This window comes from Hyla sarda, chromosome 13 (assembly GCF_029499605.1).
Source record: "Hyla sarda isolate aHylSar1 chromosome 13, aHylSar1.hap1, whole genome shotgun sequence".
Taxonomy (NCBI): Eukaryota; Metazoa; Chordata; class Amphibia; order Anura; family Hylidae; genus Hyla; species Hyla sarda.
Window position 1 is genome coordinate 1,486,265 of NC_079201.1, and position 72,089 is coordinate 1,558,353.

At 44.2% G+C, this 72,089-nt stretch overlaps 2 protein-coding genes and 1 pseudogene across 2 annotated transcripts in view; 2 read left to right on the top strand and 1 right to left on the bottom strand.

Moving 5' to 3' along the window:
• LOC130297644 (E3 ubiquitin/ISG15 ligase TRIM25-like) overlaps nucleotides 1-82 on the top strand; it is a 1,206-nt gene extending 1,124 nt beyond the window's left edge. The window contains exon 1 of the mRNA XM_056550348.1: nucleotides 1-82. This exon is cut by the window's left edge and continues 1,124 nt beyond it. Coding sequence (XP_056406323.1) covers nucleotides 1-82 — 82 coding nt within the window.
• A 13,597-nt stretch (nucleotides 83-13,679) lies between these two features.
• On the top strand, nucleotides 13,680-40,614 carry LOC130297645 (interferon-induced very large GTPase 1-like). The gene is given in 6 exon segments (XM_056550349.1): nucleotides 13,680-13,822; nucleotides 33,569-38,919; nucleotides 38,977-39,147; nucleotides 39,149-39,959; nucleotides 39,962-40,451; nucleotides 40,557-40,614. Coding segments are annotated over 5 exon segments (6,879 nt in total). The 5' UTR covers nucleotides 13,680-13,822; nucleotides 33,569-33,570.
• LOC130297853 (U2 spliceosomal RNA) lies at nucleotides 24,317-24,472 on the bottom strand (annotated as a pseudogene).
• Nucleotides 40,615-72,089: the final 31,475 nt, after the last annotated feature.

The window sequence follows — 72,089 nt, forward strand, 5'->3', positions numbered from 1 at the left end:
CTTGAGATGCTTAGAAACGTCAGAAAGGTTTGAATATTACCAGGTTCTCAGCACCAGGAGCTTCTCTCAGGGGCAGCATTAATGGGATGTGGAGACCAGTCAGTCAGGGAGTTGGCGTCTCGGGGTCTGCTATCCTAGTAGTGATAGGAAGGGGGATCGATCGCTGATCGGGGACAATAAGAAGTCCTGGAGTTTATCCCGATTGTGTTTGAGGAGATGGTTCAACCGTTATACACTGAGACATAGCGGTAAGGTAATCCAGGTGTCTCCAGGCATCTCCAGTTGTAGATTCAGGGTGTATCTAGACTATGAGGCCGGGCAGTTGTCCTTCTATGAGCTCAGTGACCCCATAAGACACTTATACACCTTCACGGTCACCTTCACTGAGCCCCTACATGCCGTATTCTATGTGTGGGGGGACTGGTGGTATAAGGACAGCTGGGTAAGGATTTTATAGTGGGCATCACGTTGTCTCATGAAGGACCGGTTTACGACCATCTCAGGGCCTCCAGTTAGACCAGTCGAACATGTCAGTTCACCTGCATATTACTTGATAAATTCTACTATGTACGGATGCAAGGGGGATTGTGGGAAAGTGTGAGCTCCTACTGAGGGGTCACAGATCATACAGTAAACCAGGAAGTGATCAGATCCATGAAGGGGTAGGGTAGGAGGTCATTCTACCTAAAAAGAAAAAAAACCTTAAAAAAAAACAGCATTGTCCTCCTGTCTATATGAAAGTAGTCACATTGTCCTCCTGTCTATATGAATGTAGTCACATTGTCCCCCTGTCTATATGAATGTAGTCACATTGTCCTCCCGTCTATATGAATGTAGTCATATTGTCCTCCTGTCTATATGAATGTAGTCATATTGTCCTCCTGTCTATATGAATGTAGTCACATTGTCCTCCCGTCCATATGAATGTAGTCACATTTTGCTCCTGTCTGATTTTACCAGGATTGTGTCATGTGACCACCCATTTAAGATGTTACCTTTATAGAGGGGATATGTCATGTGACCACCCCTTTAAGAGGTTCCCTTTATAGAGGAGATATAATACAAATATATCAGCAAAGATTGTTCTGGATATTTAGGAAATGTCTTTGTTCTTCCTTAGCTCTTCCTACTGAGGTCTATGTGCAGAATGTTTCCAGAGGTAGCTACAAGTCACCTATAGAACTTTTATTAAAAAACAACATAAAAACCATTTACTGTGGGATGAATAAATCCACACAAAATGTGACTTGACCAAAGTGTAAATATGAGATGTGAACAGCGCCCGACATGGTCTCCAGTCATCTGTACAGCTGGTGAAGGGGCCCATGGGATTGTTCTCAGTGAACACAGTGTACAACAGGTTAAAGAGATATTTCGAAGTCAGAAAATAATTTTTAAATAAATCTATCACATATTCATGGTTTAAGGGATTGGACCGGCTCACCGCGACGAGATCACAGGAAGCCGATCCATAGTCACGGCAGCCCAAGGTCTTCTGAAGATATCAGTGCCTGCCGCAACTCATCTATCTGCTTGTGGAGCCATAGGCAGCCAGTACGAGCCAATCACAGACAAATCAGTTCAGTGCATAGAGATGAATAAGCAATCGGCAATCCGCTAGGGGCACTTAAAATGTGTAAAAAAAAACAAGCAAAAAAGTCCCTATAATTGAAATATAAATCATCCTATTTTTTTTCCATTTTTAATAAAAAAAAAGATAAAAATGTAAAATTAAATAAAAATAAAAAAATAAAAAATTGTAATAATAATAATAATATAAAATGCATTAACATATTTGGCATCACTACGTATAAAATGAAGAAAAAAAAATTGAGAAACTGAAACACAGCAAATGGAGAAATCACTGCGCACTCACAAATTGGTGTAGAAAAAGAAGTCTGGCTTTATTCCATCAAATACGAGCAACGTTTCGACTGCGCAATTCCAGCCTTTCTCAAGCTTGATGGAATAAAGTCATACTTCTTTTTTGACACCAATTCGTAAGTGTGACGGTGATTTCTCCATTTGCTGTTTTACCTGGGAGTCTACACCGGGACCATCTTATCCCCTATCCAAAGGATAGGGGATAAGATGTCTGATCGCAGGGGGCCCGCTGCTGAGACCCCCACACGATCTCCCTGCAGCACCTGCATTCTATGCGGGGCTGCGTCTCTAGTTTCGGAAACCTCTGGGACTGGGGACGTGACATCACGCCATGCCCCCTCCATTCATGTCTATGGGAGGGGGCGTGACGGACGTCACGCCCCCTCCCATAGACATGAATGGAGGGGGCGTGGCGTGACGTCACGTCCCCAGTCCCGGAAACCCGGAGGTTTCCAAAACTAGAGACGAAGTCCCCGCATAGAATGTGGGTGCTGCAGGGAAATGTTTTTTTCCCGGAATACCCCTTTAAAGTATTGTATTTTCTATGCACTGTTACCTTTAAGAAATGTATTGTTGTCAAGGACCTTGTTGTTAAGGGGATTATGCAATGGTGAACATGTGACTTATCCGGCCAATGGGAACGCTCTAAATTGCGGTAAGCCGACAGTCTATGTATATTATACAAGTTAAGTCAGCAAGTTAGTGAAGTCCAAGTCTCTAAAGTATAGCGAGGGCTGAATCAGTCATATAAAATCAACTATAAGTCCCAGCAAGCCGATTAGCTTTCCTAAGTTCACCCTGCAACTCCTTCACGCTGATCTGAGCTGTAACGGATTGTACCATCTTGCCAACCTCAGTAAAGCATACCAGTTACCCATAACCTTGCGTCGGAGTGAATATTTGCCCAGTGCCTGGCAAAGGTGAAGCTGGCCTACATCGGGTGGTGTATAGGTCAACCATGCCCTGGCGTCATGAAAAGGTTAATTACACATTATCCCGTCTGACACCACACCGCCGCAGATCCACCAATTGTATTTTGATCTAATTGCTTCTCAGCATAATTTCAAAAACTAACAGGTTGTTACTATTCATTTTGATCAAAAAGTACAAGCCCACTCGCCACGTCAAGGCCACCAAGTCAGAGTGGGTCCCTAACCTAACACTGGCATAGTGCTGGGCGGTGACCACTGCCTCCGCAACACCAAACCCACAGGGGGAATGACCCAGTGGTCAGGCAGCCCACTGCTGCCCGACCAATCCCCTGGCTCTGGGCTGCACCCCCCCCCCACAGACAAAGCATCACAGAAACAATGGCCGCCACAGAGATCCACACCAGTTTGAACACCGACCACGTGCTCCCTGCCAGAGGGCTGTAGAATGCTAGAAGAAAACCCATATGCAGTCTCCTGCCAATTAAAAACACCTGGGCCAAATGGGTGGAGTGAAGTGCTGGCTATGATGGATGGAGTGAAGTGCTGGCTATGGTGGGTGGAGTGAAGCACTGGCTATGATGGGAGGAGTGAAGCGCTGGCTATGATGGGTGGAGTGAAGTGCTGGCTATGATGGGTGGAGTGAAGTGCTGGCTATGATGGGTGGGGTGAAGAGCTGGTTATGATGGGTGGAGTGAAGTGTTGGCTATGATGGGTGGAGTAAAGTGCTGGCTATGATGGGTGGAGTAAAGTGCTGGCTATGATGGGTGGAGTGAAATGCTGGCTATGATGGGTGGAGTGAAGTGCTGGCTGTAATGGGTGGAGTAAAGTGCTGGCTATGATGGGTGGAGTGAAGTGCTGGCTATGATGGGTGGAGTGAAGTGCTGGCTGTAATGGGTGGAGTAAAGTGCTGGCTATGATGGGTGGAGTGAAATGCTGGCTATGATGGGTGGAGTGAAGTGCTGACTGTAATGGGTGGAGTAAAGTGCTGGCTATGATGGGTGGAGTGAAGTGCTGGCTGTAATGGGTGGAGTCAAGTGCTGGCTATGATGGGTGGAGTGAAGTGCTGGCTATGATGGGTGGAGTGAAGTGCTGGCTATGATGGGTGGAGTAAAGTGCTGGCTATGATGGGTGGAATGAAGTGCTGGCTATGATGGGTGGAGTGAAGTGCTGGCTGTAATGGGTGGAGTCAAGTGCTGGCTATGATGGGTGGAGTGAAGTGCTGGCTATGATGGGTGGAGTGAAGTGCTGGCTATGATGGGTGGAATGGGGTTCTGGCTATGATGGGTGGAGTGAAGTGCTGGCTATGATGGGTGGAGTGAAGTGCTGGCTATGATGGGTGGAGTGAAGTGCTGGCTATGATGGGTGGAGTGAAGTGCTGGCTATGATGGGTGGAGTAAAGTGCTGGCTATGATGGGTGGAGTGAAGTGCTGGCTATGATGGGTGGAATGAAGTGCTGGCTATGATGGGTGGAGTGAAGTGCTGGCTGTAATGGGTGGAGTCAAGTGCTGGCTATGATGGGTGGAATGAAGTGCTGGCTATGATGGGTGGAGTGAAGTGCTGGCTGTAATGGGTGGAGTCAAGTGCTGGCTATGATGGGTGGAGTGAAGTGCTGGCTGTAATGGGTGGAGTAAAGTGCTGGCTATGATGGGTGGAGTGAAGTGCTGGCTATGATGGGTGGAGTGAAGTGCTGGCTATGATGGGTGGAGTGAAGTGCTGGCTATGATGGGTGGAATGGGGTTCTGGCTATGATGGGTGGAGTGAAGTGCTGGCTATGATGGGTGGAATGGGGTTCTGGCTATGAAAGAGGAGACAGACTACAAATGGTGGGTGCTGTATTCATGACTCCCCACAAGAGGGCAGCAATGCTCTGTGAAACCAACTGGATATAAGACATCTAGTGCAATACCAGGAAAAATACACCAGGTGTCACTGTTGGGGATAAAGCAGAAAAAAGAAGCGGCGTCCGTATTGTAACGAGAACGGATACAATAGAAACAGATGGAAACGAAGAGGAAAAGACTGAAGGACACGGGAAGGAAATGATATAACAACCTCCAGTGTAAGATGTGACTAAATCAATGTAAACATTCGTGTAAACGTGCGGACTACAACATCGGTGCGAAATACTCAGACGAGCCATAAAATCTCCTCCGTAACTTCATGAAGACCTAGTGGGGCTGAAGTGCAGGAATCCAATCGACTTCCTTACCTTTTAATTGTTCTCATCTATTGGAAGTATTTGGGGGTACTGCGCTATGGAAATAATTCTGATAGGGCCACGTCAGGATGGATATGTGCACAATGCCTCAGCAGGCCACGCAAAAGACATTTAGCATTAACCCCTTAAGGACGTTTTTGCACTTTTGTTTTTTCCTCCTCCCCTTCTACAAATCATAATGCTTTTAATTTTGCACCTACAGACCCATATATGGGCTTGGTGCTTGGTGTTTTTTGGATGGGGGGGGACACGTTTTGATCAAAAAATGCGCTAAGTGGGGGTACTGCGCTATAAAACTTTTAATATGTTGTAAAGCATTGCTAGACAATATGTTTTGCATTTTCCTTCATCAGAAAAGTTTGAGGATTTCATGGTAAAACTGACCACTAGGGGTCCCCGTCCCTGCTTGGACACATACCAGTTCAGCCATGTCCAGCAGTCATCGCCTACGTCATGGACACAGGTTTGATTGACAGCAGGTCCAGCGTTGCTGACAGAAGGCCTCTCTACAGATGTTCTACAGATTCTTTCCATATGGAATCCTTCTTAGGAAAAGAGATGAGGTCGTCAAAGGTTACTCCACAATGGGGTATAAAATGGAGGATCTATGAGGATGTATGAGTGTGAGGTTACAACGATGGGGGGTAACTGCTCTAAATCTATGAGCTTCCAGTGACACATAAAGGCTGAAGAAAGTTTAGCAGGAAGATTCTTTGGGGTTATTTTCCAATCCAAACCCCTGAAAGGCTAAGTATAAAGGAGCCCTTACACCCCATCCGGGTGTCTTCGTGTGACCCGACACATCCACACCTAAGGGCTTCTTCCCAGAGACACTCAACAACACGTTCAAGCAAAGTCAAAACGAAGACCGATTTTATTCACATAGTTTAATCCCCAGGGTCAGAGGACATTATCATAGGGTCCGGATACGAACGCTCCATTGGACAGATTCCATAGGTGTTAGGTGGGAGGTAACTTGTATGGTCCCTAATACACAGTCATCTCCATCAGACCAGCTGCCAACCCCATCTCATGATCTCATCCCAGATCCAACACAACATTTCCTGTGGAGATAAAGTGGGGGACACATAACATGTCCCCTAAGGGAACCTGCCCACAATCGGGGTGTCATGTGATGGTTTGGGGTCCCCACTGTCTCTAGTGTAGTCCAATAATTCCTCACCTCTTTGTTGCCACCTTGTACCTCTAACAGATACAGGATCACGTACACATAAATCCAACGATGGGAAACACTCCAACCAATCCACAGAGCAAACTGTACGAAAGATGGGATCCAACAAGAGACAAGAATATGTCCACGCGAGAAGGGGAGGATAGAAGGGGAGGATAGAAGGGGGGGATAGAAGGGGAGGATAGAAGGGGAGGATAGAAGGGGAGGATAGAAGGGGAGGATAGAAGGGGAGGATAGAAGGGGAGGATAGAAGGGGAGGATAGAAGGGGAGGATAGAAGGGGAGGATAGAAGGGGGGTGTAGAAGGGGAGGATAGAAGGGGAGGATAGAAGGGGAGGATAGAAGGGGAGGATAGAAGGGGAGGATAGAAGGGGAGGATAGAAGGGGAGGATAGAAGGGGAGGATAGAAGGGGGGTGTAGAAGGGGAGGATAGAAGGGGAGGATAGAAGGGGAGGATAGAAGGGGAGGATAGAAGGGGAGGATAGAAGGGGAGGATAGAAGGGGAGGATAGAAGGGGAGGATAGAAGGGGAGGATAGAAGGGGAGGATAGAAGGGGAGGATAGAAGGGGAGGATAGAAGGGGAGGATAGAAGGGGAGGATAGAAGAGGAGGATAGAAGGGGAGGATAGAAGGGGGGGATAGAAGGGGAGGATAGAAGGGGAGGATAGAAGGGGAGGATAGAAGGGGGGGATAGAAGGGGAGTGTAGAAGGGGAGGATAGAAGGGGAGGATAGAAGGGGAGGATAGAAGGGGATGATAGAAGGGGAGGATAGAAGGGGAGGATAGAAGGGGAGGATAGAAGGGGAGGATAGAAGGGGAGGATAGAAGGGGGGTGTAGAAGGGGAGGATAGAAGGGGAGGATAGAAGGGGAGTGTAGAAGGGGAGGATAGAAGGGGAGGATAGAAGGGGAGGATAGAAGGGGAGGATAGAAGGGGAGGATAGAAGGGGAGGATAGAAGGGGAGGATAGAAGGGGAGGATAGAAGGGGAGGATAGAAGGGGAGTGTAGAAGGGGAGGATAGAAGGGGAGGATAGAAGGGGAGGATAGAAGGGGAGGATAGAAGAGGAGGATAGAAGGGGAGGATAGAAGGGGAGGATAGAAGGGGAGGATAGAAGGGGAGGCTAGAAGGGGAGGCTAGAAGGGGAGGCTAGAAGGGGAGGCTAGAAGGGGAGGCTAGAAGGGGAGGCTAGAAGGGGAGGCTAGAAGGGGAGGATAGAAGGGGAGGATAGAAGGGGAGGATAGAAGGGGAGGATAGAAGGGGAGTATAGAAGGGGAGGATAGAAGGGGGGGATAGAAGAGGAGGATAGAAGGGGAGGATAGAAGGGGAGGATAGAAGGGGAGGATAGAAGGGGGGTATAGAAGGGGAGGATAGAAGGGGGGGATAGAAGAGGAGGATAGAAGGGGAGGATAGAAGGGGAGGATAGAAGGGGAGGATAGAAGGGGAGGATAGAAGGGGAGTATAGAAGGGGAGGATAGAAGGGGGGGATAGAAGAGGAGGATAGAAGGGGAGGATAGAAGGGGAGGATAGAAGGGGAGGATAGAAGGGGGGTGTAGAAGGGGAGGATAGAAGGGGAGGATAGAAGGGGAGGATAGAAGGGGAGGATAGAAGGGGGGTGTAGAAGGGGAGGATAGAAGGGGAGGATAGAAGGGGAGGATAGAAGGGGAGGATAGAAGGGGAGGATAGAAGGGGAGGATAGAAGAGGAGGCTAGAAGGGGAGGCTAGAAGGGGAGGCTAGAAGGGGAGGCTAGAAGGGGAGGCTAGAAGGGGAGGCTAGAAGGGGAGGATAGAAGGGGAGGATAGAAGAGGAGTATAGAAGGGGAGGATAGAAGGGGAGGATAGAAGGGGAGGATAGAAGGGGAGGATAGAAGGGGAGGATAGAAGGGGAGGATAGAAGGGGATGATAGAAGGGGAGTATAGAAGGGGAGGATAGAAGGGGAGGATAGAAGGGGAGGATAGAAGGGGAGGATAGAAGGGGAGGATAGAAGGGGAGGATAGAAGGGGAGGATAGAAGGGAAGTATAGAAGGGGAGGATAGAAGGGGAGGATAGAAGGGGAGGATAGAAGGGGAGGATAGAAGGGGAGGATAGAAGGGGAGGATAGAAGGGGGGGATAGAAGGGGAGGATAGAAGGGGAGGATAGAAGGGGGGTGTAGAAAGGGAGGATAGAAGGGGAGGATAGAAGGGGAGGATAGAAGGGGAGGATAGAAGGGGAGGATAGAAGGGGAGGATAGAAGGGGAGGATAGAAGGGGAGGATAGAAGGGGAGGATAGAAGGGGAGGATAGAAGGGGAGGATAGAAGGGGAGGATAGAAGGGGGGTGTAGAAGGGGAGGATAGAAGGGGAGGATAGAAGGGGAGGATAGAAGGGGAGGATAGAAGGGGAGGATAGAAGGGGGGGATAGAAGGGGAGGATAGAAGGGGAGGATAGAAGGGGAGGATAGAAGGGGAGGATAGAAGGGGAGGATAGAAGGGGAGGATAGAAGGGGAGGATAGAAGAGGAGGATAGAAGGGGAGGATAGAAGGGGGGGGATAGAAGGGGAGGATAGAAGGGGAGGATAGAAGGGGAGGATAGAAGGGGAGGATAGAAGGGGAGTGTAGAAGGGGAGGATAGAAGGGGAGGATAGAAGGGGAGGATAGAAGGGGAGGATAGAAGGGGAGGATAGAAGGGGAGGATAGAAGGGGAGGATAGAAGGGGAGGATAGAAGGGGGGTGTAGAAGGGGAGGATAGAAGGGGAGGATAGAAGGGGAGTGTAGAAGGGGAGGATAGAAGGGGAGGATAGAAGGGGAGGATAGAAGGGGAGGATAGAAGGGGAGGATAGAAGGGGAGGATAGAAGGGGAGGATAGAAGGGGAGGATAGAAGGGGAGGATAGAAGGGGAGGATAGAAGGGGAGGATAGAAGGGGAGGGTAGAAGGGGAGTGTAGAAGGGGAGGATAGAAGGGGAGGATAGAAGGGGAGGATAGAAGGGGAGGATAGAAGAGGAGGATAGAAGGGAGGATAGAAGGGGAGGATAGAAGGGGAGGATAGAAGGGGAGGCTAGAAGGGGAGGCTAGAAGGGGAGGCTAGAAGGGGAGGCTAGAAGGGGAGGCTAGAAGGGGAGGCTAGAAGGGGAGGCTAGAAGGGGAGGCTAGAAGGGGAGGATAGAAGGGGAGGATAGAAGGGGAGTATAGAAGGGGAGGATAGAAGGGGGGGATAGAAGAGGAGGATAGAAGGGGAGGATAGAAGGGGAGGATAGAAGGGGAGGATAGAAGGGGGGTGTAGAAGGGGAGGATAGAAGGGGAGGATAGAAGGGGAGGATAGAAGGGGAGGATAGAAGGGGGGTGTAGAAGGGGAGGATAGAAGGGGAGGATAGAAGGGGAGGATAGAAGGGGAGGATAGAAGGGGAGGATAGAAGGGGAGGATAGAAGAGGAGGCTAGAAGGGGAGGCTAGAAGGGGAGGCTAGAAGGGGAGGCTAGAAGGGGAGGCTAGAAGGGGAGGATAGAAGGGGAGGATAGAAGAGGAGTATAGAAGGGGAGGATAGAAGGGGAGGATAGAAGGGGAGGATAGAAGGGGAGGATAGAAGGGGAGGATAGAAGGGGAGGATAGAAGGGGATGATAGAAGGGGAGTATAGAAGGGGAGGATAGAAGGGGAGGATAGAAGGGGAGGATAGAAGGGGAGGATAGAAGGGGAGGATAGAAGGGGAGGATAGAAGGGGAGGATAGAAGGGAAGTATAGAAGGGGAGGATAGAAGGGGAGGATAGAAGGGGAGGATAGAAGGGGAGGATAGAAGGGGAGGATAGAAGGGGAGGATAGAAGGGGAGGATAGAAGGGGGGGATAGAAGGGGAGGATAGAAGGGGAGGATAGAAGGGGGGTGTAGAAGGGGAGGATAGAAGGGGAGGATAGAAGGGGAGGATAGAAGGGGAGTATAGAAGGGGAGGATAGAAGGGGAGGATAGAAGGGGAGGATAGAAGGGGAGGATAGAAGGGGAGGATAGAAGGGGAGGATAGAAGGGGGGGATAGAAGGGGGGGATAGAAGGGGAGGATAGAAGGGGAGGATAGAAGGGGAGGATAGAAGGGGAGGATAGAAGGGGAATGTAGAAGGGGAGGATAGAAGGGGAGGATAGAAGGGGAGGATAGAAGGGGAGGATAGAAGGGGAGGATAGAAGGGGAGGATAGAAGGGGAGGATAGAAGGGGAGGATAGAAGGGGAGGATAGAAGAGGAGTGTAGAAGGGGAGGATAGAAGGGGAGGATAGAAGGGGAGGATAGAAGGGGAGTATAGAAGGGGAGGATAGAAGGGGAGGATAGAAGAGGAGGATAGAAGGGGAGGATAGAAGGGGGGATAGAAGGGGGGGATAGAAGGGGAGGATAGAAGGGGAGTGTAGAAGGGGAGGATAGAAGGGGAGGATAGAAGGGGAGTATAGAAGGGGAGGATAGAAGGGGAGGATAGAAGGGGAGGATAGAAGGGGAGTGTAGAAGGGGAGGATAGAAGGGGAGGATAGAAGGGGAGGATAGAAGGGAGTATAGAAGGGGAGGATAGAAGGGGAGGATAGAAGAGGAGGATAGAAGGGGAGGATAGAAGGGGAGGATAGAAGGGGAGGATTGAAGGGGGGGGTAGAAGGGGAGGATAGAAGGGGAGGATAGAAGGGGAGGATAGAAGGGGAGGATAGAAGGGGAATGTAGAAGGGGAGGATAGAAGGGGAGGATAGAAGGGGAGGGTAGAAGGGGGGTGTAGAAGGGGAGGATAGAAGGGGAGGATAGAAGGGGAGGATAGAAGGGGAGGATAGAAGGGGAGGATAGAAGGGGAGGATAGAAGGGGAGGATAGAAGGGGAGGATAGAAGGGGAGAATAGAAGGGAGAATAGAAGGGGAGGATAGAAGGGGAGGATAGAAGGGGAGGATAGAAGGGGAGGATAGAAGGGGAGGATAGAAGGGGAGGATAGAAGAGGAGGATAGAAGGGGAGGATAGAAGGGGAGGATAGAAGGGGAGGATAGAAGGGGAGGATAGAAGAGGAGGATAGAAGGGGAGGATAGAAGGGGGGGATAGAAGGGGAGGATAGAAGGGGAGGATAGAAGGGGAGGATAGAAGGGGAGGATAGAAGGGGAGGATAGAAGGGGAGGATAGAAGGGGAATGTAGAAGGGGAGGATAGAAGGGGAGGATAGAAGGGGGGTGTAGAAGGGGAGGATAGAAGGGAGGATAGAAGGGGAGGATAGAAGGGGAGGATAGAAGGGGAGGATAGAAGGGGAGGATAGAAGGGGAGAATAGAAGGGGAGGATAGAAGGGGAGGATAGAAGGGGAGGATAGAAGGGGAGGATAGAAGGGGAGGATAGAAGGGGAGTGTAGAAGGGGAGGATAGAAGGGGAGGATAGAAGGGGAGGATAGAAGGGGGGTGTAGAAGGGGAGGATAGAAGGGGAGGATAGAAGGGGAGGATAGAAGGGGAGGATAGAAGGGGAGGATAGAAGGGGAGGATAGAAGGGGAGGATAGAAGGGGAGTATAGAAGGGGAGGATAGAAGGGGAGTGTAGAAGGGGAGTGTAGAAGGGGAGGATAGAAGGGGGGTGTAGAAGGGGAGGATAGAAGGGGAGGATAGAAGGGGAGGATAGAAGGGGAGGATAGAAGGGGAGGATAGAAGGGGAGTGTAGAAGGGGAGTGTAGAAGGGGAGGATAGAAGGGGGGTGTAGAAGGGGAGGATAGAAGGGGAGGATACAAGGGGAGGATAGAAGGGGAGGATAGAAGGGGAGGATAGAAGGGGAGGATAGAAGGGGAGGATAGAAGGGGAGGATAGAAGGGGAGGATAGAAGGGGAGGATAGAAGGGGAGGATAGAAGGGGAGGATAGAAGGGGAGGATAGAAGGGGAGGATAGAAGGGGAGGATAGAAGCGGAGGATAGAAGGGGAGGATAGAAGGGGAGTATAGAAGGGGAGGATAGAAGGGGAGTGTAGAAGGGGAGGATAGAAGGGGAGGATAGAAGGGGAGGATAGAAGGGGAGGATAGAAGGGGAGGATAGAAGGGGAGGATAGAAGGGGAGGATAGAAGGGGAGGATAGAAGGGGAGGATAGAAGGGGAGGATAGAAGGGGAGGATAGAAGGGGAGGATAGAAGGGGGGGATAGAAGGGGAGTGTAGAAGGGGAGGATAGAAGGGGAGGATAGAAGGGGAGTATAGAAGGGGAGGATAGAAGGGGAGGATAGAAGAGGAGGATAGAAGGGGAGGATAGAAGGGGAGGATAGAAGGGGAGGATAGAAGGGGAGTATAGAAGGGGAGGATAGAAGGGGAGGGTAGAAGGGGAGTGTAGAAGGGGAGGATAGAAGGGGAGGATAGAAGGGGAGTGTAGAAGGGGAGGATAGAAGGGGAGGATAGAAGGGGAGGATAGAAGGGGGGTGTAGAAGGGGAGGATAGAAGGGGAGGATAGAAGGGGAGGATAGAAGGGGAGGATAGAAGGGGAGGATAGAAGGGGAGTATAGAAGGGGAGTATAGAAGGGGAGGATAGAAGGGGAGGGTAGAAGGGGAGTGTAGAAGGGGAGGATAGAAGGGGAGGATAGAAGGGGAGGATAGAAGGGGAGGATAGAAGGGGAGGATAGAAGGGGAGGATAGAAGGGGAGGATAGAAGGGGAGGATAGAAGGGGAGGATAGAAGGGGAGGATAGAAGGGGAGGATAGAAGGGGGGGATAGAAGGGGAGTGTAGAAGGGGAGGATAGAAGGGGAGGATAGAAGGGGAGTATAGAAGGGGAGGATAGAAGGGGAGGATAGAAGAGGAGGATAGAAGGGGAGGATAGAAGGGGAGGATAGAAGGGGAGGATAGAAGGGGAGTATAGAAGGGGAGGATAGAAGGGGAGGGTAGAAGGGGAGTGTAGAAGGGGAGGATAGAAGGGGAGGATAGAAGGGGAGGATAGAAGGGGAGTATAGAAGGGGAGGATAGAAGGGGAGGATAGAAGGGGAGTATAGAAGGGGAGGATAGAAGGGGAGGATAGAAGGGGAGGATAGAAGGGGAGGATAGAAGGGGAGGATAGAGGGGGAGGATAGAGGAGGAGTATAGAAGGGGAGGATAGAAGGGGAGGATAGAAGGGAAGTATAGAAGGGGAGGATAGAAGGGGAGGATAGAAGGGGAGGATAGAAGGGGAGTATAGAAGGGGAGGATAGAAGGGGAGGATAGAAGGGGAGGATAGAAGGGGAGCTTCTATCACACTGAGCAGATTGGTCTTTTTCCATTGTTTGCCCACAGTAAATTAAATATTTCACAGAAGTATCTAAGAGGAATCCAGACGGATCACAGATCCATTTTCTGTTTGATCCGATTTACAGTGGGAGATGAAATCTCTGATAGTTCAGGATCCTGTGAAAAACATTGGTCCTCAAGTATTTAAATACTGTGACCTTCTCCACTCCGGAGACATTGACAGATACAATGATAATGTGTTCTGTGGGGCGCAGGTCTTTATATCTATGTCAAGAATTTGTCCAGTGCACATAACATACAATTTCCTGGAGATGATCAGATTTCTACTGCAGTCAAGAAAATATAGAACGAAACTTAACGTCTGTCGTCTGGGCTAGAAATAGTATTACAAACAGCGCAGCTACAGCAGAATGCAGAAAACCTGCGGCACAGACAGATCTGGGAGAGAGGTAATATTCATACTACATGATATAATAGTCATACAGCACCAGAACAATAGAATAAGAGACATAGAACAATAGAATAAGAGACATAGAACAATAGAACAATAGTCATAGAACAATAGACATAGAACAATAGAATAAGAGACATAGAACAATAGAATAATAGTCATAGAACAATAGAACAATAGTCATAGAACAATAGAATAAGAGACATAGAACAATAGAATAATAGACATAGAACAATAGAATAATAGACATAGAACAATAGAATAAGAGACATAGAACAATAGAATAATAGACATAGAACAATAGAATAAGAGACATAGAACAATAGAATAAGAGACATAGAACAATAGACATAGAACAATAGAATAATAGTCATAGAACAATAGAACAATAGTCATAGAACAATAGAATAAGAGACATAGAACAATAGAATAATAGACATAGAACAATAGAATAATAGACATAGAACAATAGAATAATAGAAATAGAACAATAGAATAATAGTCATAGAACAATAGAACAATAGTCATAGAACAATAGAATAAGAGACATAGAACAATAGAATAATAGACATAGAACAATAGAATAAGAGACATAGAACAATAGAACAATAGGCATAGAACAATAGGCATAGAACAATAGACATAGAACAATAGAATAATAGTCATAGAACAATAGAACAATAGTCATAGAACAATAGAATAAGAGACATAGAACAATAGAATAATAGACATAGAACAATAGAATAATAGACATATAATAGTAGAATAATAGACATAGAACAATAGAATAGCAGAATAATAGATATAGTTACTAGAATAGTAGAATAATAGATATAGATACTAGAATAGTAGAATAATAGATATAGATACTAGAATAGTAGAATAATAGACATAGATACTAGAATAGTAGAATAATAGATATAGATACTAGAATAGTAGAATAATAGACATAGATACTAGAATAGTAGAATAATAGATAAAGATACAAGAATAGTAGAATAATAGATATAGATACTAAAATAGTAGAATAATAGATATAGATACTAGAATAGTAGAATAATAGATATAGATACTAGGATAGTAGAATAATAGATATAGATACTAGAATAATAGATATAGATACTAGAATAGTAGAATAATAGATATAGATACTAGAATAATAGATACAGATACTAGAATAGTAGAATAATAGATATAGATACTAGAATAGTAGAATAATAGATATAGATACTAGAATAGTAGAATAATAGATATAGATACTAGAATAGTAGAATAATAGATATAGATACTAGAATAGTAGAATAATAGATATAGATACTAGAATAGTAGAATAATAGATATAGATACTAGAATAGTAGAATAATAGATATAGATACTAGAATAGTAGAATAATAGATATAGATACTAGCATAATAGATATAGATACTAGAATAGTAGAATAATAGATATAGATACTAGAATAATAGAATAATAGATATAGATACTAGAATAGTAGAATAATAGATATAGATACTAGAATAGTAGAATAATAGATATAGATACTAGAATAGTAGAATAATAGATATAGATACTAGAATAGTAGAATAATAGATATAGATACTAGAATAATAGACATAGATACTAGAATAGTAGAATAATAGATATAGATACTAGAATAGTAGAATAATAGATATAGATACTAGAATAATAGAATAATAGATATAGATACTAGAATAATAGAATAATAGATACAGATACTAGAATAGTAGAATAATAGATATAGATACTAGAATAGTAGAATAATAGATATAGATACTAGAATAGTAGAATAATAGATATAGATACTAGAATAATAGACATAGATACTAGAATAGTAGAATAATAGATATAGATACTAGAATAGTAGAATAATAGATATAGATACTAGAATAATAGAATAATAGATATAGATACTAGAATAATAGATACAGATACTAGAATAGTAGAATAATAGATATAGATACTAGAATAGTAGAATAATAGATATAGATACTAGAATAGTAGAATAATAGATATAGATACTAGAATAGTAGAATAATAGATATAGATACTAGAATAGTAGAATAATAGATATAGATACTAGAATAGTAGAATAATAGATATATATACTAGAATAGTAGAATAATAGATAAAGATACTAGAATAGTAGAATAATAGACATAGATACTAGAATAGTAGAATAATAGACATAGATACTAGAATAATAGATAAAGATACTAGAATAGTAGAATAATAGACATAGATACTAGAATAGTAGAATAATAGATATAGATACTAGAATAGTAGAATAATAGACATAGATACTAGAATAGTAGAATAATAGATATAGATACTAGAATAGTAGAATAATAGATAAAGATACTAGAATAGTAGAATAATAGACATAGATACTAGAATAGTAGAATAATAGATAAAGATACTAGAATAGTAGAATAATAGACATAGATACTAGAATAATAGATAAAGATACTAGAATAGTAGAATAGACATAGATACTAGAATAGTAGAATAATAGATGAAGATACTAGAATAGTAGAATAATAGATATAGATACTAGAATAGTAGAATAATAAAGATACTAGAATAGTAGAATAATAGACATAGATACTAGAATTGTAGAATAATAGATATAGATACTAGAATTGTAGAATAATAGATATAGATACTAGAATAGTAGAATAATAGATATAGATACTAGAATAGTAGAATAATAGATATAGATACTAGAATAGTAGAATAATAGACATAGATACTAGAATAGTAGAATAATAGACATAGATACTAGAATAGTAGAATAATAGATATAGATACTAGAATAGTAGAATAATAGACATAGATACTAGAATAGTAGAATAATAGACATAGATACTAGAATAATAGATAAAGATACTAGAATAGTAGAATAATAGATAAAGATACTAGAATAGTAGAATAATAGACATAGATACTAGAATAATAGATAAAGATACTAGAATAGTAGAATAATAGATAAAGATACTAGAATAGTAGAATAATAGACATAGATACTAGAATAATAGATAAAGATACTAGAATAATAGACATAGATACTAGAATAGTAGAATAATAGATATAGATACTAGAATAGTAGAATAATAGATATAGATACTAGAATAGTAGAACAATAGATATAGATACTAGAATAGTAGAATAATAGATATAGATACTAGAATAGTAGAATAATAGATATAGATACTAGAATAGTAGAACAATAGACATAGATACTAGAATAGTAGAATAATAGACATAGAACATCGGTAGTATGAATAAAGTCACATGTTTTGGGTCACTATTAGTTATACTAAGGATACACAATGGGGACATTTATCATCAACAAGGAGAAAGAAAACGCTCAGCTCCCCACCCACTGTAGTAAGTTGCAGAGACTCGGGCTGGGAAGGAGCCCCTGGAGCTCGGATGATTCCGGCAGCTTCCCGTCCATGAGAACCATATAAACAACAGGGATTAGGAAAAAGGTAAAACGTAGCTTATTCTAGCTCATGTTAAAATGATCAAAGTCAGGCACAAACCAAAAAAAAAAAGGGAAAGGGTGAGGGGACCAAGCCCCTAAAAACAGTACGCCAACGCGTTTTGAGCTGCAAAAGAGCTCTTAATCATGATTAAGCCATGAGCCATTGAGCCATTATTAACCCTTTGGGAACGGAGCCCATTATGACCCTAAGGACGGGAGCATTTTTTGCAAATCTGACCACTGTCACTTTAAGCATTAATAACTCTGATGCTTTTACTTATAAATTTGATTCCGAGATTGTTTTTTCGTGACATATTCTACTTTATGTTAGTGGTAAATTTTCGGCGATACTTGCATCCTTTCTTGGTGAAAAATTATAAAATTTCATGAAAAATTTGAAAATTTTGCATTTTTCTAACTTTGAAGCTCTCTGCTTATAAGGAATATGGATATTCCAAATAAATTATATATAGATTCACATATACAATATGTCTACTTTATATTTTCATCATAAAGTTGAGATGTTTTTACTTTTGGAGACACCAGAGGCTTCAAAGTTCAGCAACAATTTTCCAATTTTTCGCAAAATTTTCAAAATCGAAATTTTTCAGGGACCAGTTCAGGTTTGAAGTGGATTTGAAGGGTCTTCTGATTAGAAATACCCCACAAATGACCCCATTATAAAAACTACACCCCTCAATGTATTCAAAATGATATTCAGTAAGTGTGTTAACCCTTTAGGTGTTTCACAGGAATAGCAGCAAAGTGAAGGAGAAAATTCAAAATCTTCATTTTTTACACTTGCATGTTCTTGTAGACCCAATTTTTGAATTTTTACAAGGGGTAAAAGGAAAAAAATCCTCTCAAAATGTGTAACCCAATTTCTCTCAAGTAAGGAAATACCTCATATGTGGATATCAAGAGTTCGGCGGGTGCACTAGAGGGCACAGAAGGGAAGGAGCGACAATGGGATTTTGGAGAGGGAGTTTTTCTGAAATGGTTTTTGGGGGGCATGTCACATTTAGGAAGCCCCTATGGTGCCAGGACAGCAAAAAACCCCACATCGCACACTATTTTGGAAACGACACCCCTCAAGGAACGTAACAAGGGGTACAGTGAGCCTTAACACCCCACAGGTGTTTGACAACTTTTTGTTAAAGTCGGATGTGTAAATGAAAAAAAATATTTTTCCACTAAAATGCTGTTTTTTCCCCAAATTTTACTTTTTTACAAAGGGTAATAGGAGAAAATGCCCCCCAAAATTTGTAACCCCATTTCTTCTGAGTGTGGAAATACCCCATATGTGGATGTCAAGTGCACTGCGAGCGAACTACAACGCTCAGATGAGAAGGAGCGCCATTGAGCTTTTAGAGAGATAATTTGTTTGGAATGGAAGTCGGGGGCCATGTGCATTTACAAAGCCCCCCGTGGTGCCAGAACAGTGCCCCCCCCCCCACATGTGACCCCATTTTGGAAACTACACCCCTCACAGAATTTAATAAGGGGTGCAGTGAGTATTTACACCCCACTGGCGTTTGACAGATCTTTGGAACAGTGGGCTGTGCAAACAAAAAAATTAAATTTTTCATTTTCACGGACCACTGTTCCAAAAATCTGTCAGACACCTGTGGGGTGTAAATGCTCACTGTACCCCTTATTACATTCCGTGAGGGGTGTAGTTTCCAAAATGGGGTCACATGTGGGTATTTATTATTTTGCATTTATGTCAGAACCGCTGTAAAATCAGCCACCCCTGTGCAAATCACCAATTTAGGCCTCAAATGTACATGGCGCACTCTCCCTTCTGAGCCTTGTTGTGCGCCCGCAGAGCATTTTACGCCCACATATGGGGTATTTCCGTACTCAGGAGAAATTGCGTTACAAATTTTGGGGGGCTTTTTTTCCTTTTACCTCTTGTGAAAATAAAAAGTAAAGGGCAACAACAGCATGTTAGTGTAAAAAATTTTTTTTTTACAATAACAGGCTGGTGTAGACCCCAACTTTTCCTTTTCATAAGGGGTAAAAGGAGAACAAGCCCCCCAAAATTTGTAACGCAATTTCTCCCGAGTACGGCGATACCCCATATGTGACCCTAAACTGTTTCCTTGAAATACGACAGGGCTCCAAAGTGAGAGAGCGCCATGTGCATTTGAGGACTAAATTAGGGATTGCATAGGGGTGGACATAGGGGTATTCTACGCCAGTGATTCCCAAACAGGGTGCCTCCAGCTGTTGCTAAACTCCCAGCATGCCTGGACAGTCAGTGACTGTCCGGAAATGCTGGGAGTTGTTGTTTTGCAACAACTGGAGGCTCCTTTTTGGAAACACTGCCGTACAATACATTTTTCATTTTTATTGGGGGGGGGGGGGGGAGAGTGTAAGGGGGTGTATATGTAGTGTTTTACTCTTTATTAGGTGTTAGTATAGTGTAGTGTTTTTAGGGTACATTCACACTGGCGTGTTACGGTGAGTTTCCCGCTAGGAATTTGCGCTGCGGCAAAAAATTTGCCGCAGCTCATACTTGAAGCAGGAAACTTGCTGTAAACCCGCCCGTGTGAATGTACCCTGTACGTTCTCATGGGGGGGGGGAGAACCTCCAGCTGTTTCAAAACTACAACTCCCAGCATGCACGGTCTGTCAGTACATGCTGGGAGTTGTAGTTTTGCAACAGCTGGAGGCACACTGGTTGGAAAACCTTCAGTTAGGTTCTGTTACCTAACTCAGTATTTTCCAACCAGTGAGCCTCCAGCTGTTGCAAAACTACAACTACCAGCATGCACGGTCTGTCAGTACATGCTGGGAGTTGTAGTTTTGAAACAGCTGGAGGCACACTGGTTGGAAAATACTGAGTTAGGTTCTGTTACCTAACTCAGTATTTTCCAACCAGTGTGCCTCCAGCTGTTGCAAAACTACAATTCCCAGCATGACTGATCACAGAAGGGCATGCTGGGAGATGTAGTTATGCAACAGCTGGAGGTACGCAACTACAACTCCCAGCATGCCGAGACAGCTGTTTGCTGTGTGGGCATGCTGGAATTTGTAGTTTTGCAACATCTGGAGTGCTACAATTTAGAGACCACTGAACAGTGATCTCCAAACTGTGGACCTCCAGATGTTGCAAAACTACAACTCCCAGCATGCCCAGACAGCAAACAGCTGTGTGGGCATGCTAGGAGTTGTAGTTTTGCAAGATCTAGAGGGTAGTATAGAGATCACTGTGCAGTGATCTCTAAACTGCAGACCTCCAGCTGTTGCAAAACTACAAATTCCAGCATGCCCACACAGCAAACAGCTGTCTGGGCATGCTGGGAGTTGTAGTTTTGCAACATCTGGAGGGCTACAGTCTAGAAACCACTATAGTGGTCTCAGACTGTAGCCCTCTAGATGTTGCTAGGCAACTACTCACCGGCTTCCGTCGCATCCGGAAGCCGTCCTCTTCTGCCGCACGCTGCCGCAGATCTCCGTCGCCGACCGCCGATCCCCGTCGCTCCGCTGCCTCCGGAGGGGTAAGTGGACTCTGGCGCCGCTACTCTTCGTTTTCCCCGTTCTGCCCCGCCTATTGTGGGAGGGCAGGACGGGGAAAACGAAAGTAAACCCCTCCGCCCCTGATCTGCTATTGGTGGTCGCGTCTAGACCACCAATAGCAGGGATAGGAGGGGTGGCACCCGTGCCTCCTCACTCCTATCGCTTTACGGGGATCGTGGGTGTCTTAGACACCCGCGATCCCCCTTCTATTCCGGGTCACCATAGACCCGTAATGACCCGGAATCGGCGCAAATCGCAAGTGTAAATTCACTTGCGATTTGCGCCGATCGCCGACATGGGGGGGTCTAATGACCCCCCTGGGCATTTGCACGGGGTGCCTGCTGATAGATATCAGCAGTCACCCCGGCCCGGTCCTTGCCCGGCATGCGGCGGGGACCGAAATTCCCACGGGCGTATGGATATGCCCTTCGTCCTTAAGTACCAGGACGCAAGGGCGTATGCATACGCCCTTCGTCCCCAACAGGTTAAGAGCTCTTTTGCAGCTCGAAACGCGTTGTTATACACAGGTTTTGATGGTGTAGTTGGAGTGTACACGCACTAAATATATTAAATGGTTCAGTGCACGTGATAAATATGGGCCTTCTACATTTTTGTGTCATTTTTCTTCGGGACACCACTTTGTATGACTCCTTTTCTGCGACTTTTTTCATCCGTGCAACTTTCATGTGACTTTTTGAAACTGGTGTCTACAGTCAGTTTTGTAAGGGTGCGTTCACACGGCCGTCTGTCCCCGTTCCATTTTACTCACGTAAAGAATAAAAGCGGATAAAGAAAAAAACGGATACAAACGGAGGGTCAAACGGGTATAAATGGATGGACCACTTCGGTTTTTGAACAAAAAAAGTATCAAAATCATCCGTTTGTACCCGTTTGGATCCATTTTAAATCTGTTTTTGTCCATTGATGTCCGTTTATTTATTTTTTTATTTTTTTAACCCTTGAGTAACTTTTTCCTGGTAACTTCCTGATTCTCTTCTGAACATGCTCAGAAGTTAAAAACGGATCAAAAAAATGGATCAAGAAAAGGAGCAAAACGGATACAAATGGATGTCATTTCACAACTATTTGTTTTTCCATAGACTTCAATGTTAAAACTATGATGTCCGTTTTTTCATCCACTTTTTTGACAGAATAAAAAATACTGCATGTTGCCATATTTTCTGCTGTAAAAAAAAAAACGGAAATGAGTGCAGACGGGTGCAAATGGATTGTAAAAAAAAAAAAAATCCCATTGACATAAATGGAATAAAAAAAAAAAACGTTTTTAATCCGTTTACAGCCGGCAAAAACGGGACCGAAATGGAGACAGATGGCCGTGTGAACGCAACCTAAGCCAGGTTTGGGTTGGTGTATGTTTGTGGTGGAATTTAGGGATGTGCAACAAATCTGCAACATTTTGAAAACATTTTTCACTTCGTAAATCTCTACTTACCACTGTAAAGTGAAAAAGCAAAAGTGTGTAATTAAGTCATTTTAGGCAAAATCACTTTAGCAAAAAGTCGCACCAATTGAGAAATATATATATATTTTTTTTGGTGCACTGTACCCAAAGATACTGCCATATCGGGTCAATGCATGGGGCGAAATTGTCCCCCGTTCTCAAAAATCCATTTACCGTATATACTCGAGTATAAGCCGACCCGAGTATAAGCCGAGACCCCTAATTTCAACCCAAAATCCCAGGAAAAGTTATTGACTCGAGTATAAGCCTAGGGTGGGAAATACCTCATCCCCCCCTGTCATCATCCAGACCCGTCATTAACATCCTCATCATCCCCTTGTCATCATCCCACACATCCCCTTATCATCCCACACATCCCCCCTTCATCATCCCCTTGTCATCATCCCACACATCCCCTTATCATCCCACACATCCCCCCTTCATCATCCCCTTGTCATCATCCCACACATCCCCCCTTCATCATCCCCTTGTCATCATCCCACACATCCCCTTATCCCACACATCCCCCCTTCATCATCCCCTTGTCATCATCCCACACATCCCCTTATCCCACACATCCCCCCTTCATCATCCCCTTGTCATCATCCCACACATCCCCCCTTCATCATCCCCTTGTCATCATCCCACACATCCCCTTATCATCCCACACATCCCCCCTTCATCATCCCCTTGTCATCATCCCACACATCCCCTTATCATCCCACACATCCCCCCTTCATCATCCCCTTGTCATCATCCCACACATCCCCCCTTCATCATCCCCTTGTCATCATCCCACACATCCCCTTATCCCACACATCCCCCCTTCATCATCCCCTTGTCATCATCCCACACATCCCCTTATCATCCCACACATCCCCCCTTCATCATCCCCTTGTCATCATCCCACACATCCCCCCTTCATCATCCCCTTGTCATCATCCCACACATCCCCTTATCCCACACATCCCCCCTTCATCATCCCCTTGTCATCATCCCACACATCCCCTTATCATCCCACACATCCCCCCTTCATCATCCCCTTGTAATCATCCCACACCCCCCCCTTCATCATCCCCACCCCCCTTCATCATCCCCACACCCCCCCCCCCCCCCCCTTCATCATCCTCTTCTCATCATTCGCCCTCAGTGGTCTTCAACCTGCGGACCTCCAGAGGTTTCAAAACTACAACTCCCAGCAAGCCCGGGCAGCCATCGGCTGTCCGGGCTTGCTGGGAGTTGTAGTTTTGAAACCTCCGGAGGTCCGCAGGTTGAAGACCACTGCGGCCTTCAACATGCGGACCTCCAGAGGTTTCAAAACTACAACTCCCAGCAAGCCCGGGCAGCCATCGGCTGTCCGGGCTTGCTGGGAGTTGTAGTTTTGAAACCTCCGGAGGTCCGCAGGTTGAAGACCACTGCGGCCTTCAACATCATCCAGCCCCCTCTCACCCCCTTTAGTTCTGAGTACTCACCTCCGCTCGGCGCTGGTCCGGTCCTGCAGGGCTGTCCGGTAAGGAGGTGGTCCGGTGAGGAGGTGGTCCGGGCTGCTATCTTCACCGGGGGCGCCTCTTCTCCGCGCTTCCGGCCCGGAATAGAGCCGTTGCCTTGACAACGACGTATCTGCGTCATTGTCAAGGCAACGTGACTATTCTGAGGCCGGGCCCGAAGCGCTTAGAAGAGGCCTCCCCGGTGAAGATAGCAGCCCGGACCACCTCCTCACCGGACCACCTCCTTACCGGACAGCCCTGCAGGACCGGACCAGCGCCGAGCGGAGGTGAGTACTCAGAACTAAAGGGGGTGAGAGGGGGCTGGATGATGTTGAAGGCCGCAGTGGTCTTCAACCTGCGGACCTCCGGAGGTTTCAAAACTACAACTCCCAGCAAGCCCGGACAGCCGATGGCTGCCCTGGCTTGCTGGGAGTTGTAGTTTTGAAACCTCTGGAGGTCCGCAGGTTGAAGACCACTGCGGGTGGGGGAGTTCACTCGAGTATAAGCCGAGGGGGGTGTTTTCAGCACGAAAAATCGTGCTGAAAAACTCGGCTTATACTCGAGTATATACGGTAATATATGGTCCCCAGACAGGGGACATATCCGATATTAAACTGATAAGAACAGATACAACACTTGATCTTAGCCAAAAGTCCGAGAAGCGATCAAATTGAGACATTTCTTCTTAATCTTTTGATAAATTCCCCCCTATGACTTTGTGTTCCAGGGTACCGGGAGGCGTTACTAAAATACAAGATGTGCTATACTGCTGGGCGGTATACCGCTTCTTACCGAATACCAAAATTGTTGTGCTGCACGATATGAATTTTATCCCATACCGCAATACCGGTTTGGCCCCTCCCCCTCGGGAATGAATGAATTATCAGCCCAGCGCTGCGCTGTCCCCACATCGGGGAACTAATCATATGTGACCCGCGAGCGCTGTTCTGCCCCCACCCCCCAATTAATTATCAGTCCATCGGGGTACTACTCACATATGTCACCCCCGAGCGCTGCCCTCCCCGTCCTCCTGTTTGTTGCAGCCGCCGGCGCTGACACTCTATACCAGTGGTTTTCAACCTCCAGATGTTGCAAAACTACCGGCTTCTTACATGACGAGGCGGAACATCGCTGCGGCCGGTGATAGGCTGACGGCTGTCCGACGTTCCCGTCCCCAGGAAGAGCGTAAGATCATCGTAGGAACATGCGTCAAAGTTTATTTTTGTTTACCTTTTGCAGCCCAGGCATAGGGATACAGCTATAGAGTGTCAGCGTCGGCGGCCGCAACAAACAGGACGACGAGGAGGCCAGCGCTTGTGGGGGGGCATATGTGAGTAATACCCCGATGGGGACAGCGCAGCGCTGAGCTAATAATAATTTTTTTTTGGGGGGGGGGAATACCGTAATATACCGTGGAACCGCCATAAGTTACACAAATACCGCGATACACATATTTGGCCATACCACCCAGCCCTAATGTGCTATTACTATTATTCTTGAATGATTTAGGGCTTGTGTAGTCGGCTCTCTATATATCTATATATCTCTATATCTCTGGTTTACTTTCTTGAACTGCTTTGATGACATGCGCCATTATGTAGGTAGGATGTGTTGTAGTACTTTACATATTATTGTGTTTGTATATCTTTATACTTGCACTATGTTACTTTCGCACCTGTGCAAAAACTGTGCAACTTTTTATTAAAGTGATTTTGACTAAATGTTGGTATCTGGTTTTGAGGTGTAAATTATCTTTAAAAAAAAAGTTGCAGTTTTGTCGCACAGCCCTCCATTACACCACAAACATACACCGGCCCTAAGCTGGGTTACAAAACTGCCTGTGAACAGCATTTTGAAAAAAAGTACCACAGAAGTCACAACAGGTATAAAAGGCTCTGAAACGTAAGAAGGAATCATACAAAGTGGTTTTTGTAGTAGCCCCATAGTTATTAAATGCCCTGAACCATTTAAAGGAGTACTTCAGTTTAGATAATGTATTTCCTATTTAAAGGAGAACTCCGGGGCCTCCGGTAACCGATCCTCTTCCTGGTTGCCGGTGGTCGGAGAGTCTTACTGCGCTCAGCCAATCACCGGCCGCAGTGAAGTCCCGACTCGGCCGGCGAGGCTGAGCGGCAGTGTGACATTTTCGGCCCTGGCAGCTGGTGCCGGTGTAGTGAAGAATTTTGTGTCCTGAAGCGTTCTCACACTGCCGCTCAGCCTATCGCCGGCCGAGTCGGACTTTGCTGCGGCTGGTGATTGGCTGAGTGCAGTATGATTCTCCGACCACAGGCAACCAGGAAGAGGATCACGTCGGAGAACCGGAGCCGGTTACCGGAGGCACCAGGGGAGCGGAGGAAGGTATGTACATCTTTATTTTTTTACTGCCGGCAGTATGGGGGACAATTTTTATATTCTGGAGTTCTCCTTTAAAGGACAGGGGAAAAGTGTCAGGTCATGGGGGGTTTGATCGCTGAGTTCCCCTGTAATCTCCTGCTCTGTGTCCCAGCACACCCAATACACTGAGATGTGTTGACCACTGCACAAAGAGGTGGTCAACACACACCCTCCATGTTTTTCTATGGGAGAGCCTTAGATACACGAGTACAGAGCTTCAGCTCTCCCATAGTAGTCCATGGAAGTCATGTGTTGACCCCGGCTCCGTGAATGAAGAAAGCCCAGCATTGTGCAGGAGATTGCGGGGAGTCCCAGCCGTCGGACCCCAGCGATCTGACACTTATCCCCTATACTTTGGAGAGGGAATACATTTTTCAAACTTAGATAATCCCTTTAATAAATATGCTCAGAAATAGAGAGACAAAAAACGAGAGACAGGGGGCGCTCCCTATGTAAGGTGTATCGACTAGGTATGTCCCTTCACCACACCTAGGTGATATACTCACCCATTGGATGACAAGACTGGATCCCAGGTTGCGTGGGGTCTTGGTTCACAAATCTCTGTTGTGAGTAGGTGGGTAGAGGTGATTGGAGGCTGCTGCACTCTGACCGGGACTGGACGGAAGAGCCAGTGATATGACACGAAAATCACAAAAGAAGCAAAAACCGGTCTTAAGAAGCGCTGTTTGTTGAGGTCACAAATAGGAGAGACGCAGGCCAGCACATGACAAGTACATTTATTTGCAAAAAGGACAACGCGTTTCGGCACATACAGAGTGCCTTTCTCCGATCCAAACGTGTACAGCTGGCTTTGCGGTGCGTTTGTCCCGGGAAAGTTTGTCAGTCAGGAGCCGGGAAGACATGACTAAAATAGGCATGAAGATGGGAGGCTGCGGCCGGGAGCCGCAAACATTCCCCGCACAATAGTGCCTAAAACTGTAGGGTACACTATAATGCTTGGGCACTCAGAAACAACAGTTCATCCCTCACTCTATTTACTTTATTTATTTTTATGATATTAGTTTTTTGGGGGTTGTGTACTTTTTGCTTGTTCAATATACTTTGCATTTACATATTATGATGAAATAAATACCATTTATATAAATAATAATTTTTGCATATCCCCCTACCCCCCAATTTTTTCTAGTCTGTGCCTGTTATTTAACTTTTGTCTTGGTATGGCACAATATCCAATTTAAGCTGAACGTATCATTTGTGTCTACTGAATGTATGTGATTTTATGATATATTAATAATATATGTGTCACGATGCCGGCTGGCAGGTAGTGGATCCTCTGTGCCAGAGAGGGATTGGCGTGGACCGTGCTAGTGGATCGGTTCTAAGTCACTACTGGTTTTCACCAGAGCCCGCCGCAAAGCGGGATGGTCTTGCTGCGGCGGTAGTGACCAGGTCGTATCCACTAGCAACGGCTCAACCTCTCTGACTGCTGAAGATAGGCGCGGTACAAGGGAGTAGACAGAAGCAAGGTCGGACGTAGCAGAAGGTCGGGGCAGGCAGCAAGGATCGTAGTCGGGGGCAACGGCAGGAGGTCTGGAACACAGGCTAGGAACACACAAGGAAACGCTTTCACTGGCACAATGGCAACAAGATCCGGCGAGGGAGTGAAGGGGAAGTGAGGTATAAATAGGGAGTGCACAGGTGAACACACTAATTGGAACCACTGCGCCAATCAGCGGCGCAGTGGCCCTTTAAATCGCAGAGACCCAGCGCGCGCGCGCCCTAGGGAGCGGGGCCGCGCGCGCCGGGACAGGACAGACGGAGAGCGAGTCAGGTACGGGAGCCGGGATGCGCATCGCGAGCGGGCGCTACCCGCATCGCGAATCGCATCCCGGCTGGAGACGGTATCGCAGCGCACCGGGTCAGTGGAGCTGCCCGGAGCGCTGCGGTAGCGAGAGAGAAGCGAGCGCTCCGGGGAGGAGCGGGGACCCGGAGCGCTCGGCGTAACAGTACCCCCCCCCTTGGGTCTCCCCCTCTTCTTAGAGCCTGAGAACCTGAGGAGCAGACTTTTGTCTAGGATGTTGTCCTCAGGTTCCCAGGATCTCTCTTCAGGTCCACAGCCCTCCCAATCCACCAAAAAGAACCTTTTTCCTCTGACCGTCTTGGAGGCCAGTATCTCTTTCACTGAGAAGACGTCAGAAGAACCGGAGACAGGAGTGGGAGAAACTAATTTGGGAGAGAAACGGTTGATGATGAGTGGTTTAAGAAGAGAGACATGAAAGGCATTAGGAATACGGAGAGAAGGAGGAAGAAGAAGTTTGTAAGAGACAGGATTAATTTGGCACAAGACTTTGAAAGGACCAAGATAGCGTGGACCCAGTTTGTAACTGGGGACACGAAAGCGGACATATTTAGCGGAGAGCCATACCTTGTCTCCGGGAGCAAAAATGGGGGGAGCTCTTCTTTTCTTATCGGCAAACTTTTTCATGCGAGATGAAGCCTGTAAAAGAGAATGTTCTTATCGGCAGGCCGAAAGTGAATTTCAAAATTAAATCGGGCAAAGAACAGAGACCACCTGGCCTGGCGAGGATTCAGCCGTTGGGCAGACTGGAGATAGGAGAGGTTCTTGTGATCGGTGTAAATAATAACTGGAAATCTTGATCCCTCCAGCAGATGCCTCCATTCCTCAAGTGCTAATTTAATGGCTAGAAGCTCTCGATCCCCGATGGAGTAGTTCCTCTCCGCCGGAGAGAAGGTCCTAGAAAAAAAACCACAAGTAACAGCATGCCCGGAAGAATTTTTTTGTAGAAGGACCGCTCCAGCTCCTACAGAGGAGGCATCAACCTCCAATAGGAAGGGTTTAGATGGGTCAGGTCTGGAGAGCACGGGAGCCGAAGAAAAGGCAGACTTGAGCCGTTTAAAGGCGTCTTCCGCTTGAGGAGGCCAAGACTTGGGATTGGCATTTTTTTTGGTTAAAGCCACGATAGGGGCCACAACGGTAGAAAAATGTGGAATAAATTGCCTGTAATAATTGGCGAACCCCAAAAAACGTTGGATAGCACGGAGTCCGGAGGGGCGTGGCCAATCTAAGACGGCAGAGAGTTTGTCTGGATCCATTTGTAGTCCCTGGCCAGAGACCAAGTATCCTAGGAAAGGAAGAGATTGGCATTCAAACAGACATTTCTCTATCTTGGCATAAAGTTGATTGTCACGAAGTCTCTGAAGAACCATACGGACATGCTGGCGGTGTTCTTCTAGATTGGCAGAAAAAATCAGGATATCGTCCAGATATACAACAACACAGGAGTATAAGAGATCACGAAAAATTTCATTAACAAAGTCTTGGAAGACGGCAGGGGCGTTGCACAGGCCAAAGGGCATGACCAGATACTCAAAGTGTCCATCTCTAGTGTTAAATGCCGTTTTCCATTCATCCCCCTCTCTGATGCGGATGAGATTATAAGCACCTCTTAAGTCCAGTTTGGTAAAGATGTGGGCACCTTGGAGGCGATCAAAGAGTTCAGAGATGAGGGGTAGGGGGTAGCGGTTCTTTACCGTGATTTTATTAAGACCGCGGTAGTCAATGCAAGGACGTAGAGAGCCATCTTTTTTGGACACAAAGAAAAATCCGGCTCCGGCAGGAGAGGAGGATTTACGGATAAAGCCTTTTTTTAAATTTTCCTGGATGTACTCCGACATAGCAAGAGTCTCTGGGGCGGACAGAGGATAGATTCTGCCCCGGGGTGGAGTAGTGCCCGGGAGGAGGTCAATAGGACAATCATAAGGCCTGTGAGGAGGTAGAGTCTCAGCTTGTTTTTTGCAAAAAACATCCGCAAAGTCCATATAGGCCTTAGGGAGACCGGTTACAGGGGGAACCACAGAGTCACGGCAAGGGGTACTGGGAACCGGTTTTAGGCAGTCCTTGAAACAAGAGGGCCCCCACTCTTGATCTCCCCAGTGGACCAATCCAGGGTTGGGGAATGGAGTTGAAGCCAGGGTAGTCCAAGGAGGATTTCGGAAGTGCAATTGGGGAGGACCAAAAATTCAATCTTCTCGTGATGAGGTCCGATGCACATTAGAAGGGGCTCCGTGCGGAAACGTATGGTACAGTCCAATCTTTCATTGTTTACACAATTGATGTAGAGGGGTCTGGCGAGACTGGTCACTGGGATGTTGAACCTGTTGACGAGAGAGGCCAAAATAAAATTTCCTGCAGATCCGGAATCCAAGAAGGCCATAGTAGAGAAGGAGAAGGCAGAGGCAGATATCCGCACAGGCACAGTAAGACGTGGAGAAGCAGAGTAGACATCAAGGACTGTCTCACCTTTGTGCGGAGTCAGCGTACGTCTTTCCAGGCGGGGAGGACGGATAGGACAATCCTTCAGGAAGTGTTCGGTACTGGCACAGTACAGGCAGAGATTCTCCATGCGGCGTCGTGTCCTCTCTTGAGGTGTCAGGCGAGACCGGTCGACCTGCATAGCCTCCACGGCGGGAGGCACAGGAACGGATTGCAGGGGACCAGAGGAGAGAGGAGCCGGGGAGAAAAAACGCCTTGTGCGAACAAAGTCCATATCCTGGCGGAGCTCCTGACGCCTTTCGGAAAAACGCATGTCAATGCGAGTGGCAAGATGGATGAGTTCATGTAGGTTAGCAGGGATTTCTCGTGCGGCCAGAACATCTTTAATGTTGCTGGATAGGCCTTTTTTAAAGGTCGCGCAGAGGGCCTCATTATTCCAGGATAATTCTGAAGCAAGAGTACGGAATTGTACGGCGTACTCGCCAACAGAAGAATTACCCTGGACCAGGTTCAACAGGGCAGTCTCAGCAGAAGAGGCTCGGGCAGGTTCCTCAAAGACACTTCGAATTTCCGAGAAGAAGGAGTGTATAGAGGCAGTGACGGGGTCATTGCGGTCCCAGAGCGGTGTGGCCCATGACAGAGCTTTTCCAGACAGAAGGCTGACTACGAAAGCCACCTTAGACCTTTCAGTGGGAAACTGGTCCGACATCATCTCCAAGTGCAGGGAACATTGGGAAAGAAAGCCACGGCAGAATTTAGAGTCCCCATCAAATTTATCCGGCAAGGATAGTCGTAGACCAGAAGCGGCCACTCGCTGCGGAGGAGGTGCAGGAGCTGGCGGAGGAGATGATTGCTGAAGCTGTGGTAGTAGCTGCTGTAGCATCACGGTCAGTTGAGACAGCTGTTGGCCTTGTTGCGCTATCTGTTGTGACTGCTGGGCGACCACCGTGGTGAGGTCGGCGACAACTGGCAGAGGAACTTCAGCGGGATCCATGGCCGGATCTACTGTCACGATGCCGGCTGGCAGGTAGTGGATCCTCTGTGCCAGAGAGGGATTGGCGTGGACCGTGCTAGTGGATCGGTTCTAAGTCACTACTGGTTTTCACCAGAGCCCGCCGCAAAGCGGGATGGTCTTGCTGCGGCGGTAGTGACCAGGTCGTATCCACTAGCAACGGCTCAACCTCTCTGACTGCTGAAGATAGGCGCGGTACAAGGGAGTAGACAGAAGCAAGGTCGGACGTAGCAGAAGGTCGGGGCAGGCAGCAAGGATCGTAGTCGGGGGCAACGGCAGGAGGTCTGGAACACAAGCTAGGAACACACAAGGAAACGCTTTCACTGGCACAATGGCAACAAGATCCGGCGAGGGAGTGAAGGGGAAGTGAGGTATAAATAAGGAGTGCACAGGTGAACACACTAATTGGAACCACTGCGCCAATCAGCGGCGCAGTGGCCCTTTAAATCGCAGAGACCCGGCGCGCGCGCGCCCTAGGGAGCGGGGCCGCGCGCGCCGGGACAGGACAGACGGAGAGCGATTCAGGTACGGGAGCCGGGATGCGCATCGCGAGCGGGGCGCTACCCGCATCGCGAATCGCATCCCGGCTGGAGACGGTATCGCAGTGCACCGGGTCAGTGGAGCTGCCCGGAGCGCTGCGGTAGCGAGAGAGAAGCGAGCGCTCCGGGGAGGAGCGGGGACCCGGAGCGCTCGGCGTAACAATATGAATGTATGCTTTATTGTGTTGTAGCGAATAACTTCACGCACAGAGACATACATCTAAGGCGCGGCTATGAATTGAGCACAGAAACAGCACTTGCTACATAGTAAATGAGCTCAGGCAGCTATCCCGCTGCTATTTCCAAAACGGAAATGTTACAGGAGTCAAAATAGGAACATTTTAAACATGCTTATTTTGTTAAAAGAGTTTTGCTCCCTGCCTCAATTGCACACAGCAGCCCTAAAGCAATGAGGATATGGGAGGGATAACGTTTGATCCACTGGACCAATTTATGTAAGTGACCCCTCCTTTTAATGCTGTTCGCCTGCACTATAACCTAGTGTATTGGACTAAGTGGGGGTGAATAGCCTGTCAGTCTCCCTTTAAATAAGTTATCTAGAATTGTTCCTTAAAGGGGTACTCCAGCTCTTAGACATCTTATCCCCTATCCAAAGGATAGGGGATAAGATGCCTGATCTCGGGGGTCCCGCCACTGGTTGCACGCCGCACTCCGTTAAAATCAGTCCCCGGAGCGTGTTCGCTCCAGGTCTGATTACTGTTGATCACGGGACCGGAGCATTGTGACGTCCCAGCTCTGCCCCCGTGTGAAGTCATGCTCCACCCCCTCAATGCAAGCCTATGGGAGGGGGCGTGCCAGCTGTCACGCCCCCTCCCATAGACTTGCATTGAGGGGGCGGGGCGTGACGTCACACAGGGGAGGAACCGGGACGTCACAATGGTCGGGAGCCAGAACCTCCAGCGCTGCCGGAAGCAGATACAGGTGGGTGCTGCATGCTATATTCTGGGGGTCCCCAGTGGTGGGACCCCCACGATCAGACATCTTATCCCCTATCCTTTGGATAGGGGATAAGATGTCTAGGAGTGGAGTACCCCTTTAAAGGGGTACTCCGCTGCTCCGTTTTGAACAATTATGTCTGGTGTTGCAGTGCCAAACCTAGATTATGGTCAATATTAGAAGTATTGACCCCCAGAACGACTTGTTTCCTCCTGCAACCCATCAGCATAGCAGCGACTCGCACTACAGTACCCAGATTATATCGTGGGTGATATGCTTTTTTGCATAGATCTCAAGGGGAGCGGCCATCTATAAGCCCCGTGGGGTTGCCCCCCCCCCCCCCACCCGATCTATTGAGGGTAAATACACGAGGCCGTCGGTCCTTTCTTTTCTCTATAGATTATGGTCAAGGGTGGTGTTGTTTCAAGAAAACAATCTTTTCTAATCTTGGGCAACCCAACTTTAAAACTAATAACAAAGATATTTAAATGTGCGTGATACTGACCTCAACAAAATCTGGATAAAAAACGCATTTAATCACACTAGATAATAACTATGATTTAATAACCACATTTATATTCCCCCCCCCCCCCCCCCCCCCCCAGAAATGTCTGGAGAACATAAGGAATCAGAAGAAATCCTGGATGACTTACAGCTCAACAGTAAACTCGAAGAGAACGGCCTGGATCCAGAATACTGGCTAAATCAAATGAAAACACTGGGAATTAAAAATATTAATTCCCTACAATATGTTCAGGCTGAAGACTGCCTAAGTTTAGAGAAAAAGATCCGTTATCCATGGGAAAAAAGAGCTTTACGGAAATTATTTAATATACCGGACAGTAGTGTAAGTAGCGCTGAAGTACTAGAAAAACAAACTCAGAACCTGAAAGAGAGAAATCAGGAGGCATCAAAAATATTAGAACAGTTAGAAATGTTAGGATCTGAAAAGAAAAATCTTCAAGATAAAGTTGTTTCCAGAAATATGGATGAAATACAGAAACTTCTGGAGATACCTACTGTGAGTTCAGTGCCACCTGATAAAACCTTAGAAGATCTGATTCCTTACTTTGAAAAGCAAAATTTACACCGGGTTGAGGCGTCTTTAAAAACAAATCATTACACAGATGAAGAAGTCATGAAATACTCTTCAGGAGGGCTGGCACTGGAAGGAATATATCACACCAAAAATAGTCAAGATTATTTTAAGAAACGGGGAACACTTCTATGTATTCCAGAAGATTTTCATCTTATGGGTCCAGAACAAACTTCAGATTTCAGTCAAAAAGAATTTACATCTCATGAAGAAGAGAACAATTTTATAAAAACTATTGAGAAAGTTGGGGTCAGCTTGAGCGGTTCACTTGGTTTTAATGTTAAGGGATTGGGTCTAGGTTTAGGTAGTGATGCCAGTAGATCCTCAGCAGAAGAAGAATCCACCAACTCTTTAAAAGACCATACTTATGTTTGTACAACTAGATACAATTATGTCCCTCTGGCTTCTTATCACTTTAGCAAGAACCAACTGAGACTGTCACAGGATGCACTTGGTGAATTAAAAAACATTGAAAAGTTAATTTTAATGAACTCAGATAAACAGATCTTAAGAAGTAAATGTCAGGATTTTTTTGAAAGGTTTGGTTCCCATGCAAACCTTGGTCCCATACACTTTGGTGGAATATTCTGGTGGAGAGCATCCATGGAAGGTGTTCATAAGAACGAGCTTCACAAAGCAAAAACATCCACAAGTCAAGCATTGAATTACTTCATAAATTGTGGTTATTCTGGAACTCCAGGCGAGCTTGGTATTTCAAGCACTGACACCCAAGGATCTTCTGGCAAGTCCAAGACAACCCAAATGGAGAAACAAATTCATGTATCGATCACCAAAACTGGAGGACCACTTGAAGCGGACTCTCTGCCCCATTGGAAAGCAGGACTTGTAACAAGTAACAGATCCTGGAGTGTCATAGATCGAGGGACTGAGTTGACTCCAGTATGGAAGATCATTGTAGATAATCACGAAAATGAATTCAAAGATGCTGTAAAGCTGAGCTCATATATGATGGATTCTTACAAGATAGTGACTGGAATCACTGCAGAAGTGTTGTTTGGTGAGCATCTCCTCATAGCTTATGATAAAACCCAACTCATATTGGAAAGTGTAAAGTCCTGGGATCCAGTAAATGCCAAAAAACATCTCAATGATCTGCTTGATTTTAAAGAAAAGATCAAGGAACTCACAAAAAGTGACAGCACCTGGGTAAATCTGTGTCTTACAGATAAAAGACTTCAATCATTCTTAGTCAAGGTTGCAAAGAAATACAAGACTGATATTTCATATAATGTTGATATCATGAAAGCCCTAATGCAAAAGATCATCGAACCTCATATTTATTCCAGTGAAGATTTTCCTGATGGTTCAGTTCTTATAAATTGGATTTATGATTCTGGAAAGGGAAAACTTGATCACATTAACATTTGTGAATTTACAGAACTCCGAGATGTTCTACAAAAATCTATAGATGATATCCAACTGGTAACTGCTGATCTGAAGTCATCTAAAGAAGAAGTCCATCAAACAAGAGTCATAGCTACGGAACATATTAGCCTCTCATTATATTCCTTCCTAAGAATGTTAAGGGAAACAGAGCAGACTGACACAGAATTACTGATACTCAGCATTTCTAAAAACTCCAGGTATTGTGTGGTAAACCATAACTTCCAAACACTGTTAGGCTATAAGGACATTGAGTTTTTAAAAGATCAGTTACATGAAGCCTATGAGGAATACACAAACCTAAGAAAACAATGTGTTCAACAGGCTCAAGCTTTTGTCCTGTATACAGGTCTCACCTCTGGGGGCCAATACAACGAAAATTCTTCACGGCAAAAACGTGAATATCTTAGCTTTATGATAAAACATCTAGGACATTTTCTTTCACCTGATATTAGTAACATACTTAACCAGAATTCAGGAAATTTGGAGTTGATAGAGAGATCTCTGAGAGCCTATAGTAATGGTTATGGACTGTATGTAGAGGTTCAAGCCCAGGATCTTGTAAAACTACTAAGTCACTTGTGCCAGGAGCAAAAACCTTTCACAGAAAATGATCACATTCATGACATCAATAACATCAGAGAAGACTTTTTGATCATCCTGAAGGACCTGGATCTAGAAAAATATTATCCACAAAAAATGAAGACAGAATATTTTTATACGATCAGTAGAGCCACATTATCTGGAGCTAAACCTCTAGAAAACAAAGAGCTTCCTATTTATTTCTTACAAAAACTACTGGAGTTGGACTATAATGCCCAGAATGTGCATTGTGAGAATAACAGTCAAGAGTCACAGATAAATACGAGTACCATTAGTAATGATAATACAACTGGTTCTTCAGAGAGCTGTGTGAAACATTTCTTCAGTAGATATAAAAAAGGCACGAAAATACTAGATGCAAAACAAGTTCAAAATATCCATCCCATGGACATTCAGATGGCAATCTTTCATTGTGCTGATGATGTAATGAGACAATATCTCTACACAAAACTTTCCTTCTGTCAGTTCGCTCTTCCACTCTTGGTTCCTGATCCAAACACAAGATCCATCAATTTCCCACTATGGGCCTTTCAGGAAGTCAAAAAAAAGTGGAAGACCAAGCTTGGAAATGACCCAGAAAAGAGTAAATCCAATGACAAATTTATGAAGAAAACAGAAACTCCCATAGTGTCTTTTATCCGTCTTGGTCCATCTGCTTTTTCCAAGTCCCAGATAATTAACTGGTTGATGAGTAAACATAGACATGACATCTTCCACCACCGACATTGTGAAGGAAGCACCAAAAACTCAGTACTGATGGATGGAGTCACAGAGATCGCCTGGTATTGTCCAGGGGGAAGAGACGATGATGCATTTGATGATTGCACTGCATTTGTTAATCTTCATGGAGACGCCAGAGACCATGGTCAACAGCTGAAATTCCTACAAGAAATCTCTTCAGTCCTGGTAATAGTCGTAACTGATTCTGACTGTAAGGAAAGTAAATATGAAATTGTACTGAAACAGCTGTTAGAATCTACTAAGCCTCGTGTCTTCTTACTTGTAGATGAAGAGTTAAGTGGATCAGAGAATCCCCAGAAACTAAAAATTGGTGTAAAGGACAAAAATGAAGCTGAACTAATAAAATAAATAATAACAAAAATAAAAAAATTATTATTGGTGCAGAAAGCAGTGTATTCACTCAACACATGTGCTGCTGTTGCCAGACGTCATAGATTCCTGGTTGATGAGGATAAAGTGCAGTGTAAGGCTGGTAAAGAACAAGCTGAAAAATTACTGAATTTATTAAAAACAGAAGAATTATCAGCTAGGAAAAATACATTCCTTCCATTACAAGGTGATCTGTGGTTACAGTGGTGCAAAAAAGATAAAGAACTGAATAGATTAGGAGGAAAGAGTCACCTAAGTATTGAGCAGCAGAGAAGTGATATTGAATCAAAAAAAGAAGCAATACGTAGAGAGCAACTGAAGAGAGCACATCCTCTCAATAACTTCATGAAGGATTTTTTAAAGTTTCAATATTCTAATAAATATGGGTCAAGAATGTATTTCCTTCAGTGGTTGAAGACCTATTTAGATGAACTGTCCTCAGAGGATCTTTCACATCTAAACCAGAAATATCATCATTGTTGGTCGAGTGTGAAAAAGGAGAAACGAGCAAGTAAAAACAAAGAGATTATAGACAGAATGGAAAAAGAACTACAAACAATTTCAAGGCAGATCAACTTTTCAAAGTTTGGACTTGAACATGTTCTTCGGGAAGTGGGACAAATCTATGAAGCTTTAGAAGCCAATGTTCAAGATCAAATTATTGGTAACTTGCCAAAAATTGCTGCCAATCTCATGATTTTGGGGTATCCCATTGAGCTGATGGATGGTGATGCTGCACATGTACCTCTAAAATGGATTACAGCTATTCTCCAGGAACTAAAGGACACATTAGGAGACAAAAGGTTATTTGTCCTCTCTGTGCTGGGTATACAAAGCACCGGGAAATCCACCTTACTTAATGCAATGTTTGGGCTGCAGTTTGCTGTGTGTGCTGGCAGATGTACTCGAGGAGCCTTCATGCAGCTTGTGAAGGTTGAAGAAGACCTTAGAAATGAAATGAATTATGATTATGTCTTAGTTGTCGATACAGAAGGATTAAGATCTACAGAGTTGTCCAGTCAGAATGTGCTCAATCATGACAATGAGTTGGCTACATTTGTAATCGGTCTGGGGAACCTCACTCTGATCAACATCTTTGGGGAAAATCCTTTTGAGATGCAAGACATCCTTCAGATTGTTGTCCAAGCCTTTCTGAGAATGAAGAAGGTCAATCTACATCCTGGTTGTTTGTTTGTTCACCAAAATGTTGGAGAAATCACAGCCAAGGAAAAGAATATGGAAGGACGGAGATGTCTTCAGAGTAAATTAGATGAGATGACTGTGTGTGCTGCCCAGCAGGAGGAATGTGATGTAACCTGCTTTAATAATGTCATCAAATTTGATTTTGACTCTGATATTCAATATTTTGCCCATCTCTGGGAAGGTGACCCCCCAATGGCTCCTCCAAACCCAAGATACAGTCAGAATGTCCAAACCCTTCGAAAGTTCATACTTGACTCAGGGAAAGAAAACAACAGCATTCTAAGCATTTCAGCCTTCAGTGCACGTGTCACCGACCTGTGGAACGCTTTGCTTAATGAGAATTTTGTTTTCAGTTTCAAGAATTCTCTTATGACTAAAACTTATAACCAACTGGAAGTGAAGTACAGTAAATGGGAATGGAGATTAAGGGAACGCATGCTGGTGCTTCAGAATGAAATCAATAACCACATTTTAAATGAAGAAATAAAATCCATTGATGAGTTTCTACTAAGGAAAAACTTTGATGAAGTCTACAGCGCAGTGCAGGATGACCGTAACATGTTTTTTGATCTTGGAGTCTTATAAATGATCTTGGAGTCTTATAAATGGGGAAACCTAACAGATGAGTTTTCTAAATTTGTGTCAGGTAAAAAAAAGTACAAGGTTTGGAAAAAGACTTTCTCAGATGACACGAAAAGAACAATAACCAGTTCAGTCAATGTTCTTGCAAAGCGAATAGATGAGTATATAGATAGAAAGGGGCAAGAAAAAAATGGATTACCAGAGCAGCTATTTTCACGAAATATTGAAGATAATACAAGAAGAAGTTGAAACCATGTTTGACAAGAAGTATAAATTCCTCACAGACTACATTGTCTATGCATCTCTCTTCTTATGCCGAAAAGCCGCTCACAGGTTTATAAAGCTTTCAGATGTCTTCAGAAAAGCCAATGATCCTGTAGTTTATCTTGAAAGTAAGAGAGAAGAATTCTACAAGAGTTTTAAGGTTTCTTGTGAAGGAAAATTAGAAGTGGCCTCATTGGCCGACATCATCTCCAACAAATTACAAGTCTCCCTACAGCAAGCGGTGTATGAGAAATCGGCCATTGATGTGTCTAGTGCCATGAATTGTCACTACCCAGCCCTGAATGGGAACAGGTCCAAACTAGAGTTCCATCTCCTCAAGTCCTTGGCCGAGAAAGAAAACTTTCAAGATTACCTTACGTATTTCACAGACCCAAAATCTGCAGTGGAAGAATTTATTGGGGAATGTATCGAGGACTGTATGAGGGATACAATGAAAGTGTCAGGCCCTTTACATAACAATGTGAATGAATTTAAGAAAATTATAATAGATGCTATTAAACAGTCAACTGTAAAGATCAAAGAGGAAAAAGGCAACGTGGATTCGTGGTTGGACACCTTCTGTTCAGAACTTGGGAATAAATTGAATCTATCGTCTAATGACTTAAAAAGTGTAAAATATCAGAACATAAGTGACATAGATTTCCTGACGGAGGCCATGACCCGGGCTGTGGATACTATAGTAAAAAAGCTTCATGAAGAATTGTCTACACCTGATACAGGCAAGATCTTACTATTCTGACTGACAACTTCCCAGGGTGTTGGGAAAAATGTCCGTTCTGTGGAGCCGTCTGTACCGATACAGGTTCTCAGCATGGAACAGATCACAGTGTAAAGTATCACCGTCCTGCTGGTTTTACAGGAAGATGTAGCTGGTGGTTTGGGAAAAATCTCAGAACTGATATATGCACAAGTCTTGTAAGTAGCTCTGCATTGTTTCGCCGTAATCATACATATATTCCAAAATTCTATACAAATTATCTCCAGGCAGGACCACCTTACAGTGACTGGTCCATCAAACCAGACAACTCCTCCTTATTTTACTGGAGATGGGTCACTTGCCGATTTCAGTCTGACCTAGAAAAGTATCATGATAGAACATTTGAAACGATTCCAGAAGAGTGGAAAAAAATCAGCAAAGTCGATGCGATATCAGAGATAGAAGAACTACTTAGAAAGGAAGAAGATAGCTACTGCGCAGAAAACAGGTATTAAGTTCTTCACAATGAACTACTGATATGGAGGCCATTTTGAATTCTGCCATTATGCATTTTCAATATAATTAATTTTTTGTGTATGAATCATTATTACAGACTGAGGGGGTTACAGAAACTGACCAAAAGTTGGTTCCTCTTTTATTTCATAGCATAAAGACCAGATGTCTAAAATATTTATCTGTGTTAATGGCTATGGATAAGTATAAGAATCTACCTAGGGGCAGACTGACAACACTCAGGGCCCCTGGACCAATTAAATCAAGGGCCCCCTGCCAGACTCTGCCCCTGACCACACCTCTGTAACGCCTCTATCCCACCCTAATCCCTCCTTATGCCCATCCCTACACACGTAATAAAATAAAATCATATATATATACTGTATATATATATATATATAAACCCTTTAAGTGTACGTCCTGATCCGCTGGGACTTAGTGCACCAGGACGTACATATAAGCCCTGTACATGACCTCAGTACAGGAACAATGCTCGCATCCTGCATGGCAGGTCCAGACTGCTATCAGGATCATCTATTCTGGTCTGATATCGAACAGTCCAGAGAAGATAATCAATGATAATCCTGATTAGTGCTATGCCAATGCATAGCACTGAACAGTATTAGCATACTAATGATTGCTATAAATTGTCCCCTATCAGGACAAAAAAGTGTAAAGAAAAAGTAAAAAAAAAAGGCAAAAATCCCCTCCCCCAGTAAACATGTAAATCAACGCCTTTTCCCATTTTATCCTCAAAAAGCGTAAAAAAATTAATAAAAATTATAAACATATTTGGTATCACCGCGAGCGTAAATGTCCAAACTGTCACATCACATTTAAAAAAAAAAAGTTTATCAAATAGTCAAATACACGCAAAAGTGGTACCAGAAAAAATATACAGATCACAGCACAATAAACGAGCTCTCACAAATCCACGTATACAGAAAAACTTTTTTTTTACATTTGTAGGTGGTCATCAAATTAGAGCAATTTTAAACATACTTATTTTGTGAGTTCTTTTAAAAACAGTACAATAATAGAAAGGTATGTAATCATGGGTATCATTTTCATCATATTGACCCACAGAATAAAATAAAACATGTCAATGTTACCGGTAAGTGTACAGCGTAAAAACAAAACCCTCTAAAATGTAATTTCCTCACACAGACCAGTATTCCCCCATACAGCGCCCATAAAGTGGTAGATACCAGCTGTACACAGGATCTGTATACCATATAAGTGATTAAATACAGGACCTTATAGAGGTTGATACCATTTATACTCAGGATATATACATCATATAAGTGATTACAGTTAGGGACTCACAATTCTTTTCTGATCAGCGGTGTCTTCATTTCTTTTCTTCTCTGTCTGGCTCAGACCGCCATGTCAACTTCTTACAGCCAAAACTGATCTCTTAACATCTGCAGGGGAAAAATGTTAGCCTCTACATTTTTCTTGTGCCCTCCCCTCCTCTACACAATCTCCCTATCTATAGGCCCTGAACTGTAAAAATTGCCCTCCTTAGTGTCATGCACAGAAAAGAGCAGATAGGTAGGTAGCTAACTATGTAGTTAGGTAGTCATGTAGGTAGGTAACTAGCCAGGTAGGTAGGTAGCCAGGCACGTAGCCTCCTTCTTGGAGCAGACACCCCCCTGACGGTCAGAGGCAGTGTTTTGCTGCAGTACTTTTAGCTCTGAAATGGGCAAACTTGTTGGGGTGTGACAGAGAGGACTAGCCTACCTGACAATTTTCCCCCTGTAACGCAGCTCCCACTATCCTTTCCCACCTTTACCCTACAGAGTGCCCGCTCAGTGAACAGCAGAGTCCTCTCTATGTCGTCAATTGATCTCAGTGTTGCCAGTTGCTCCTCTAGATCCAGTATCTGGGCTTCCAAATGAGCAACCCGCACACATCTCGCACAGCAATATACATCCTTGAACCGCTGTTCAAGGATTGCATACATTGTGGAAGATGTACACCTGGCCACATTGTCAAACATGGAGGACAGCTTGGCAATGAGGAAAGCATAAATAACAGGCAAGAAACCAAATAATTTGATCTACATAAGTGGCCTTTCTGTAAACTCCCTGAATCTAAAGTCTCGTAATATTAGGTCGCACTTTGTATTCAGACAAGACTCGCTTCCTTTGTCTGCTCTCCTTTGTAGAATCTGCCTGGAAGTGTATGCAAAGGGATAGCAGGCTGCAAACAATTGTAATTTGTCTGCTCCTAATTAACTACTCCACCCCTTCTACCTGTGTTTCACACAACTACTACACCCACCTTCCACCTATATTCCACACAGACAAAAGACAGATATGCACTAGGGCTGCACGATATATAGCAAAAGCAATCAAATCGCGATATGGCAATACGGCCCCCCGGGAAAACATGCGATTATCTGCTCGGGCTGACTCCCGTGGGCTGGCCAGAGCAGGTAAAAATTAATTTAAATACTAGAAGTCAATGTTTCCCAACCAGGGTGCCTCCAGTTGTTGCAAAACTACAACTCTTAGCATGCCCGGACCGGCAAAGGCTGTGCGGGCATGCTGGGAGTAGTAGTTTCACAACAGCTGGAGGCACCCTGCTAGAAAAACACTGAGCTAAGGGCGCAGGGAAAAAAATAAAAAAACTTTCTCCTCACCTAGTCCCGGTCCCTGCAGATTCATCTCCGTGCGCTCCGGAGTGTCCTCTCTTAGTACAGTAGGACCTTTCCCTTTTCAGCCAATCACTGGCCGCAGTGGTGTCACGCGGAAGATTTGAAATCCGCCCGGGAAACCCAGTGTATTACTGCAGTACAACAATACAAGAAAATGACAGGAGGGGGGTGGGGAAAGGAAACCCAGTGTATTACTGCAGTACAAGAATACAAGAAAGTGACAGGATGGGGGGGAGGAAACCCAGTGTATTACTGCAGTACAAGAATACAAGAAAGTGACAGGAGGGGGGGAGGGGAGGAAACCCAGTGTATTACTGCAGTACAACAATACAAGAAAATGACAGGAGGGGGGTGGGGAAAGGAAACCCAGTGTATTACTGCAGTACAAGAATACAAGAAAGTGACAGGAGGGGGGAGGAAACCCAGTGTATTACTGCAGTACAAGAATACAAGAAAGTGACAGGAGGGGGGGAGGGGAGGAAACCCAGTGTATTACTGCAGTACAACAATACAAGAAAGTGACAGGAGGGGGGGGAGGAACCCAGTGTATTACTGCAGTACAAGAATACAAGAAAGTGACAGGAGGGGGGGGAGGAACCCAGTGTATTACTGCAGTACAAGAATACAAGAAAGTGACAGGAGGGGGGGGAGGAACCCAGTGTATTACTGCAGTACAAGAATACAAGAAAGTGACAGGAGGGGGGGAGGGGAGGAAACCCAGTGTATTACTGCAGTACAACAATACAAGAAAGTGACAGGAGGGGGGGGAGGAAACCCAGTGTATTACTGCAGTACAAGAATACAAGAAAGTGACAGGAGGGGGGGGGAGGAACCCAGTGTATTACTGCAGTACAAGAATACAAGAAAGTGACAGGAGGGGGGGAGGAACCCAGTGTATTACTGCAGTACAAGAATACAAGAAAGTGACAGGAGGGGGGGAGGAACCCAGTGTATTACTGCAGTACAAGAATACAAGAAAGTGACAGGAGGGGGGGGGGAGGAACCCAGTGTATTACTGCAGTACAAGAATACAAGAAAGTGACAGGAGGGGGGGAGGAACCCAGTGTATTACTGCAGTACAAGAATACAAGAAAGTGACAGGAGGGGGGGAGGAACCCAGTGTATTACTGCAGTACAAGAATACAAGAAAGTGACAGGAGGGGGGGGAGGAACCCAGTGTATTACTGCAGTACAAGAATACAAGAAAGTGACAGGAGGGGGGGAGGAACCCAGTGTATTACTGCAGTACAAGAATACAAGAAAGTGACAGGAGGGGGGGGAGGAACCCAGTGTATTACTGCAGTACAAGAATACAAGAAAGTGACAGGAGGGGGGAGGAAACCCAGTGTATTACTGCAGTACAAGAATGTGACAGGAGGGGGGGAGGGGAGGAAACCCAGTGTATTACTGCAGTACAAGAATACAAGAAAGTGACAGGAGGGGGGGGGAGGAAACCCAGTGTATTACTGCAGTACAAGAATACAAGAAAGTGACAGGAGGGGGGAGGGGAGGAAACCCAGTGTATTACTGCAGTACAACAATACAAGAAAGTGACAGGAGGGGGGGAGGAAACCCAGTGTATTACTGCAGTACAAGAATACAAGAAAGTGACAGGAGGGGGGAGGAAACCCAGTGTATTACTGCAGTACAAGAATACAAGAAAGTGACAGGAGGGGGGGGAGGAAACCCAGTGTATTACTGCAGTACAACAATACAAGAAAGTGACAGGAGGGGGGGAGGGGAGGAAACCCAGTGTATTACTGCAGTACAAGAATACAAGAAAGTGACAGGAGGGGGGGAGGAACCCAGTGTATTACTGCAGTACAAGAATACAAGAAAGTGACAGGAGGGGGGGGGGAGGAAACCCAGTGTATTACTGCAGTACAAGAATACAAGAAAGTGACAGGAGGGGGGAGGAAACCCAGTGTATTACTGCAGTACAAGAATACAAGAAAGTGACAGGGGGGGGGGAGGAAACCCAGTGTATTACTGCAGTACAAGAATACAAGAAAGTGACAGGAGGGGGGAGGGGAGGAAACCCAGTGTATTACTGCAGTACAAGAATACAAGAAAGTGACAGGAGGGGGGGGGGAGGAACCCAGTGTATTACTGCAGTACAAGAATACAAGAAAGTGACAGGAGGGGGGAGGAAACCCAGTGTATTACTGCAGTACAAGAATGTGACAGGAGGGGGGGAGGGGAGGAAACCCAGTGTATTACTGCAGTACAAGAATACAAGAAAGTGACAGGAGGGGGGTGGGGAAAGGAAACCCAGTGTATTACTGCAGTACAAGAATACAAGAAAGTGACAGGAGGGGGGAGGAAACCCAGTGTATTACTGCAGTACAAGAATACAAGAAAGTGACAGGAGGGGGGGAGGAAACCCAGTGTATTACTGCAGTACAAGAATACAAGAAAGTGACAGGAGGGGGGGAGGAAACCCAGTGTATTACTGCAGTACAAGAATACAAGAAAGTGACAGGAGGGGGGGAGGAACCCAGTGTATTACTGCAGTACAAGAATACAAGAAAGTGACAGGAGGGGGGAGGAAACCCAGTGTATTACTGCAGTACAACAATACAAGAAAGTGACAGGAGGGGGGGAGGAAACCCAGTGTATTACTGCAGTACAACAATACAAGAAAGTGACAGGAGGGGGGAGGAAACCCAGTGTATTACTGCAGTACAAGAATACAAGAAAGTGACAGGAGGGGGGAGGAAACCCAGTGTATTACTGCAGTACAAGAATACAAGAAAGTGACAGGAGGGGGGGGGAGGAACCCAGTGTATTACTGCAGTACAAGAATACAAGAAAGTGACAGGAGGGGGGGAGGGGAGGAAACCCAGTGTATTACTGCAGTACAACAATACAAGAAAGTGACAGGAGGGGGGGGAGGAAACCCAGTGTATTACTGCAGTACAAGAATACAAGAAAGTGACAGGAGGGGGGGGGAGGAACCCAGTGTATTACTGCAGTACAAGAATACAAGAAAGTGACAGGAGGGGGGGAGGAACCCAGTGTATTACTGCAGTACAAGAATACAAGAAAGTGACAGGAGGGGGGGAGGAACCCAGTGTATTACTGCAGTACAAGAATACAAGAAAGTGACAGGAGGGGGGGGAGGAAACCCAGTGTATTACTGCAGTACAACAATACAAGAAAGTGACAGGAGGGGGGGAGGGGAGGAAACCCAGTGTATTACTGCAGTACAAGAATACAAGAAAGTGACAGGAGGGGGGGGGAGGAACCCAGTGTATTACTGCAGTACAAGAATACAAGAAAGTGACAGGAGGGGGGGAGGAACCCAGTGTATTACTGCAGTACAAGAATACAAGAAAGTGACAGGAGGGGGGAGGAAACCCAGTGTATTACTGCAGTACAAGAATACAAGAAAGTGACAGGAGGGGGGGGAGGAAACCCAGTGTATTACTGCAGTACAAGAATACAAGAAAGTGACAGGAGGGGGGAGGAAACCCAGTGTATTACTGCAGTACAAGAATACAAGAAAGTGACAGGAGGGGGGAGGAAACCCAGTGTATTACTGCAGTACAAGAATACAAGAATGTGACAGGAGGGGGGGAGGAAACCCAGTGTATTACTGCAGTACAAGAATACAAGAAAGTGACAGGAGGGGGGGGGGAGGAAACCCAGTGTATTACTGCAGTACAAGAATACAAGAAAGTGACAGGAGGGGGGAGGAAACCCAGTGTATTACTGCAGTACAAGAATACAAGAAAGTGACAGGAGGCGGGGGGAGGAAACCCAGTGTATTACTGCAGTACAAGAATACAAGAAAGTGACAGGAGGGGGGGAGGGGAGGAAACCCAGTGTATTACTGCAGTACAACAATACAAGAAAGTGACAGGAGGGGGGGAGGAAACCCAGTGTATTACTGCAGTACAAGAATACAAGAAAGTGACAGGGGGGGGGAGGAAACCCAGTGTATTACTGCAGTACAAGAATACAAGAAAGTGACAGGAGGGGGGAGGAACCCAGTGTATTACTGCAGTACAAGAATACAAGAAAGTGACAGGAGGGGGGAGGAAACCCAGTGTATTACTGCAGTACAAGAATACAAGAAAGTGACAGGAGGGGGGGGAGGAACCCAGTGTATTACTGCAGTACAAGAATACAAGAAAGTGACAGGAGGGGGGGGAGGAACCCAGTGTATTACTGCAGTACAAGAATACAAGAAAGTGACAGGAGGGGGGGAGGAAACCCAGTGTATTACTGCAGTACAAGAATACAAGAAAGTGACAGGGGGGAGGGGGTGTGACAGAAGGGGGAGATGTAACAAGGGGGGGAATGTGACAAGAGGGGGAGAATGTGACAAGGGGGGAATGTGACAGTGGGGGGAATGTGACAAGGGGGAGGAATGTGACAAGGTGGGGGAATGTGACAGTGGGGGGAATGTGACAAGGGGGGGATGTGACAAGGGGGGGGATGTGACAAGGGGGAGGAGAATGTGACAAGGGGGGGGATGTGACAAGGGGGAGGAGAATGTGACAAGGGGGGGGATGTGACAAGGGGGAGGAGAATGTGACAAGGGGGGGATGTGACAAGGGGGGAGAATGTGGCAAGGGGGGGAGAATGTGACAAGGGGGGGAGAATGTGACAAGGGGGGGATGTGACAGTGGGGGGAATGTGACAAGGGGGGGATGTGACAAGGGGGAGGAGAATGTGACAAGGGGGAGATGTGACAAGGGGGAGGAGAATGTGACAAGGGGGGGATGTGACAAGGGGGGGAAGAATGTGACAAGGGGGGAGGAGAACATGACAAGGGGGGGAATGTGACAAGGGGGGGAGAATGTGACAGGGAGAGGAGAATGTGACAAGGGGGGAGAATGTGACAGGGAGAGGAGAATGTGACAAGGGGGGGATGTGACAGAGGAGGAGAATGTGACATGGGGGAGAATGTGACAGGGGGAGGAGAATGTGACAAGGGGAGGATGTGACAGAGGAAGAGAATGTGACATGGGGGGAGAATGTGACAAGGGGGAGGAGAATGTGACAGGGGGCGGAGAATGTGACAAGGGGGGGATGTGACAGAGGAGGAGAATGTGACAAGGGGGGGAGAATGTGACAAGGGGGAGGAGAATGTGACAGGGGGAGGAGAATGTGACAAGGGGGGGATGTGACAGAGGAGGAGAATGTGACAGAGGAGGAGAATGTGACAAGGGGGGAATGTGACAAGGGGGGGTGACAAGGGGAGGATGTGACAGGACGAGAATGTGACAGGGGAGGAGAATGTGACAAGGGGGAGATGTGAAATAGGCGGTGGGCATAAAATGGGTGGATAGATGTGAAATGGAGGCGATTGGACATGAAATGGGAGGGATTTCACCATTTTTTTTATTATATCGCATCGCATATCGCAATATTTAGGCCCAAAATCCCAATCGCACATTTTCCCCATATCGTGCAGCCCTAATATGCACTTAGCAATGCTCACAAATACTCCTTACAGTATTCACTCCTTAATCTTATGTCCTACTTCGTATTCAGACACGCACTTAGTACGAAGACAGGCACTCGCAAACTCACATAGACTCGCTTCCTTTGTCTGCATTTAAAGTTACAAAAAAGCCTCTTCTTCCTTGCAGAATCTGCATGGAAATAAATGCAAATCTACCAATGGATGAGAAATACGCAGTACAAACAAAAACGTGTGGGCTAAAACTGGGGACATTAAAAAGTGGAAAAAACCTTGAACGATTAATGTGACAACTGCAAAGTATGTGCTGCAATGGCAGCTAATAAAATTGAGTGTCAATAGCTTAAATGTACCTGTTGCAACTGGAAACAGTAAAAACTGCTGAAACATTATAAGCAAAGAACATAAATTAAAACTAAGCATGAATTGAGAGCAAAACCGAAAGGGTGCTGGACCATATAATTTAACTTACCCATCTGAAACTTATAACCTCCTATCTAAAAACATTTGAAATAAACAAGCAGACGAAAAACCTCATATCACTAAAGAAAAGCCTGGAAAAATACCCAGCCTATGATGCGTGAAAATCTTGGAAATGTACTATAGATAATAAATATATATATAAACATGCAGTTTAAAAAAATCCGCCTGAAGACGTGACAGGCAACAAAAATATTAAATTTGAAAATCTAAGCATGGAGACGTGACAGGCAACATACAAACAATATTTACAACATTAGCCTGAAAACTTGACAGGTGAAATACACAAGATATTTAAACATAAGCCTGGGAACAAGGCAATGAAAGAAAATTTATATTAAGAACAAAAGTCTGAAGATGTGACAGGCAACAAACATGTGATATCAAAAACATGAGCACAATTACGTGACAGAAAAAAATAAGAATGAAAAGTAGCCTGAGAACGAGACAGGCGCTTAATGTGACATAACCAGAGAATGGACCTTACCTTTTACAAAATCCGTAGAACTGGAAAGCTTTGGGACCTGTCACAGCTTTCGGTTAGCCGTGCTGGCTTGACACGAGCCTACTGTCGACATGTTCCCGCCAACACGGGTAATGCTTTCCCGCACATGAAACATACCCACCTACGCATGAGAGGCGCATGTACCAACAGCAGGACAGCTGCTGCTCTTATGCTATGCCTCCACCCCTCCCCCAAATACAGGCTAGGTACTCAGCTTTGTATATATATATATATATATATATATATATATATATATATATATATAAATATTACAGAGATTTCCACACACATTCTAACCACAAGTTAGGTTTCCTGTCGTATAACAAGACTAACAAAAGGTGATATTTCCAAATAGTAATTCCCTTTTCTGTAAAGTGCTTCTGAAAGTTCCAGTGATCACTGTTAGGGCCATAATACGGAAGTGGAAAGACAATCATTTCATTATAAATTTACCTTCAACTGGTGCTCCTAACAAGAGTGAGAAGAATAATCAGAAGAGTTGTCCACGAGCCAAGGACATTTGTGGAGAGCAGTATTTGAGTGAAATACTGGGGAATATAGTGTGGTCAGATGAGACAAAATGGAAGTTTTTGGATGCCATAATACCTACCATGTTTCGAGGAGAAATGGTGCTGCAAAAACACCAATAGTGAGATTTGGAGGGGGGGACATCATTAATTGTTTTGATAGCTTTACAGCTTTAAAAGATTATCATTCACGCAAATTATTACTCAAAAAGCTTCTGTCACAAACCTGGATGTGGATGTCACGGAGCAGGTAGTGGTAAGGCTGTAAGGCTGATGACTTGGACCGTATCGGGGAGTGGAGTCTAAGGTGCCGTTGGTCTTCACCAGAGCCCGCCGCAAGGCAGGATGGATTTGCTGCGGCAGGCGACACCCAGGTCGCTACCCCGAAATGGCTCGACCACACAGGTACTGGGCAAGGCGAGGTAGAGGAGGATGAGACAGAGGCGTAGTCAACGCAGCAGAAGGTCAAGGCAGGCGGCAAAGGTTCGTAGTCAAAAACCGTAGCAAGTAAGTCTGGTAACACGGGTAGGCAAAACAGGCAATGGGAACGCTTTCTCTAAGGCAAAGTGCACTGAAGATCCGGCAGGGGGTGTGGGAGGTGCAGGAACTTATAATTTGGTGTCAGGTGCAAGGACTAATTATGGGCGCACTGGCCCTTTAAATTTCAGAGCTTCAGAGAGAGTTATGGACGCAGCAGAACGGGGTAAGTGACGGGCTGGGACTCGCATGCGGGCGCGTCCCGCGATGCGAATCCCAGCCCCACCAACAGACAGGGACCTCGGGACACTGTGCTCACGGCCAGAGCTTGCAGCCGGAGCGCAGCTCCTGACAGCTTCGCTGTACAAGGGAACAACACCTATCAGTCCTGAAGAAAGTGATACAAGTTTTAGAAGATCTTTTGGCAGAACAAGAGGAAAAAGGTAAGGTACCACTTTATGAAGTTCGGTCCACATGAAAAGCATTTCCCCCATCGTCCCACTGTCCATCTATAGAAGTTTTTACAAAAGTTGTAAGTGAAGAACTCAAGCAAAGACCCACAGACATGAAAGGGTATAATTTAAACTACAGAGAATAGCCCTTAAGGAGCAATCCTATGATGATGTAGTAATCTGCTCAGAGAGACAATATGAAAAAGAAATCTTGAGACAACTAAAAGATTAAAATACTTATGCAACATTATCATATAATCCTTCTTCCTCAAACTTAATGAAATCAAGGAAAATAGCTTCAGTAAAGGTATCATTACGAACAAAAATAGGGACACCCCACTACCACATTATCCACAGGTTCCTACGTTTTACGTCATTCCAAAGATCCACAAAAATTCCCTTGACCCTCCCGGATGCCCCATTGTCTCTGGCTTTGACAGTTTATGCCACCCGATTTGCAAATTTGTTGATTATTATCTTTAACCACTTGTTGAATGCTTTCCATCTTTTAGAGAGGGTTGAAAGTATTTTTCAGGAACAAGACATGTATATGGATACCGCGGACATAGAGTTCCTATATACATGTATCCATCATTAGGATGGACTGAAGGCCACACAATTCTTAATGGTATCCAGTCATTTTATATTTACTGGAATACATTATAACATAGCATCATTTCTTCACTTTCAAAAACAGTTTTACCTACAAAAAGCATGGCACTGACATGGGTGCCACCCTGTGCTCCTTTGAACGCAAACCTTTTCCCGGGGCAGATGGGGAGTGGTGATTGAAAGAAATTAGCTGTTTTTATATTCCTGGATAACCCCTTTAAGGATCAGAACTATAGTGCATGTATGGGATATATTGGCAACTAAGGAAGTGGCGGACACAACAACCCTCAAAACATTCCACCAGTGCAATCCGTTGTCCCTACGAATTAGAAGAATCGAATATGGGGAATATGGGAATTAGAGCCGTTAACTTGAAAAATAAAGATTCTGGCTCAAAAAGAGTGCTGTTGGATTGTCACTATTGTCACGACTGAATGAGCAGTTGGCCTGAATGAGCAGTTGGCCTGAATGAGCAGTTGAATTTTTCATCTTTTCTGTAAGTTAAAGATATATACAGTATCTGATTTTTCTTATTTTAATGCTATATTTTATTTCTTTATTTTTCAGTTTTTAATGGTGACCAAGACGTATAATATTTTCCTCTAGCTGCCCCCCTGAAAATACCCCAATTGGACAACAAACAAGCTCCAGTTACCAACATATGACAGCTACACCGTTCTACTCAACTTGACCCTTTCCCTTTTTTCACATGGGTTGGTAGATTTCCCTTTAGTCCCCATCAAAATGATCCACCTTACTTTTTATCCTTCACTAATATTACTATTATTATTTTTTTTGCTATTTTTTTTACCTATTTGATTATTATTTCAGTACTACTGTTTTCTATCTACTGTTACTGATATGTCAATTTTCGTCACAATACGCACATTGGCAGATGATAATCCAATTGCACTTTACTACAAAGTGTTGCACCATTCTGGTTGTGTACACTTATGGCTATCAAATTTTAAAGGATTAATGATATTATTTTTTCATTTTTATTTACATTTATACATATTATTTCTTATTTCAATGGCATGGTTGCACCTTATTTATTTTCTATTTATGTATTGAATTATTCCCATTATTATTGCACTTTAACGATTGCACTTTATTAAAGAAGGTTGATAACATGCGATGGTCAACATCATACTGTATAGTAGGTATATATATAATGATACTTGAAGTATATAAATACATATATACATGAGTTATGAGGTTTAGTAGGAGGAATACTTATAATAATAATGCATAATGAAATCATATTTTCTATAATGTCATATTAATAAAATAAATCATGTACACAAAAAATAATATTTAGTATCTTCTTAAATCTATCTACTTGTTACTAATTGTATGTACTGAGGCACATTCGGTTAAAGTATGGATGCCTAGGCTGTAATTAACATATTGACAGCCATAGGAGGATAACGAGCATAGGAGGATAATGATTCCTGGTGGTGCATATGGATGTGGGTGGCTGGTTTGGATGACACTCGATCCGGGCGTCAGTGGGCACATTGCGCAGGACTGGATGTGATGCATCTGTGACCTGCGGCCTTGAGCTGTGAAGTGGCAGGGTGAGTCGCAGAAATCCGCAGAACGTGTCCTATGCAGTTCTGCGTTCGCTTCTCCCCTAAGCTGTCCGAGGATTGCCGAACTCTGCACCTCCCTCAGCTCCGCTCCTGTCATTGTGTAGTTCATGACAGGAGGGACATATATATATATATATATATATGCACAGTAGTGTTCATATATACGTCCTCCTGACATGAACTACACAATTACTGCTGACAGAAGCGGAGCTGTATGATGAAGCTGGTCGGAGGTGAGGGAGGTAGGGGCTTAGATATGCCCAGAACACGATAAAGCTGGTCGGAGGTGAGGGAGGTAGAGACGTAGATATGCACAGAACACGATAAAGCTGGTCGGAGGTGAGGGAGGTAGGGACGTAAATATGCACAGAACACGATAAAGCTGGTCGGAGGTGAGGGAGGTAGAGACGTAGATATGCACAGAACACGATAAAGCTGGTCGGAGGTGAGGGAGGTAGGGACGTAAATATGCACAGAACACGATAAAGCTGGTCGGAGGTGAGGGAGGTAGGGACGTAGATATGCACAGAACACGATAAAGCTGGTCGGAGGTGAGGGAGGTAGGGAGGTAGATATGCACAGAACATGATAAAGCTGGTCGGAGGTGAGGGAGGTAGGAACAAAGATATGCACAGAACACGATAAAGCTGGTCGGAGGTGAGGGAGGAAGGGACGTAGATATGCACAGAACACGATAAAGCTGGTCGGAGGTGAGGGAGGTAGGGACGTAGATATGCACAGAACACGATAAAGCTGGTGAGAGGTGAGGGAGGTAGGAACGAAGATATGCACAGAACACGATAAAGCTGGTCAGAGGTGAGGGAGGTAGGGACGTAGATATGTACAGAACACGATAAAGCTGGTCGGAGGTGAGGGAGGTAGGAACGTAGATATGCACAGAACACGATAAAGCTGGTCGGAGGTGAGGGAGGTAGGGACGTAGATATGCACAGAACACGATAAAGCTGGTCGGAGGTGAGGGAGGTAGGAACGTAGATATGCACAGAACACGATAAAGCTGGTCGGAGGTGAGGGAGGTAGGAACGTAGATATGCACAGAACACGATAAAGCTGGTCGGAGGTGAGGGAGGTAGGGACGTAGATATGCACAGAACACAATAAAGCTGGTCGGAGGTGAGGGAGGTAGGGACGTAGATATGCACAGAACACAATAAAGCTGGTCAGAGGTGAGGGAGGTAGGAACGTAGATATGCACAAAACACGATAAAGCTGGTCGGAGGTGAGGGAGGTAGGAACGTAGATATGCACAGAACACGATAAAGCTGGTCGGAGGTGAGGGAGGTAGGGACATAGATATATGCACAGAACACGATAAAGCTGGTTGGAGGTGAGGGAGGTAGGGACGGAGATATGCACAGAACACGATAAAGCTGGTCAGAGGTGAGGGAGGTAGGAACGAAGATATGCACAGAACACAATAAAGCTGGTCGGAGGTGAGGGAGGTAGGGACATAGATATGCACAGAACACGATAAAGCTGGTCGGAGGTGAGGGAGGTAGGGACGTAGATATGTACAGAACACGATAAAGCTGGTCGGAGGTGAGGGAGGTAGGGATGTAGATATGCACAGAACACGATAAAGCTGGTCAGAGGTGAGGGAGGTAGGAACGAAGATATGCACAGAACACGATAAAGCTGTTCGGAGGTGAGGGAGGTAGGGACGTAGATAATCACAGAACACGATAAAGCTGGTCGGAGGTGAGGGAGGTAGGGACATAGATATGCAAAGAACACGATAAAGCTGGTTGGAGATGAGGGAGGTAGGGAAGTAGATATGCACAGAACACGATAAAGCTGGTCAGAGGTGAGGGAGGTAGGAACGAAGATATGCACAGAACACGATAAAGCTGGTCGGAGGTGAGGGAGGTAGGGACGTAGATATGCACAGAACACGATAAAGCTGGTCGGATGTGAGGGAGGTAGGGACGTAGATATGCACAGAACACGATAAAGCTGGTCGGAGGTGAGGGAGGTAGGAACGTAGATATGCACAGAACACTATAAAGCTGGTCGGAGGTGAGGGAGGTAGGGACATAGATATGCACAGAACACGATAAAGCTGGTCAGAGGTGAGGGAGGTAGGGACGTAGAAATGAACAAAACACGATAAAGCTGGTCGGAGGTGAGGGAGGTAGGGACGTAGATATGCACAGAACACGATAAACCTGGTTGGAGGTGAGGGAGGTAGGGACGTAGATATGCACAGAACACGATAAAGCTGGTCGGAGGTGAGGGAGATAGGGACGTAGATATGAACAGAACACGATAAAGCTGGTCGGAGGTGAGGGAGGTAGGGAGGTAGATATCCACAGAACACGATAAAGCTGGTCGGAGGTGAGGGAGGTAGGGACGTAGATATGTACAGAACACGATAAAGCTGGTCGGAGGTGAGGGAGGTAGATATGAACAGAACATGATAAAGCTGGTCGGAGGTGAGGGAGGTAGGGACGTAGATATGCACAGAACACGATAAAGCTGGTCGGAGGTGAGGGAGGTAGGGAGGTAGATATGAACAGAACATGATAAAGCTGGTCGGAGGTGAGGGAGGTAGGGACGTAGATATGCACAGAACACGATAAAGCTGGTCGGAGGTGAGGGAGGTCGGAACGTAGATATGTACAGAACACGATAAAGCTGGTCGGAGGTGAGGGAGGTAGGGAGGTAGATATGAACAGAACATGATGAAGCTGGTTGGAGGTGAGGGAGGTAGGGACGTAGATATGCACAGAACACGATAAAGCTGGTCGGAGGTGAGGGAGGTAGATATGAACAGAACATGATAAAGCTGGTCGGAGGTGAGGGAGGAAGGGACGTAGATATGCACAGAACACGATAAAGCTGGTCGGAGGTGAGGGAGGTAGGGACCTAGATATGTACAGAACACGATAAAGCTGGTCGGAGGTGAGGGAGGTAGATATGAACAGAACATGATAAAGCTGGTCGGAGGTGAGGGAGGAAGGGACATAGATATGCACAGAACACGATAAAGCTGGTCGGAGGTGAGGGAGGTAGGGACCTAGATATGTACAGAACACGATAAAGCTGGTCGGAGGTGAGGGAGGTAGATATGAACAGAACATGATAAAGCTGGTCGGAGGTGAGGGAGGTAGGGACGTAGATATGCACAGAACACGATAAAGCTGGTCGGAGGTGAGGGAGGTAGATATGAACAGAACATGATAAAGCTGGTCGGAGGTGAGGGAGGTAGGGACGTAGATATGTACAGAACATGATAAAGCTGGTCGGAGGTGAGGGAGGTAGATATGAACAGAACATGATAAAGCTGGTTGGAGGTGAGGGAGGTAGGAACGTAGATATGCACAGAACACGATAAAGCTGGTCGGAGGTGAGGGAGGTAGGGACGTAGATATGCACAGTAGTGGTCATGACAGGAGGATGTATATATGAACACTACTGTGCATATCTACTTCCCTCCTATCATGACCACTAACAGGAGCGGAGCTGAGGGAGCTACTAAGGTAGGTGCAGAGTTGCGTCCTGCCCTGCCTTCCCCTCCCCTTGATATATTTTCGGCAATCTCCAGATAGCTGAGGGAAGGAGCGAACGCAGAACTGCATAGTGTTAGGATTCGGCAGGCTGGAGGTGGATCCTCTGTGTCAGAGAGGGATTGGCATGGAACGTGTCGGGGGACCGGTTCTAAGTTGCTACTGGTATTCACCAGAGCCCGCCGCAAAGCGGGATGGTCTTGCTGCGGCGGTAGCAACCAGGTCGTATCCACCAGTAACGGCTCAACCTCTCTGACTGCTGAGACAGGTGCGGTACAGAAGGACAAGGCAAGAGCAAGGTCGGACATAGCAGAAGGTCAGGGCAGGCAGCAAGGGTCGTAGTCAGGGGCAACAGCAGAAGGTCTGGAACACAGGCTTGGGACATACACAAAACGCTTTCACTGGCACAAGGCAACAAGATCCGGCAATGCTGGGAAGGGGAAGTGAGGTTATAAAGGCGTGGAGCAGATGGGAGCAATTACACTGATTGGGCCAGGCCCCAATTAGTGGTGCACTGGCCCTTGAAATCTTAGAGAGCTGGCGCACGCGCGCCCTAGAGAGCGGAGCCGCGCGCGCCAGGACGTGACAGCCGGGGACCTGGACAGGTAAGTAGCTTGGGATGCGATCCGCGAGCGGGCGCGTCCCGCTATGCAAATCGCATCCCCGCCGGCAGTGTTAGTGCAGCGCTCCCGGTCAGCGGGTCTGACCGGGGCGCTGCAGAGAGGAAAACGCCGCGAGCGCTCCGGGGAGGAGCAGGGACCCGGAGCGCTCGGCGTAACAGTACCCCCCACCCCCTTAGGTCTCCCCCTCTTTTTGTCTGCTTGTCCCTTCAAACGAGATGAGAACATTGGGAGCGACTCTTGAGTTTCCTTCCGGAAGAAAGAGAAGTCCTGGGTAACTTCATCAACGGCAGGCAATCCATAAGAAGTGGGGATGGGGAGGGGGGCAGAGGGTGAAGCTTGCCACGGAGCAGAGTGTTACCAGGAAGGGGGCTATGAGGAGGCAAAATCTCAGCTTGCTTTTTGCCGAAAATATCCTGGTAAGCCTTGGGAGGGGCCGGTATGGGTGGAACCTCAGGAGTTAGACAAGTGGGAGCAGATGTGAGGCATCGTTTGTGACAAGAGGGACCCCAATTTTTGATTTCCCCGGTGGTCCAGTCAAGGGTGGGAGAATGCCGTTGGAGCCATGGCAGACCGAGGAGGACTTCAGAGGTGCAGTTGGGCAGAACAAAAAATTAAATTTTTTCGTGATGCAGTCCAATGCTCATAAGCAGGGGTTCTGTGCGGTAACGCACAGTGCAGTCCAATTTTTCTCCGTTGACAGAAGAAATGTAGAGCGGCTTGACGAGACGGGTCACTGGGATGCTGAACCTATTAACAAAAGAGGCCAAAATAAAATTTCCTGCAGAACCAGAGTCCAAGAAGGCCACAGTTGAGAAGGAGGAGTTGGCAGAAGAAGAAATTCGCACAGGCACAGTGAGATGTGGAGAAGCAGAATTCACACCAAGGGACGCCAGTCCCATGTGAACAGGGTGCGTGTGTGCGTTTCCCAGACACGGAGGACGAATAGGGCAGTCCACTAGGAAATGTTCGGTACTAGCGCAGTACAGGCATAAGTTTTTATCTCTGCGACAAGACCTCTCTTCATGGGTCAGGCGAGACCGATCCACTAGCATAGCCTCCTCGCCGGGAGGCACAGGGGTAGACTGCAAAGGATACTGGGAGAGAGGTGCCCAGAGATCAAGGTCCTTTTCCTGGCGGAGCTCCTGGTGTCTTTCAGAAAAACGCTTGTCGATGCGGTTGGCCAAAAGGATAAGTTCAGACAGGTTAGCTGGAATTTCTCGTGCGGCCAGTACATCTTTGATGTTGCTGGATAAGCCTTTCTTGAAGGTCGCGCAGAGGGCCTCAACCTCTCTGACTGCTGAGGCAGGCGCGGTACAGAAGGACAAGGCAAGAACAAGGTCGGACGTAGCAGAAGGTCAGGGCAGGCAGCAAGGGTCGTAGTCAGGGGCAACAGCAGAAGGTCTGGAACACAGGCTTGGGACATACACAAAACGCTTTCACTGGCACAAGGCAACAAGATCCGGAAATGCTGGGAAGGGGAAGTGAGGTTATAAAGGCGTGGAGCAGATGGGAGCAATTACCATTAGAGGAGAACGCCGCGAGCGCTCGTGGGAGGAGCAGGGACCCAGAGCGCTCGGCGTAACACATAGGATGCAGTTCTGCACCCCACACTGGGATGAGACCTCGTGCGCTAATGAGAGCATGCACTCCACATTAGAGGGGGTATATAAAGGGGCTCCTTATACACTCAGATAGGAGTGTTAGAGGGTTAGCTTAATGGAGGTACATATGGATGTAGTAAGGGCTTGAATGCCCCTGATCTCCTAGAGCGTCCTACCTACCCTTGTCTTTCACTATTTGATGTAATTAATATTCTCGCCCTCTTTAGAAATAATTACTGTTCTGATAATAGAAATTATGACTGTCTTGGTTATATACTGAAGTTCTGCCCCACAGTATTTTATTACTAGTATTTATTTTGTATATAGTACTATGAAATGATACTTGTTAATGCTTTTTATATTACCAATAAAATGATGGATTTCTAAGCAGTAGCAATGCTCTTTTGTTTTTTGTTCAGTTACATATTAAATTCCAGCAGCAACAATAGGAATCCCCCTACGCTCCTTTTCCCCCTTTTGTTGCCCACCTTAAGGACCTCACATATAAGATACACCAGTCCGACAGTCATACAGGTACCAATTACCTGACAACACCACAGTTCTTTGTCACGTTTCTGGCTCAGCAGGTTAAAGTCATATTTTAGGTCTTTTAAGAGGTTATGGCGGGGAGTTGTCAATGCTGTTCACTTTTGGCATCTTCTGGTCCTCAGCAGGATTCTCAGAACCGTGAGCTCAACGTTTATATATTTTCAGCTTGAGTGCAGTAGGAGAGACGAGTGACCTGGGATGGTCCTGTCCACTTTGGCGATAGGGCTATTTTCGGCTTGTGGCTTTCAGGTACACCTAATCTCCTGAATACAATCTGTGAACACGTTTGTTGGTTGAGTCGTCTGGGCTCTTTTGGCCAACATTGGCCAAGGCAGCACTGGCAAACGGAGACTATAACTCATCATGGCATCCTGTCCTACTCTGAGGTCATGATTGATCGGCAGAGGAGATTGAACCTGTGTTGGTGGCCTCCGGTGTAATATCTCAAAAGAGAGGCCACGTTTGGGGTTAGTATTAGACAGGCATTGGAACAGTCCGGTATTCTGAGCAGATAAAAAGGATTCATCTTCATTAAGAACATTTTGAAAGATAAAAAGTAAGTATCCTAAAAGTCCAGACGTATGAATTGCGGTATTCAATGTATTTTGGAGATAGTCCTTAATCATAGCACGAGAGTTTACTGTATCAGAATACTTAGATAGAACAATTATGCACATGAAAACCCCTACAAGCTGAAATCTTACGGGGTTAACACAATTGGGCGGTAGTCAGCCCGTGTTTCTCGCTCAGTTACCATAATTTTTCTATGTATATCATGTACTATATGTCGTGTGTGTAGTTTCAGCTTCAGTCCTAAAATCTGTCCCTCTAATGTGTTCTGAAAATAACGACCCGTGTCTGATGAGATCAGTACAGTCCTATACCGGGAATCAGATCCCTCGTAAGGCAGATGAGAACAACTCCCCCCATCATTCTTAGTGGAGGGATATGCTCTCACCCATTCTGTGACCTGATTTATACAAGGAAGTATTTGACATTCAGAAGAACCTGTACGTCAGGGAGTCCTCCGACTTACTGTAAATGCTTTTTAGGTTCGTAAACTGGTTTAGCCACATTATTTTCCTGACAAAGATAACATTTCTCCACTTGTTTTACAGAAACGTCACAGAAACTAAGTCTTCACCATGAAGGCCCGTATTGTGCAAAATTGTGAGGCGCCAGGCATATATCTCTCATGGAACGCTGCGATACAACCGTTTATCTAGAAAGAGCCGGGCCCTATAGCTAAAGGAGTACTCCGGTGGAAAACTGTTTATCTAGAAAGAGCCGGGCCTATAGTTAAAGGGGTACTCCGGTGGAAAACAGTTTTTTTTTTGTTTTTTTTTTAAATCAACTGGTGCCAGAGAGATAAACAGATTTGTAAATCCCTTCTATTAAAAATTCTTAATCCTTCCAGTACTTTTTAGCAGCTGTATGCTACAGAGGAAATTCTTTTCTGCTTGGAACACAGAGCTCTCTGCTGACATCATGAGCACACGAACTGTCCAGGGCAGCACATGTTTTCCATGGGGATTTTCTCCTACAAAATGGACAGAGGTGTCAGCAGAGAGCACTGTGCTCGTGATTCAGCAGAGAGCACTGTGTTCCAAAAAGAAAATAATTTCCTCTGCAGTATTCAGTAGCTAATCAGTACTGGAAGGATTTAGATTTTTTAATAGAAGTGATTTACAAGTCTCTTTAACTTTCTGGCACCAGTTGATTTAAAAAAAAAAAAAAAAGTTTTCCACCCGAGTACCCCTTTAACTCTTAAATGGAGCCCAACACCCCCCCCCCCCCCATTACAGCTGCTGTTTTTTTTTCTCCAGAAGTATGCCCGTTCTGTAGCATACAACATAACAGATCTTTACTCACCTCCTGGGCTCCAGCGAAGCCTCCGGTGCCCCATTGACTGTCGGGCCCAGTGTGTCTTACTTCAGCCCAGCGAATCGCTGCCTGAGGTGGGACATTGGGGGTGGGGCAGCCAGCGACTCCCTGAGCAGCAGTGTCACACACCGGATACGGGTGCTTTCGGACCCCACATGTCAGGACGCTGCTTCAAAAATAAGATCAACTCTGGGCCCGGGGCAGAACACCGGAGGCTGGAGAGAAGGAGGTAAGTATAGAGTTGTTTTCAGACAAATAAAGCCCCAACCAATAGATAACCCAGTTAAAGGGATATTCAAGCTTCAGAAAATTGTATATAAATAAAACGAAACATATAACTTACTAATAAAATGTCTTTATCACACATTGTCCTGGCTTCAGCATGCTTTCGTGTGATTCACCCCTGACAGAAGGTTGTGTAGTCATCTCATCGTCAGTGAGGTGTTGTCTCAGCAGCATCAACACCTCCTCCCTCTCTTCTGATGGGAAGAGGAGTAGTTTTGACCATGACCCCATCCTATAATACTAATAATCCTGCACAACCCTGATCCTATAATACTTATAATACTGCACAACCCCCATCCTATAATACTAATAATACTGCACAACCCCCATCCTATAATACTAATAATACTGCACAACCCCCATCCTATAATACTGCACAACCTCCATCCTATAATACTAATAATACTGCACAACCCCCATCCTATAATACTAATAATACTGCACAACCCCCATCCTATAATACTAATAATCCTGCACAACCCTGTTCCTATAATACTAATAATACTGCACAATCCCCCATCCTATAATACTGCACAACCCCCATCCTATAATACTAATAATCCTGCACAACCCTGTTCCTATAGTATTAATAATACTGCACAACCCCCATCCTATAATACTAATAATCCTGCACAACCACCATCCTATAATACTAATAATACTGCACAACCCCCATCCTATAAAACTAATAATACTGCACAACCCCCATCCTATAATACTAATAATACTGCACAACCCTGATCCTATAATACTAATAATACTCACAACCCCCCATCCTAGAATACTAATAATACTGCACAACCCCCATCCTATAATACTAATAATCCTGCACAACCCTGTTCCTATAATACTAATAATACTGCACAATCCCCCATCCTATAATACTGCACAACCCCCATCCTATAATACTAATAATCCTGCACAACCCTGTTCCTATAGTATTAATAATACTGCACAACCCCCATCCTATAATACTAATAATCCTGCACAACCACCATCCTATAATACTAATAATACTGCACAACCCCCATCCTATAAAACTAATAATACTGCACAACCCCCATCCTATAATACTAATAATACTGCACAACCCTGATCCTATAATACTAATAATACTCACAACCCCCCATCCTAGAATACTAATAATACTGCACAACCCCCATCCTATAATACTAATAATACTGCACAACCCCCATCCTATAATACTAATAATCCTGCACAACCCTGTTCCTATAATACTAATAATACTGCACAACCCTGTTCCTATAATACTAATAATACTGCACAACCACCATCCTATAATACTAATAATACTGCACAACCCCCATCCTATAAAACTAATAATACTGCACAACCCCCATCCTATAATACTGATAATACTGCACAACCCCCATCCTATAATACTAATAATCCTGCACAACCCTGTTATTATAATACTAATAATACTGCACAACCCTGTTCCTATAATACTAATAATACTGCACAACACCATCCTATAATACTAATAATACTGCACAACCCCCATCCTATAAAACTAATAATACTGCACAACCCCCATCCTATAATACTAATAATACTGCACAACCCCATCCTATAATACTAATAATACTGCACAACCCCATCCTATAATACTAATAATACTGCACAACCCCCATCCTATAAAACTAATAATACTGCACAACCCCCATCCTATAATACTAATAATACTGCACAACCCCATCCTATAATACTAATAATACTGCACAACCCCATCCTATAATACTAATAATACTGCACAACCCCCATCCTATAAAACTAATAATCCTGCACAACCCCCATCCTATAATACTAATAATACTGCACAACCCCCATCCTATAATACTAATAATCCTGCACAACCCTGTTCCTATAATACTAATAATACTGCACAACCCCCCATCCTATAATACTAATAATACTGCACAACCCCCATCCTATAATACTAATAATACTGCACAACCCCCATCCTATAATACTAATAATACTGCACAACCCTGATCCTATAATACTAGTAATACTGTACAATCCCCATCCTATAATACTAATAATACTGCACAACCCCCATCCTATAATACTAATAATACTGCACAACCCCCATCCTATAATACTAATAATACTACACAACCCCCATCCTATAATACTAATAATCCTGCACAACCCTGATCCTATAATACTAATAATACTGCACAACCCCCATCCTATAATACTAATAATCCTGCACAACCCTGATCCTATAATACTAATAATACTGCACAACCCCCATCCTATAATAATAATAATCCTGCACAACCCCCATCCTATAATACTAATAATACTGCACAACCCCATCCTATAATACTAATAATCCTGCACAACCCTGAGCCTATAATACTAATAATACTGCACAACCCCCATCCTATAATACTAATAATACTGCACAACCCCCATCCTATAATACTAATAATCCTGCACAACTCGGTTCCTATAATACTAATAATACTGCACAACCCTGATCCTAAAATACTAATAATACTGCACAACCCCCCCATCCTATAATACTAATAATACTGCACAACCCTGATTCTATAATACTAATAATACTGCACAACCCCGATCCTATAATACTAATAATACTGCACAACCCCCATCCTATAATACTAATAATACTGCACAACCCCCATCCTATAATACTAATAATACTGTACAACCCCCATCCTATAATACTAATAATACTGTACAACCCCCATCCTATAATACTGCACAACCCTGATCCTATAATAGTAATAATACTGCACAACCCCATCCTATAATACTAATAATACTGCACAACCCCCATCCTATAATACTAATAATACTGCACAACCCCCATCCTATAATACTAATAATACTGCACAACCCCATCCTATAAAACTAATAATACTGCACAACCCCCATCCTATAATACTAATAATACTGCACAACCCCATCCTATAATACTAATAATACTGCACAACCCCATCCTATAATACTAATAATACTGCACAACCCCCATCCTATAATACTAATAATACTGCACAACCCCCATCCTATAATACTAATAATACTGCACAACCACCATCCTATAATATTAATAATACTGCACAACCCCCATCCTATAAAACTAATACTGCACAATCCCCCATCCTATAACACTAATAATACTGCACATCCCCCATCCTATAATACTAATAATACTGCACAACCCCATCCTATAATACTGCACAACCCCCATCCTATAATACTAATAATACTGCACAACCCCCATCCTATAATACTAATAATACTTCACAACCCAATCCTATAATACTAATAATACTGCACAACCCCATCCTATAATACTAATAATACTGCACAACCCCCATCCTATAATACTAATAATACTTCACAACCCCATCCTATAATACTAATAATACTGCACAACCCCATCCTATAATACTAATAATACTGCACAACCACCATCCTATAATACTAATAATACTGCACAACCCCATCCTATACTAATAATACTGCACAACCCCCATCCTATAATACAAATAATACTGCACAACCCCCATCCTATAATACTAATAATACTGCACAACCCTGATCCTATAATACTAATAATACTGCACAACCCCCATCCTATAATACTAATAATACTGCACAACCCCCATCCTATAATACTAATACTGCACAATCTCCATCCTATAATACTAATAATACTGCTTAAACCCCCATCGTATAATAATAATACTTCACAATCCCCATCCTATAATACTAATAATACTGCACAACCCCCATCCTATAAAACTAATACTGCACAATCCCTCATCCTATAATACTAATAATACTGCACAACCCCCATCGTATAATACTAATAATCCTGCACAACCCCCCATCCTATAATACTAATAATGCTTCACAACCCCCCATCCTATAATACTAATAATACTTCACAACCCCCATCCTATAATACTAATAATACTGCACAACTCTGATCCTATAATACTAATAATACTGCACAACCCCCATCCTATAATACTAATAATACTGCACAAACCCGCATCCTATAATACTAATACTTCACAACCCCCATCCTATAATACTAATAATACTGCACAACCCTGATCCTATAATACTAATAATACTTCACAACCCCCATCCTATAATACTAATAATACTTCACAACCCCCATCCTATAATACTAATAATACTGCACAACCCCCATCCTATAATACTAATAATCCTGCACAACCCTGATCCTATAATACTAATAATCCTGCACAACCCCCATCCTATAATACTAATAATCCTGCACAACCCCCATCCTAAAATACTAATAATACTGCACAACCCCATCCTATAATACTAATAATCCTGCACAACCCTGAGCCTATAATACTAATAATACTGCACAACCCCCATCCTATAATACTAATAATACTGCACAACCCCCATCCTATAATACTAATAATCCTGCACAACTCGGTTCCTATAATACTAATAATACTGCACAACCCATATCCTATAATACTAATAATACTGCACAACCCCCCCATCCTATAATACTAATAATACTGCACAACCCTGATTCTATAATACTAATAATACTGCACAACCCTGATCCTATAATACTAATAATACTGCACAACCCCCATCCTATAATACTAATAATACTGCACAACCCCCATCCTATAATACTAATAATACTGTACAACCCCCATCCTATAATACTAATAATACTGTACAACCCCCATCCTATAATACTAATAATACTGTACAACCCCCATCCTATAATACTGCACAACCCTGATCCTATAATACTAATAATACTGCACAACCCCATCCTATAATACTAATAATACTGCACAACCCCCATCCTATAATACTAATAATACTGCACAACCCCCATCCTATAATACTAATAATACTGCACAACCCCATCCTATAATACTAATAATACTGCACAACCCCCATCCTATAATACTAATAATACTGCACAACCCCATCCTATAATACTAATAATACTGCACAACCCCATCCTATAATACTAATAATACTGCACAACCCCATCCTATAATACTAATAATACTGCACAACCCCCATCCTATAATACTAATAATACTGCACAACCCCATCCTATAATACTAATAATACTGCACAACCCCATCCTATAATACTAATAATACTGCACAACCCCCATCCTATAATACTAATAATACTGCACAACCCCCATCCTATAATACTAATAATACTGCACAACCACCATCCTATAATATTAATAATACTGCACAACCCCCATCCTATAACACTAATAATACTGCACAACCCCCATCCTATAATACTAATAATACTGCACAACCCCATCCTATAATACTGCACAACCCCCATCCTATAATACTAATAATACTGCACAACCCCATCCTATAATACTAATAATACTGCATAACCCTGATCCTATAATACTAATAATACTTCACAACCCCATCCTATAATACTGCACAACCCCCATCCTATAATACTAATAATCCTGCACAACCCTGTTCCTATAATACTAATAATACTGCACAACCCCCATCCTATAATACTAATAATACTGCACAACCACCATCCTATAATATTAATAATACTGCACAACCCCCATCCTATAACACTAATAATACTGCACAACCCCCATCCTATAATACTAATAATACTGCACAACCCCATCCTATAATACTGCACAACCCCATCCTATAATACTAATAATACTGCACAACCCCATCCTATAATACTAATAATACTGCACAACCCCCATCCTATAATACTAATAATACTTCACAACCCCATCCTATAATACTAATAATACTGCACAACCCCATCCTATAATACTAATAATACTGCACAACCACCATCCTATAATACTAATAATACTGCACAACCCCATCCTATACTAATAATACTGCACAACCCCCATCCTATAATACAAATAATACTGCACAACCCCATCCTATAATACAAATAATACTGCACAACCCCCATCCTATAATACTAATAATACTGCACAACCCTGATCCTATAATACTAATAATACTACACAACCCCCATCCTATAATACTAATAATACTGCACAACCCCCATCCTATAATACTAATAATACTGCACAATCCCCATCCTATAATACTAATAATACTGCGTAAACCCCCATCGTATAATAATAATACTTCACAATCCCCATCCTATAATACTAATAATACTGCACAACCCCCATCCTATAAAACTAATACTGCACAATCCCCCATCCTATAATACTAATAATACTGCACAACCCCATCGTATAATACTAATAATCCTGCACAACCCCCCATCCTATAATACTAATAATACTTCACAACCCCCCATCCTATAATACTAATAATACTTCACAACCCCCATCCTATAATACTAATAATACTGCACAACCCTGATCCTATAATACTAATAATACTGCACAACCCCCATCCTATCATACTAATAATACTGCACAAACCCGCATCCTATAATACTAATAATACTTCACAACCCCCATCCTATAATACTAATAATACTGCACAACCCTGATCCTGTAATACTAATAATACTTCACAACCCCCATCCTATAATACTAATAATACTTCACAACCCCCATCCTATAATACTAATAATACTACACAACCCCCCATCCTATAATACTAATAATCCTGCACAACCCTGATCCTATAATACTAATAATACTGCACAACCCCCATCCTATAATACTAATAATCCTGCACAACCCTGATCCTATAATACTAATAATACTGCACAACCCCCATCCTATAATACTAATAATCCTGCACAACCCCCATCCTATAATACTAATAATACTGCACAACCCCATCCTATAATACTAATAATCCTGCACAACCCTGAGCCTATAATACTAATAATACTGCACAACCCCCATCCTATAATACTAATAATACTGCACAACCCCCATCCTATAATACTAATAATCCTGCACAACTCGGTTCCTATAATACTAATAATACTGCACAACCCATATCCTATAATACTAATAATACTGCACAACCCCCCCATCCTATAATACTAATAATATTGCACAACCCTGATTCTATAATACTAATAATACTGCACAACCCTGATTCTATAATACTGCACAACCCCCATCCTATATTACTAATAATACTGCACAACCACCATCCTATAATACTAATAATACTGTACAACCCCCATCCTATAATACTAATAATACTGTACAACCCCCATCCTATAATACTAATAATACTGTACAACCCCCATCCTATAATACTGCACAACCCTGATCCTATAATACTAATAATACTGCACAACCCCATCCTATAATACTAATAATACTGCACAACCCCCATCCTATAATACTAATAATACTGCACAACCCCATCCTATAATACTAATAATACTGCACAACCCCATCCTATAATACCAATAATACTGCACAACCCCCATCCTATAATACTAATAATACTGCACAACCCCCATCCTATAATACTAATAATACTGCACAACCACCATCCTATAATATTAATAATACTGCACAACCTCCATCCTATAAAACTAATACTGCACAATCCCCCATCCTATAACACTAATAATACTGCACAACCCCCATCCTATAATACTAATAATACTGCACAACCCCATCCTATAATACTGCACAACCCCCATCCTATAATACTAATAATACTGCACAACCCCCATCCTATAATACTAATAATACTTCACAACCCCCATCCTATAATACTAATAATACTGCACAACCCCATCCTATAATACTAATAATACTGCACAACCCCCATCCTATAATACTAATAATACTGCACAACCCCATCCTATAATACTAATAATACTGCACAACCCCATCCTATAATACTAATAATACTGCACAACCCCCATCCTATAATACTAATAATACTGCACAACCCCCATCCTATAATACTAATAATACTGCACAACCACCATCCTATAATATTAATAATACTGCACAACCCCCATCCTATAAAACTAATACTGCACAATCCCCCATCCTATAACACTAATAATACTGCACAACCCCCATTCTATAATACTAATAATACTGCACAACCCCATCCTATAATACTGCACAACCCCCATCCTATAATACTAATAATACTGCACAACCCCCATCCTAAAATACTAATAATACTTCACAACCCCATCCTATAATACTAATAATACTGCACAACCCCATCCTATAATACTAATGATACTGCACAACCCCCATTCTATAATACTAATAATACTTCACAACCCCATCCTATAATACTAATAATACTGCACAACCCCATCCTATAATACTAATAATACTGCACAACCACCATCCTATAATACTAATAATACTGCACAACCCCATCCTATACTAATAATACTGCACAACCCCCCCATCCTATAATACAAATAATACTGCACAACCCCCATCCTATAATACTAATAATACTGCACAACCCTGATCCTATAATACTAATAATACTGCACAACCCCCATCCTATAATACTAATAATACTGCACAACCCCCATCCTATAATACTAATAATACTGCACAATCCCCATCCTATAATACTAATAATACTGCACAACCCCCATTGTATAATAATACTTCACAATCCCCATCCTATAATACTAATAATACTGCACAACCCCCATCCTATAAAACTAATACTGCACAATCCCCCATCCTATAATACTAATAATACTGCACAACCCCATCCTATAATACTAATAATACTGCACAACCACCATCCTATAATACTAATAATACTGCACAACCCCATCCTATACTAATAATACTGCACAACCCCCATCCTATAATACAAATAATACTGCACAACCCCCATCCTATAATACTAATAATACTGCACAACCCTGATCCTATAATACTAATAATACTGCACAACCCCCATCCTATAATACTAATAATACTGCACAACCCCCATCCTATAATACTAATAATACTGCACAACCCTGATCCTATAATACTAATAATACTGCACAACCCCCATCCTATAATACTAATAATACTGCACAACCCCATCCTATAATACTAATAATACTGCACAATCCCCATCCTATAATACTAATAATACTGCACAACCCCCATCGTATAATAATAATAATACTTCACAATCCCCATCCTATAATACTAATAATACTGCACAACCCCCATCGTATAATACTAATAATCCTGCACAACCCCCCATCCTATAATACTAATAATACTTCACAACCCCCCATCCTATAATACTAATAATACTTCACAACCCCCATCCTATAATACTAATAATACTGCACAACCCTGATCCTATAATACTAATAATACTGCACAACCCCCATCCTATAATACTAATAATACTGCACAAACCCGCATCCTATAATACTAATAATACTTCACAACCCCCATCCTATAATACTAATAATACTGCACAACCCTGATCCTATAATACTAATAATACTTCACAACCCCCATCCTATAATACTAATAATACTTCACAACCCCCATCCTATAATACTAATAATACTGTACAACCCCCATCCTATAATACTAATAATACTTCACAACCCCATCCTATAATACTAATAATACTGCACAACCCTGATCCTATAATACTAATAATACTTCACAACCCCCATCCTATAATACTAATAATACTTCACAACCCCCATCCTATAATACTGCACAACCCCCATCCTATATTACTAATAATACTGCACAACCCCCATCCTATAATACTAATAATACTGCACAACCCCATCCTATAATACTAATAATACTGCATAACCCTGATCCTATAATACTAATAATACTTCACAACCCCATCCTATAATACTGCACAACCCCCATCCTATAATACTAATAATCCTGCACAACCCTGTTCCTATAATACTAATAATACTGCACAACCCCCATCCTATAATACTAATAATCCTGCACAACCACCATCCTATAATACTAATAATACTGCACAACCCCCATCCTATAAAACTAATAATACTGCACAACCCCCATCCTATAATACTAATAATACTGCACAACCCTGATCCTATAATACTAATAATACTCACAACCCCCCATCCTAGAATACTAATAATACTTCACAACCCCCATCCTATAATACTAATAATACTGTACAACCCCCATCCTATAATACTAATAATACTTCACAACCCCCATCCTATAATACTAATAATACTGCACAACCCCCATCTTATAATACTAATAATACTGCACAACCCCCATCCTATAATACTAATAATACTGCACAACCCTGATCCTATAATACTAATAATACTGCATAACCCTGATCCTATAATACTAATAATACTGCACAACCCCCATCCTATAATACTAATAATACTGCACAACCCTGATCCT